At 38.5% G+C, this 72,089-nt stretch overlaps 1 long non-coding RNA gene across 1 annotated transcript; it reads left to right on the top strand.

Moving 5' to 3' along the window:
* Positions 1–31,272: 31,272 nt before the first annotated feature.
* LOC132085113 (uncharacterized) lies at positions 31,273–56,593 on the top strand. The gene is made up of 3 exons (XR_009420161.1): positions 31,273–31,389; positions 56,239–56,324; positions 56,537–56,593. It is a non-coding gene; the product is annotated as an uncharacterized LOC132085113 (long non-coding RNA).
* The last annotated feature ends 15,496 nt before the right edge of the window (positions 56,594–72,089 follow it).

The following is a 72,089-nucleotide window of genomic DNA, read 5'->3' as shown; positions in this document are numbered from 1 at the left end:
CCTAAAATTAGGGACAAGTGGCTGACTGAAGCCATAGCAACCCCTAGACAAGAGACTTGGGTGAAATCTGTCATTTTAGCTTTCCTGTGGATCAGTCTCCCATCTGTAACAAGGTATGATTTGAGCTCTTCTTAACTAGAGTTCCCTTCTCTGTTCTGCATCTCAGGATGATCCGTGTACAAAAAGCTCCTGGTCTTGTTTGGTGCCTCTCATTATTACCATAACATTAAAAAAGAAAAAAAAAATGGAAGTGAGAATACAGCCTCAAGGTCATCTTCTGCTGTAGTGCTCTCACCCTTTTGCACTGAAGTCTGCCAGGGTATTACTGAGCACAGGATTTGGCCTTTAAGGTTTTGATGTACAATATGCGCATCTTGTGCTGATATTAAATATGAATATGTTTAAAAGTCTGCTTTCAATCCAAATTTTGAGGGCTTGCCAAAGTAGCAGAGATTGAGATAGGATCTTTTGTACTATTAATTGAAGGCTATGCTTTTATTTCCTTTAAATATTTTTTAAAGCCTCCCTTCTGTGGTAGAAGATATCTTGCTGCTGCTTGGATTGATTCCAAATACTGTTTTCCCCTTTAGCTAGAGCTGCAGAATGTAGTCAGTTTGATTCCTTGCTAAGTACCTTTTGTTAAACACTGGCAATTCAGAGTTGCAGTTACCTTGAGGTGAAAGGGAAACCAGATCAAGATGCTATTAACTGCCACTAGAAAGAAAACATGCCATAATGTCATATGAGTTAATAACTCTAAGTAGCCTGTAAGATGCTGCTGTGGAATTAAATGCTTAACAATAATTCAAGAAGGGCTTACAGAAATTTAAGAATGTGGATCATTTAGTGTAGCCGAAATTATGCTCCTGGCATATATGTATGACACATGAGAGCACTTACCTGGAAATTTATTACCCAGCTCTGAGCAAACAAAGCATGACCTACATTTGACTAAAGTCAGCTGTCTCTGGCTAATCCTATGGGCTTCTTTTTATTAATGTCACAATTGCTAATGTGGTATAACATTGTCATTACTGAATAGCACAGCGGGATAAGCTGCAGCTGTTATTTCTCTTTCTATACCTACTAACTCATTAAATTTGAGTTTTGGGGAATACAAATTGTAAAGATTATTCAAATTCTGATTGAGAAATAGGGCTACTGGGAAATTGGTGGCATATAAAGTAACACTTTGATTCAAGGATTTTGGTGCTTTTGTTATTAGGACGATTGGAATGTTGAGAATGTTTTTTTTTTCTTCCCTAGTATCTCATCATTAAGGTCCAAATTAAGCCACAGGTAGAACCATCAAGAAAAGTAATAGATATAGGGAAATTATTGCACAGTGAGTACTATTCTTTCTGATGGAAAGGGAAAATTCAAAGCTTGTGTAGTGAGATCATGGAACAAGTGAGTTTTATTCCACAAGATCAGTAATACACTAATCATCCTATTGTTATTTTAAATAGCATAACTTCCTCATTTAAAATACATAAAAAGTAATGGAGATTAAAGACTTTTTATCTTTAAACAGATTTTTACAGGATTGTATAGTGTACATAGAGGCAGTCCTTGGACTTTGGTATTTCCACAAAAACACACATGGCAGCAAAGATCTGACTTCTTCAAGAGGAAAAACTTTCCAATTTGTCTTCTTCAGGGCTGAGACATTGTTTTTTAATTATGGTAGATTTTTCTGGGAGCCTTATTGCATGCCTACCTCTCCCTCACCATAAGGGCCTGGTTGAAAACTTATTAGAAAAGTAAATAGAATCAAAATTCTTTTTCTTTCTTTCTTTCTTTCTTTCTTTCTTTTCTTTCTTTCTTTCTTTCTTTCTTTCTTTCTTTCTTTCTTTCTTTCCTTTCTTTTCTTCTTTCTTTCTTTCTTTCTTTCTTTCTTTCTTTCTTTCTTTCTTTCTTTCTTCTTTCTTTCTTTCTTTCTTTCTTTCTTTCTTTCTTTCTTTCTTTCTTTCTTTCTTTCTTCTTCCTTCTTCCTTCCTTCCTTCCTTCCTTCCTTCCTTCCTTCCTTCCTTCCTTCCTTCCTTCCTTCCTTCCTCCTTCCTTCCTTCCTTCCCTTCCTTCCTTCCTCCTTCCTTCCTTCCTTCCTTCCTTCCTTCCTTCCTTCCTTCCTTCCTTCCTTCCTTCCCTTCCTTCCTTCCTTCCTTCCTTCCTTCCTTCCTTCCTTCCTTCCTTCCCCTTCCTTCCTTCCTTCCTTCCTTCCTTCCTTCCCTTTCTTTCCTTCCCTTTCTTTCCTTTCCCTTTCTTTCCTTCTTTCTCTCTCTCTTTCTTCTTCTTTCTCTCTCTCTTTCTCTCTCTCTCTTTCTTTTCTCTCTCTCTTTCTCTCTTTTTCTTTCTCTCTCTTTCCTTTTCTTTCTCTCTCTCTTGTTTTCTTCTCTTTCTCTCTCTCTCTTTTTCTCTCTTTTTCTTTCTCTCTCTCTCTTTTTCTTTCTCTCTCTTTTTCTCTCTTTTTCTTTCTCTCTTTTTCTTTCTCTCTCTTTTTCTTTCTCTCTCTCTCTTTTTCTTTCTCTTTTTCTTTCTCTCTCTCTTTTTCTTTCTCTCTCTCTTTTTCTTTCTCTCTCTCTCTTTTTCTTTCTCTCTCCTCTTTTTCTTTCTCTTTCTCTCTTTTCTTTTCTCTCTCTCTCTCTTTCTTTCTCTTTTCTTTCTCTCTCTCTTTCTTTTCTTTCTTTCTTTTCAGAATGAAGCTCCTCTTTTCAAACTTATTTTTTCAATCTACTCTCCAAATTGTGACTGCTTGTACCACTGTAAGAGGGGAGAGCTTCCAAAGCGAAGTGTTCCAGGCTGGCTGCATCCCTGGGAGGAGCCCCGCAGCTCCAGGCCCTGGGGTGGGCAGCAGCCAGAGTGCAGCCCAGGCAAAGGCTCGGCAGGAGCCCGCAGCGGGTAGGAGGAGGCATGGCTGGGGCTTTCCCACACCCCGGCTATTTCTGCTCTCCACAAAGCCCAGGGAAACTGTGTCAGCCGGCAGAGTTAGGTCACTGCTCAGGGGTCAGGCCGCAGGGTGGATTTTAATGGAGCTAAGCTGATGGTTGCAGCTGAGGATGTGGCCATTAATTTCCACTCTATATGTTACAGTGAATAGTTTTACAAGCTAAATTCAGTGCATGATCTATTGCTGTATTTCAAGGGGTGTAAATCCCTTGACTTTCATAGATGGACCTGGGGCAAGGTAATGGTGTTGAAGGATTAAATAAATAAAAGAGTTGAGGCTGGGGGGGAAGGGGAGATGGATTACCCAAATATTGGTGGATGATCATGTAATTGTGGTGAGAAACACGTGGTAGTTGGGCTAATCTGGAAGCATGATGAATTTGAATTCCTCAAATCAAGATTAAAACCTCCTGCGTTTTTCAGATAAATTGGAAAAGAAATTATCTCTTAGGCATTCATGCACTTAATTACTTTCTCTCCTCCTCCCTCCTCTGCCAACAGAAAAAATAACTGTGAACTTCTATCTTCCTGTTTAAAGGGTGATATCTGCTGTCAGGCTGTGGCTGACTGCTCCTGGGGATAGGTGGTCAGCCTACAGTGGGTGCTCTGCACTCAGTACAGTAAGGAGATGGGTACTCAGTAGCGTTAATGAACCTAAAACATTGGGAAGCACTATGGAGAGGAGGGGAGTTCAACTGGGATGTCATAGCTACAGAGGAGGGATAATGTACTGATCAATCTTTGCAGATGATGGATAGAATTTGTTCCTGGGAATTCTGTGGAATGTAATGTCTGTGATCTCTATGGTCATTGTAAATACTGTTCTCTAACCTCCTTAACTTTCCCTTTCTGAAGCAGTATTTCCTCTTGTCTTGCTCCTATGTCTGATTGAATTGTTTTCAGATTTCCTGAAAGTGAAGCCTTTTCCCCCACCTTTTTTCTTTTACAAATTTGGTCTTGTGTGAGCCCACCCTCTCCCCCTTCATCAAGCTTGATCCCAGATGCCTCCTTGATCTCCTGTTACCTAGTTCCACAAGCTGTGACTACTACTGCAGCATGCTAGCTTTTAAAAATGGAGCTTCACAAGGGAGCCTTGGGATGATAGCGGATAGCATGGAGTGTAGGGGAGGAGGTACTGAGGGCTCTGGTAGAACAAGGTTGGCCCAGTTCTCCACACATTCCAGTGTGAGGAATGCAGTGCGCTCCTCTGCGTGTGCGCGATAGGAGGGGAGGCTGCGCAGAATGATTCATATGGGAAATATGCCATGACCACACTGAAAACAAAACAGCATCAGCTCAAATTCTGGTGGGGTTTTGGAGTGAGGAGAAATGCTTTTTACTTTTTATTAGGTGGTTTGTGGTCTATATGAATAGGCTTGAGGGTTCAGCTTTGTGCTTTGTGAGCTGGTGCCCACCACAGGCATTGTCATTCATGTAGGAGAAGGATTTGGTGAGCTTAAGAATCCTTCCAGAGCATGACTTGGGAATGGAATAGCATGTGGAAGTTCTCATTGCTCTGCTTCTGGGTAAAATGGAAACTTCAGCAACATAACCATAGGATTTCTAATGCATAATGCAAATAAGTGTACTCAAAATTTGTATTAAATGTGCTTAAAAGTTAATTATTGGATATTTTTAAACAGCAAATGCCATAGAATTTTTATTAATTAGCCACATGGCTGTGGGAACTAACTTAAATTATGCTTAAATAATACATGAATGTTCCTTTTTTCTGTTTTGTTTTTGTTGTTATTTTAACTCTCCCTGCTTCTCCCATTTCCTGCCTCATATTTTTATTGAAAATGAAACAAGACCATTCCCATGCATCAAACAAAAGCAGTTCCCTGATGGTGCTTGAAACACACTCTGCCTCTGTATTTCCATGTGGATCTTAGGGGAAAGAAAATAGCCTGTACAGATCAATCATGATAGGAACAGGTCTGCTGCCATTCTTTCCCCACCCGGACTATTCCCCTTAGAGGAGTTTCTTTTCCAAAGGAGTCCTTTCTGATTAGCAGTTTGCTCCCTCTGTCTGTGAGAGATGATAAAGCAACGGCAGCAGAACCAATTTGAAACCATTATTTATCCTTATTGTGGTTTTAGGGGAATGTGTGACTGCTTGTGAGTTGCAGATAAGATTAAAGTTACTAAGAATAGAAATCTCTGTGAGCTTTTATTCATCTTCCTGAGAACCAAAGCCCTGACTGATCAACTTGTTTATAGTTTATGCAGTTTCAGATTTGAGAAAATTTTTGGATAATTGAACAATTGTCTGAAAAAGGCATGGAGTTCAATGAGCTTAAAGCTTTTGGGAGATTGCATTCTTTTTGAATAAACAAAGAGTGAAAGGTTTTATTTTTTTTTTTTTTTTTGACAATATTTTCTAAGGTGTTGCTGTTTAGGGGGAGGAGGTGAGTTTAGTTCTCTTGCCTGCTGCCCGCTCTTAGACTTTTACAAAGTCTGTGTACCAGATAAGGAGCCAATGGGCCAAATGACAAACTTTGGAAATGGGCTGTCCAGGCAATGCTGGGAAAGAGGCTGGAGGCAGATAACTCTATGTACCTGCCCTCTGACATATGTTTTTTTTGCTTCTAGGTTCCATGCAGGTATTTCAGGGAAGGTTACAATTTTTCTGCCACCTTTCCTTCCTTTCATGTGGCCTGGTTGACACTAAAACAGTTCAGATGTGCATCCTCTGCTTGCTGATTTTCTCATGATAGTGCAGAGGAAAGACCCCCAACAATTAATTAACAAGCAAATAAAACCATTCAGAAACTAAACTTTCCATTAAGAAAAAACAACTACTTCAAAACAAGGTCTCAGCTTTTCCCATAATCAACCAAAATATTTACTGAGTGTACACAATAAAGAACTTAATTTATGGCGTGAGTAGTGACTGTGTATACAAAACCCAAGTGAACTGAGAAGTGAGCAGTTTCACCAGTGCTTGTTAGAGTGTCAATGGAAAAACAAGTGTGTGAGCTAATTAAGTCATGTGTTAGCAAATGGCATTGCTGTGTAGGCACAGGAATAGGAGAGAACACTGGCCTTCAGCACAGAATGAAACCTGACTGAACAATATTCTGCAGCACGCAAAACAACTTGAAATGTTAAATGGTTGGGAAAAATAAACTTTCTTTGTATCTTTCTTGTACTGATGTACAAGAATCATAACCCTTTTTCATTTAAACAAATGCTATCTTTAATTTCCAGATACTCCTTATAAAAGGCAGATAGATTCTCCCTTGGCTGCAGTTAAATACAAAAATCTCTTTATCAATTTTTCAAGGAATAAGCCTGCACTATGTCTTGTTATTTCTAGCCTGACAAAGCAGAAGTTGTATATTTTCAACATAATAAGATCCATTTTGCTAGATATTTCACTACAGGAAGGGCATTAATTAAATCAAGAGGCTGTTTGCATCCATGTATGATTTTGTCCAAAGCTGAGTGTTTAAAACAGCTGATCTATATCTGAACTTCGAACAGGATTTTTGGTGAACATGCAAATTAACTACATTGTGTTACGAAAGTACCCGTTCGTGACTAATAGAAATTACCAGGGTAATGCTGCCTTTGTTCTCCTTTCATTATCCCCTTGTCCCGTAGTGTAATATCGTATCTTTGGTTGTGTTTAATTTTATGTAAGAGGAATAATGAGAGGAAGAACGCAGTGAAGAATGAGGACATTCTTTGTTACGCACGGGAGCGATTGGTGCTGCTGCTTGCCACATGGAGGAGCTCGGGTATCACGTTAGGAATTACCATGAGCCTGGCGAGCCCGGCAAAGCCGCTCTGGAAAAGCAATTCCTGCGATTATCTTGGCCTCATGCTTGCCCCTGGGTGTGTGGATAAGGTTGCTGCAACCCTGTGGCAGTAATGCATGAGAGCATAATTTGTTCTGTAGTAGTCCTAATACTCTTCCCTACTCGTACCGCAAGGATCTCAAACCTACTTAGACTGGTGCAAGCCTTGGCTATGGCTCTAATGTGGTTTATGGATACGTTTCCACAACTCCTCCTCCTGCTACAACATAGCATAACTAAGAGGAGAGGAAAAAAATGAGATAAAAGTCCTTCCTACCTTACTGTGCCATACAGAACTGGAGATTTAAATAATGTAGATTCAAATAATGTAGAGTCAGCTCCACAATCTGGCTGTACCAACATAAAGGGCCATTGACCCATAGCTATTTTTGTCTCTTTCTGACCTACTAAGATACTTTTTTTTTTTTCTTTAGTACACTTCTAGTGGAGAAATTTATGAGAAAATTCTCTAGATAAGTTCAGGAAAATCTATCTGTGCTAGGAAGTCTGTGCCAGCATCAGTCCTATGGCAGGTGGATCAGTGCAGATCAGGACAGTTCTTTGTCTTAGTGGATGGACCTGGGAGTGGGGCTTTGGGCTGTGCATGTTCAGTGTGACCTGTTGGACCATCTTGATATGCACTGGCTGGGTAGGGTGTCCTTGGTTTTGCTCCCCATGGTCATACTCTTTTATGTAGGCTGGATAGTGCATGTAAACTAAAAACATCAGCTCTGATGAACTAGGAGAATGAGGAAAATTAGATGTACACCAGCAGGAGGGAGTGGAAGAGAGGCTAGAGGCCTCCCATGCCATTAATTTCTTAAAGGTCAGGTTTTCACAACCTGTTGGCTCATTAAACACGTCATTTTGAAGCACCAGTTTCAGGTGCTCTGTGAGACTCTGCCTGAGGTGTGGGAGGAGGTGTCTGTGGGAGATGCTCACCTGGCAGCTCTTGGGGGGACACAGCTGGCCACAGCGAGGTGCTGGGTTAGAGGCAGGGATGGGAATGGAAAAGCAGATCAAGGACCTTATCTTCCAAAACTACAGTCTTGTGCTGATTATTTCTGGTTAAAAACAGGATTTCACTCCTTTTACAGTAATAAAATCACAACTCATGGCTTTTTTTTTTCAGATTAATTCCTTTTGTTATCAGGATTTACTGATGAATTATTGTCAGAGTATTACTCCTCCTCTCCTTCCCAGGAAGTATAAACATTTTTTCTCACAGTGCTACCTGCGCTGTTGATGGGGTCAGGAGTGAAACTGGCACAGCTGTAGCACCTGTCCTGTGTTGTAGGCACACAAAAACTTCTGGGGAAAGGAGGAACCACCTCAGGGTCTGTGGTGCTGTGAACTTCTGCATTTTCCTTTTTATTGCTTCCATTGGTGGTCTCAGTTGCAGCACTGTGTGCTGAAATAGCAGAAGGCTGAAGAGCTTTGGGGTTCTCCAGCCTCTATTGCTTCCTGCAGCCAGCTGCTGAGGGAAACACCAGCCTGGTGTGTCTTGCAGGAGGAAAAGGTGAAGTAGCCATTGCTGCTGCTTACCAGTTCATTTTAAGTTACTGTGCAGTTTTTTGCAGTATGATATGCTAAAACTACAAATGTCAGTCTTGCAAAGCAGATGATTATTAAAAAGCAGTATTCTTCCTAGGTCAGATCAATGAAAAAAAAATCTAAGTTTTGGCTTTTTAGATAGCCCTGAAAGACTTTGTGTTATTGTAAATCTTTGTTGGAAAGGTTAAATGACACTGGTTGCAACCAGCCTTAATTACACAAACAGTTTTGTTTTTACATTTGCCTCTGAAGTGTGTTAAATTTCTTGACTTGTTTAACAGGGATGTCTCACTTTATTTCCTGAGATTTGAGGCACAGAAAAAAAGAGCTCATGACATTACTGTCTGAAGCAATTCAGAAATGTGACACACTTCATGGCTGCAAGGGTAACTGCTGCAGATTCAGCTGGAAGAGTGGCAGTAGGAAACACTTCTAGAAAGCCAAGATTCCTTTGTGAGCTAATAGATCTTTCTGGCCATATGAGTAAGTAAAATTCGCTAATAATAAGTTAATTATGATTCAAATTTGGATTGGATCTAGGCTTTAAATGTGAATCCTGAAAAATCTATGTTTGTACTCTTGCCTTCTTTTTTCTTACCTGCTGCAATATTGGTAAATACATTGAGTAAGTTAATTGGGTTAAAGGGGTGGTAAATGCAGTAACACAGCACAGAACTGGCTCTAAATTAACAGTTGCAGGTGATAAATTATCCATTTCTGATTTGATGAGGGTACAACATAAAAGTGTGCAGTACCAGCAATTGGTACTTTAAAAAAAATGGTATGCCATTAACTTTGTTGCTGCATTCCAGGGAAACAATAAAAAACTATGGAAAATATACACCTTCTTTGAATTAAGATAAACGCTCTTTGTATTAAGTTGCAGCAATACACAAAGTAATACATACTGTCCAAGACAGGCAAGGTAGTCCTACTTCCATAGATTTGGGGTGTTAGGAAGCTTATCTGAGGTTTGAGGTTTCCCTTCCAGAAACTGGAAGAGATCAAAGTGTGCAGCTGAGTAAATAGAGGGCTCCAATTCACTTGGTAGGAATTTGCATTGGTGGAATTGCATGGTGAATAGGAGAGAGGAGATTTTGGCTAGGAAAGTGCCTTTTGCTTCTGTTTCTTTGAAGTTCAATCTAAATAAAAGAAAGAAAGCTTTCCCAATATAGGTCTCCCATATAAATATAAGAACTTCATAAACCCCTTCTCTCCTTAGTTCAATCATTTAAGCAGCCCATAATGATGTTGAGGTTAAAGAAGGTCTTCAGTTCCATGCTGAAGTCTTCAGCTCTGATAATTCTTGAGGGATCTTTCAGTGAGCAGAGTTGTGCTGACCCTCTTGAACAAGTGATTAATGAAACAGCTTTGTGATAAATAGTAGTGTGCTAATGACCTGCAGAGGGGGTTTATAGAGAAAGGCAGTGGTCTCTTGGGGTCAGTATAGCTGGTATTGCATTTTTAGGAGGAATAAAGGTGTTAATACTGCAGTTGCCAGACACAATCCATCTGAAGAAGTTAAATCTCTACTGAAATCCCCTCTACAGGGTCAATAACTTCTTTACACTTAACTTATGCCTCCTTTCTGAGTGCTGCATAGAGCTGCAGCTGTGTGCAACAGCCACTGAGCTCATGACTGTTAAAAGCCGCCGCCCTTCTGCTTTTTTTTTTTTTTTTTTTTTTTTTTTTTTTTTAGTTAAAGTTTATAAAGCCTTTTTGTGCTCCTCAGAGGGGAGCATGAATTCAAGGCTTTCAGTTCCTACTGTGCAAAATCTGGAGTTTTCTCTCAGGCCTCCATTCTCTGGGAGTCAAGTGGTGCTGCAGAAGGGCTGTAGTGTGGCCAGAGAGCCTGGCATTCCTGCCTCTGCACTGTGCCTGCTGCAGATCTTGAGCTCCAGCTGTTTCAGTCACTTTGAGAGGATTTCAGGGAAAATTCCTTTCAGCAGGTGCTGTGTGTCCACGATCCTACTTTCTAGTTTCCCACTGATCTTGGAAATACAGCAGAAAATAAAGAGGATCATATGTCTTTTTTTCTCTTGAAGTTGCCTTTTTATTTTTTTTTCATTTTCTGTTTTACCCCACTTTGTCATATTCTAAAAATTAAGCATTAACATATTTGCAGTCTTGAAAACCTGAATGATTGTAAATTTATACAATCACTCTTCAAGAACAAAACTGATTCCCCCCCCAATTTCCTATTCAGCCTTTCTGTTATTCTTCAGAATGTTGGCTGTAGGAACTATGAATGGAACTGTAGGAACTAGGAATGAAAAAAATATAAGTAAGTGTCATCAAGACTTGCCCCCTTTTTCATTTCGTCTAGCGACATATTTGTTTGGTGAAAACCCTGTTCTCCATCCCCAGCCTAGGATATCCCCCAGCAAAGCAAAACATTTGCAAAATATTGCTATTCCAGCTATTTCAAAGACAAGGCAAAGAAAATTAAAAATACCTACACCCTGCACAGAAAAAAGAAGTACCAGGAACTGGAGACTCTGAAGGCAGTACTTTCTGCTTTTGTGGCATGGCAGTGCTCTGGGTAGAAACAGCTGCAATACTGAAATGGCTGTGAACTTGATGGCCTCTTTTGGTGAAAATAATTTTTGTCTCTGTGGTTAAATTCTCCTCCTTTTCCTATAATTCATGTCTACATTTGATAGGGAGAAAGATAATACCGGGGGATTTTGAAGAGAACTATGTTTATTCATGTAACTCCAGGAAACAGCAGGAGTATTCCATTTATAAGGTTGAGAGAGGGAATGACCAAAACATTTTAAAATTTAAGTGTCTAAATATGGATCCTAGACAACTTATCTGACACTCTTCAGAAGTGGTCTCTAGATTCTATGGGCAGGAACATTTAAGACCTTGCCAAATACACTTTATTTTTTTTCTCTGATGCCCTAATCCACAAATTCATGTGCCTGAGGACAGAGGGGGAAAATCTAAAAATTTAGAAGTGTTTTAGAAGTGCTTTATGCATGTCCATTCCCTAACATGCATAAAGTGTACAGTAGAAGAATGAGGAGGATACAGCTTCTGTATCTGTAAAGCACCAGAAAGGAATTTGATGAGCTACTCCAATATCTCCTAGGCTAGATGAGATAATATATAATTAGAATATTTATGATCACTGGTGACAAGTAGGAATGATAATATTCACTAGCTGCAGTATTCAACTTCCCTGCAGGCTGAAATGTGCATTAAAGTGGATGTAGTATGTGGAGTGCTAATACAATAGATGTGGATCATTGTGGGGAGAAAAGGCTTTAAAATAACTTCCCAGTCTGCAATTTTTCTCTTTGTCTGGGAACAAGATCTTGCTTTGCTCCCAGAAGTAAATCCTGTTTTAATGAAATGCCTTAGGAAAGCTACCTTTCAAGGTAGTGTTCTCTGTCTCCTTCAAGTGTTTATACATACTTAGAAGACATTCTGAAAAGTAATGCAGAGGAATTTTTAAACATTAACAAGACTCACTTTCTTTACTAATTGCTAGTGGCTTTGTGTTAAACTTGTACTTTTCCACTTCAAATACATTCAGCCTTTCTTTGAGCTCAGGGAAGGTATTTGCACTTTTCTAGCATGTGGTTGAGTTCCAGCTGCCCCTTTGAAGTGCTGTTTGAGGCCGTAATCCTCTGAGCAGTCTGGCACAGAGCTCAGCTGGAACTGCACCAGGACGATTTGCAAGGTGGAAGCCACTGAAGCACTTTGCTTCAGTCTAGCAGAGAAATGGGAAAAGTCCCCCAGATCCAACTGAGAGCTCACAAAATGGGAAAGTTTTCAGTCTCCCTATCTATCTCCTTCCAGCCATTATCAAGAACCTGTTTTGTGAGTTTTTTTCAGCTAATTTTTTTTTCCAAAACCTAGTCTCTCATGTCTTTTCTGGAATAAGAGTTTTCAAGAAAAACATTGCATAGGCTGAGGGACATGCCAAAATTAGGAGGTAACAATGCTGTATTATAGCCATTATGACTCTGCTCTTCAAATATTTCCTGCCAGCCCTTGTTCAGAGAGCTTTAGGAGCTTTAGTCTTTTGTGTGATTCCAGTTTCCAGAAATCCAGCTTTGTAGTCTTTAGATACTCTGTCAAAATCTCCCACTCTCCTGTCTTTTCCACTTGCTGCCTCTGAGGGTTTAGTCTTGCAAGATGTTGAATGTACTGGATATAATTAGAGTCTGGAGAAACTCTTGTGTGCATCAATTGCTGCTCACACCAACTACTTATCATACCCCAAGCACTTCACAGGCACAGAAGGTAGAGAAGCCATTCCAGGTGTCTCTCCACACACTTAACAGTCAGTGGTTATTTTTCATTCCTGAAATTACACACATACTTTACAGCATGGGGATTGAAACGCTCATCATTTTGCAGAGTCACAATCCTGAACAGTATATGTGGTTTGAGGTTTGCTGTGCCTACCCAGAAAACACTTTGTATGCTGATTATACAAAACAGGAAGCAAGCCAGGCACGTTCACAGCAGAGTAAGGGGCTGTAGACAGGTCTATGGTTGTAAGATGTGCCTCAGATCCCAGTTCCTGCCCTTAACAAATTACCCCCTACACTGAAAAGCAGAGTTTTGGGGATAGCCTGACTCTTAGGACAGGAGGCTTTAGCTGATGGTGTAAGCAGCTATTTTTTCTGTGGAAGAAACAGGTGTGACAAACTCAATGCTTGGAAAATATGACAGATGAACAGACTTTCACAGAGCAACAATATGTTGTGATGTTTGATTGCTCGCTGTTTGGCAGAGCTGTTCCAGGGAACCAGATGATTGCATGTGAGCTTCACCTCACTGGCTCAAAACAACTGCAATGCTCTTCTTTAATATATGGAATACTTTTGTTATATGCTGCTCCTTCAGATTTCCAATAGAAAATAATTTTTAACGTTTCTGTGTCTACAAGTTTTATAACAAGTGGTCCATAAATCCCCTCTCTAATATTGTGTAGCTGTGTAGTACTGGTGGTTTATCACAGGGATAATTTTATAACTTGTGTCACACGGGGACTCAGGTTGTAAACTGTATGCTTGTTCTAAATCTTCAGCAGTTTGTTGTGATCCAGCTCACTGCTGCACTTCTAATCCCCCCCTGAATATGCTTTAGAGTAAGTTGTACAGTGGAATTTTTGTACTTACCTTTACTGAGGTAAAATTTATACACTGAACACATGTATAGGGTAATATTACGTTGTGCTTTTGTGATTTTGCTCCTGATAAGAATTTTATTCTTAATCAATGTTTCTGCTTATTGGCACAACTAATTTTAATTAAAACACTGAGGTTTGCCTGTCAAGAATTTGTATGTATTTCAACTAATTTTAATTAAAACACTGAGGTTTGCCTGTCAAGAATTTGTATGTATTTACCCTGCAAGGTCAAGAACTTTTTAGTATTGTTGGTTTTTTTGGTGGGTTTTTTTTTTTTTTTTTTGTTTTACAACTACAGTGTGAGCTGATATAAGAAAAATTGCCTTCTGAAGAAAGCAAGCTTATCACTATGCAGTTTCATGGATAAGAAATAGTTAATTTTTTCTATGATCTTGTCATAATGCTAGCTAGCTAAGATACAGGATATGTGTTAGGGAATGAACATTTATGGCTAGTCCAGTGGATGTGGAGTCCTTTGGCTCTCTCTTCACACCACCCAAGCATAATGCAGCTCCTTGTTTGCATCACATTACATGACATTAGTACAAAGTGCCAATCTTTAAGTACAGATTTGCATCCTTTCTGATAACAGAAAGAGAAGATAACTTTCTTTCCAAAGCATTTTGTATCTCTACACCAGTCAATTGCAAAGCTTCTCAAGGGACATCTCTTTTGTAGTCTTAATGCACTCCTTGTACATCCCAGACTTGATACATAATCTTTTAAACTGCACAAAGAGCTCTGCTCAGTGATACTAAGTCTTCCACAAAGATGAGTCATATTTATTGCATTGGGCATATTTAAACTACTTATTCTATATATCTGTCTAAACTGATGTAGGTAAAATAGGCAGTTACTACAGACAGCCTGTAAATCTGGCATACTTTCAAGGCCTGGAGCAATCAGCTATTGCTGGTGCAGAGTCATGGAATGAATTTTAAAGTAATCAGTTTATGCCAAGTCTTTCTTAATGTGCTTGCAGGTCTAGTGGCAACAGGAAAGAAAAAGATAGTGATAGCTCATCTGGGAATGATTCTATTGTGTTGCATAATCTGCAGCTATACAGCAAAATGTACTTTGAGCAGGAGAGGTCTCTACAGGTTTGCTGTGTTTTTTTAAATGTTGAAAGGCACAACTTTCTTGTCACAGACAAGGCTTTACATCAGAGAGTTGATTCAAAAAAGTGTGGCATTTATCTTAATTTTGCTCTTTTCAACTTCAGTGACACCATTTTGCCACTGAGTGGGAGTAAGATTAGAATAGTGCTGAACATCTTTGACAGATATTTTCAAGTTGGCAATTTTCTGGAATTGCAAAGAACTTTACCTGCTTGGTGCATCGAAAATACATTTCAGACTGTTTTGGGTGTATAATGCAGCCATAGAAAATTCCAGAAAATCCAGAGCAAAGACTTTACATGAGTTCCTCTTCTCCACCTGTAACGAAAAAAGAAAAAAAAATTGTATGTATGAATGTTTTTGAACTCTTTTGATAAACATATACAGAGGTAGAACTTAGCTGATGCTATGGTGTGTTGAAAATTTTGGAGTATTGTTTTGTTGTTTTTTCTCTGATGAAATTGTGCATAGACATTTATCCCTGATTGGAGACCATTGATCTAGAACTGTTGCTTCTTCTAAATATAAAAAAATTAAACCTATTCATTTAAAGACAGCATCACTAGGCAGACTTTGAAAATATTTTTTAGTAAAGCTGCCTACATCCCAACTTCTGATATAGAGGCAAGATTGTCTTTTGACACTGGAGTACTTAGTATGCTGTTACAGGTCACAGTATATTGGTTTTTGTTTTCTCTTTCTCTGCTGCTGCCATTTCCCTCCTTCCTTTCTGCTCCTTAATTGAGATCCACATGCTGTTTAGCAGGAATTGCTCTAGATTAACATTTTTGTCAGTCTGAAAGTCCTGAGGTCTGGTACTCTGTCCTTCTCTGGGTCTGACAGTCACTTCTGGTGCCTCCTGTTAACGTTGCACAGGGCCCAGGCCTTCTTGCCAAGGCTATCTCTAAAGTTGTTTGGCAAATTTTAAGAGAAAGTGATGAAGCTTGAATGATTTTCTGTTATTTGACTTGGATGGGATGAGTTGCTGAGATCAGGTATGGCCCTTTCCCAGAGGATTCAAGCCTCTAGGATTTCAGGGTTGAGCAGCAAGGGAAGCAGCAAGCCCTGAGCCCTGAGTGATGCTCTTGTTTGGGCTGTGCTGACCAACCCTTATGTTCCTGCAGCTTTGCAGAAAGGGAAAAGGAGAAAAGATTCTCTGAGCATAACCCCCTTCTCTACACTACCTGAAAACAGAACTGGGGGAAGTAGTGGGGGTTTCCTTCTATCCTCTGTGGAGGAAGGTTTTTAAAATAGGATTTCAAAGATACAATATTGGAAGTTTGGGGACTGCTGATTGCTACCTCTAAGAAGACACCTGTAAAGCAAGTGAGTTAACTGGGGCAGACACTTTGATGGTGGGAACCTAATTGCACTTTACTAGGGCTCTGTGCCCACAAAACAGGATTTTGCTCTCTTCTGTAAAAGTTTTTATGTGACTGTGGGCTTATGAAAGTCCTAATACCAGAGATGTTGAAAATGCAACAGTTTTGGGAGTTAGGTTCTTTAGGCAATACCTCCAACTCCATCTAAATTTGTAACAGTGTCTTTATCTTTGTGTTTACTAGCAGATCATAAAAAAAAATCATCAAATAAATAAAATCCCCACCCCATAACAAACAAAAAATCCAAACTGGACTAATTCAGAGATGGATTTAGGAAAAAAAAAATTATGTGAGAGACAGGAGGGAATTCAAAATGCAAAGAAGAATTGTTTAAACAATCCTGAAATGATAAAGTTTTCTGTCAGAGTAACAGATATTATAGTGTACTACCCCTCCCCCACTTTTTAATGGAATGTGAAAGTGTGGGACTCTCTCATTTGAAGGAGCTAGACACAGGAGTATAGATCTTTGTTTCAGGGAATTTGAGAATGTGTCAGACATCTCTGAGTATAAGAGGTCTTTGAAGTATACTACTAAGCTTTGTACTTGAAAGAATTAAAGGATGCTGTATAGCTTTGTGTGAAAGAGAACTTCAAAGCATACTAAGAAGTAGTGAAAGATCTGCAGTTACTAAATTTACAGTAAAGAACTGTAGTAAGTCTTCCTTTTTATGTATAATAGCAACATGATATTTATGGAGAAGGCACAAAAGATGGTGACTGAATGGATCAGTCAATGGGACGGACAGAATTTTGAAAAACTTAGTGTTTGAAATCCATCAAATGGTGATGAAACAGCCATGACTGCTCAAGGTGCCGAGTTAAGTGTGTTGCTATGGTCTTCCACATTAAATGGTTTCTGCTCTTTAAAATTTCTGTGTATTTAGTTGAGCCTTGATTTTCCACCATGACAGCTGTGTTTTCATGTTAAGCCATTAGAAGTCTGCTAGACTGTTGGGCACTGATCATACTACTGAGCTCCAGCCTACACTAAGGTTTTTAGTGTTAAGGATATTTTTGTTATATTTCAAGAAAATTTCTCAAAAGATGGGTTGAGAGAGAGAAATCCAAAAGATTATGCGTTGTAGGAAGAAGCTGAGAGGTGTGAAAGAACACAGGACCTTGGAGTACGAGTTAAAACCCTTAACTCCTCTAAGTTTGGCACAGATCATCAGTCACATGCTTGGTGCCAGTAGCATGCAACAGTTGAAGTTTTTTAGCTTTTTCTCAATTTTTTCTCTGTTTAGGACTTTTATAAGGATGAATATAATGATGTTTTTTGAAGGGAACTAAGAGTTATCTTCAGTTTGGTGGATCACGAATCCCTGGAGACAGGAACAGGTGGGATGATGACCTGTGACTTACTTTGGCTGAATTTGGATTCTGAAAGCTGTGTCTGACAGGTAGACTAGCACGAAAATAATATGTGAATTAATAGTGTAATGTATGCTCTGTGCTAATTGCTTTTTTATGCATTTTGGTAAATTTGAGGGAAGTGATGCCTTCCAGATGGACCTTGACAGGCTTGAGAAGTGGGTCAATGCCAACATCATGAAGTTCAACAAAGCCAGGTCCTGCATATGGGCTGCAGCAATCCCCAATATCAGCAGAGTAGAGAGGGGTGAATGGACTGGGAGCAGCTCTGAGGAGGACTTGGGAATATTCACAAACAGACATTGGAAATGAGGTGGCAGTGTGTGTTTGCAGCCCAGGATGCCAGCTGTGTCACAGGCTGCCTCAAAAGCAGCGAGATCAGCAGTCTGAGGGAGGGGAGGTGATTCTCCCCCTCTGCTCTGCTCTCATCAGGCTCGACCTGGAGCACTGCATCAGCTCTGGGGCTCCCAACATAAGAAGGATGTGCACTTCTTAGAGGGCCACAATAATGATCAAAGAGCTGGACCATCTCTCCTACGCAGACTGAGTTGGAGCTCTTCAGTCTGGAGAGGAGAAGGCTCCAGGGAGATTTTGTTGTGGCCTTTCAATACTTAAAGAGCCACAACAGATTGGCCAAAGAGATTGAGAGGGACACTGAAAAATGTTACCCAGAGAAGCTGTGAATGCCTGGAAGTGCTCCAATTGGATGGGGCTTTGGCCAATGCAGTTTATGGAAGGTATTTCTGCCCATGGCAGGGGATTTGGACAAGATAACCTCTGAAGGTCCCTTTCAACCCAAAGTATTCTATAGCTCTGTATTCCTCTTCATTAGGTGTATCTCTGTTTTCGTTGGAAGTAGGATAATCCATGCTGCACAAAAGAATCCTTTGTTTCCGTGTAAGTAGCAACTAATGCACATTTATTTCATTCCCTGTATCCATGGCTTTTAGGCTTATCCTAAGAAAGATGATGCTTGAAAGTATTTGGAAAAAAAGTGAGTGTAGCCAGGAGAAGTTGGCTGTTGCAAGGACTGGATTGGGGAATGGGGCAGGTAGGGCCAACACAGCTGCCACTGGTAGGAGACACTGACCATGATAAGGATCAGTGACTGGGAGCAGAGGAAAGCCATGACTTGTGGGGGCTGACAGCTGACCCAGGGAGAGAAATTTGCTGCACCAACTTACTATGCATTAACTTTGCCATCTAAAGAAGCCTTAGATGACTGAAGGAAAACCGTGTACCCAGAGAAACCGTTTAGAGCACCATTCTTCCAGATTATAAATTGGAAGAGCTAGTTTTATAATCTAGATTTTTGAAAAACTAAAAGAAATTCAATCACCCCCCATTTTTGCTACTTCTCCAAATGGCAGCAGTGTGTCATCAACTAAATCAATGTAAATGAGTGCTGACTCCAGTTTTTTTCTCACTTAGCTATGAAAAGTATTGAATGTTTCTTCAGTGATGTTTTATTCAAAATTTATTCAAAACCAGCTGGAAAGAAGAGGGAGAAGCTGTGGCTCCAGAGATTCACTGTCAGCTGTGCCATACATCTCCAGAGACTGTTATAACTTGCTTTGGGATCTTTGTTCTATACATAGCTTCTGAGGGCTGCCTACACGCTCATTATTCTACTGCCTTGATCCTTTTCTGTGTTTATGAGATGAATGAATGGCTAAGGTCAGTCTTGGACTCAGTGGTTTGTCAGGTGGCACTGCTAAATCTTGGCAGAAGGCCACATTTCCTTTTTCGAAGATGAGATAATCCGGCAGTGCCGATGTCTCTTTAGATATAGAAAGAAAGATGAGGAGTCTGTAAGATCTTACATTGTCTCCTCTTCTTATATTTTGAAATAAATACCACACCAAAACCATTAAGTGAGGCACAGCTGTAATTCTAATACACTTTTACAGAGCAAGTACTTTCAAAAGTATCCATTGGAGGACAGTAGAACACTATGAATCAAGGAAGTATGGTGTTTCTACTTAAAAAAAGAAAGCCACATTTCTCTTTGAAAAAGAAAAATTAAAGTAGAACATTTTTTGTTTACATAACATGGTCTGAAAATCCATTATTACTTGACAGTTTTTCTCTGTCTCTCACACCTTCTATAGCTCCATTACTGCTTTGTTTTTGTTTTTGAAAGTGGAGGCATGTACTCACTCCCTGGATGCTTTTATAATCACTTGTTCCAATTTGAAATAATTCTCAGATGGGCATGAATTTTTCTGTTCATTTTTTAAAAAATATTTTTATTTTTAGTTTTTCAGCTTTTAGTCATTTGCAAGTCTTACATTAGCTTTTTAACCTCATTTATATTTAAAATTATTACTATCCTTCCATCTTTTTCTTACATCTCACTGAAAGGGTGCTGAAATAAGTAGCCAATCATTAGTAATGGAACTGAGATATAAGTCAGAAAACTTAGTGCAGGACTGAAGAACACTTTTGACTCAACATGGCTCTCTGGGAATGGAAAAAAAAGACTTCAGGTTTTGATTCAGTCTAACACAAATAAACTCTCATCTACCCTCTCATTGTCAGTATTCTGCTCCTTTCTGCTCACATCCATTGCAGTCAAAATTGCAGCTGCTGAAATTATTTTTGTCCTCTGTCATTCAGAGGTCAGAAGAAAACTGTGTTGTATTTAAGATTTTCTTTTCTTTCTTTTTTCCCCTCTCCTTACTTCTAAGGTCTCTCACAGCCTTGAACTTTTCTATAAATTGTATCCACACCTGTGATAGTGAACTCAAATTTCTTCCCAACTTCCGTGCCAGACCATTCTCTCCTTTTAAAGCAATATTTCCTTTCCACTTGAAACACGCTGGTAGTAGGATGTGAAGGATTGCCTTGAGATTTTTCTCTTGGAATTGGTGTTTAAAAACAAAGCCCTTACTTATGTCTTGCTTAATATCTGACCTCCATGTGAGGATATTTGGAAGACTTATGTGTGAATAAGAGTTCAGTGGGGGTAGTGGAAGAGGGAGGAAGAGAGACAGGAGTTGTGGAGGGCACAGCATCTGATTTCTGGTTCTGTCACTCCGGTAATCTTGTGGTCCCTTTGCTGTCACATTTTTATGTTTCCTGTTTGTAGTATGTGTAAAGTACATTGTGCTGTTGCTTTTACATTAATTTCACAAAGCTCTGCATAAAGTATTTATTCAGAGGCTGATAATGTAATAGTAATTTCCAGAGAGAAAAATAGTACATTAAATACTTTTTACAAATAATTCAGCTGAATTTGGCTTTTCACTCTTTATTTTTACATAGGGTCAAGCTCCAGAGCAGTAAGTATCTTTACACTTTGGTGACCTTTATACAACTCCAGCTTTAGTTCTCAGTTTAGTTCAAAGGAAAAACTAATGCTTTGCAAAGTTCAGAAATCAGTGTATGTACACACATAGAGAAACCATGATCACACATGACATTTCCATTTTATTGCATCCAAATTTAACTGTGGATAAGGAGCTTGTGTTAATATTTTGTGTTTCCCTTCCCCTGTTACATTGCATATGGTGTTGTCTCTCTACGTTTGTGTGCAAAGCTTGTCCATTGTATTTAAAATTGCAATACAATGGTGAAAAATAAGTACTTATGTGGGGGGATTTTCTAAGAAGGTGACTTCACAGTGATATCTGATTAATTTATTCCTATCCCCTACTGTTACTCTCCTCAAATGATTTCCAGATGCCTAATCTAGGTATCAAAACATGTAATAATAAGTGGGATGAGATAATAAGTCAAAGTCTGCTATTATTTAGTGAGAGGGACCATCTCTACCTTATTCTAGACAGTGTGGTGCCACACCATCTTCTGCAATCTTACATGGACAGCCTGCTAGGAAAGCTATTTGTCACAAGTCGTTTGCATAATGTTTATTGAGCAGAGGAGGAGGGTGAACGGATTGCCTTTGTGCTCCTGAACCCCTCTGTGTGTAAGCAGAGCAGGGAAATCCCTGAGACTTGACCTACAGTTCTGCCCATAATGGGCCAGGCTGCTCCCCTGCTACTTGCATCACGGGTTGCCTTTCTTGTGGGATTGCCTTGCTGGTTTCCCTGCCCTCAGCAGTGTTTAACATTCTTCAGGTGTATCAGCACAGCCCAATGCTTCCATTTAAGCAGTTCACATTTAAGAAGAATTATGAATTGTGTAATATTAAATTGAAGCCCAAAAATTCTAAATGAATCATGTCTGAAGTGATTAAAATTCCCTAAAAGGCTCCTATAATGTGATATTTGAGATTTAAAAATTTAGCATGGTTCCAAGTTTATGTGACTGTTTTCTCTGAGGAGTTACTTAAGCTCTACCTTCGATGATTATAATTATTATCCAAATTGCATAATGTGATAAAATTGTTGCAGCTTTCAGAGGCCTTTAACCTCTATTATGGCACCTCCAGTTCTTGCTTAACAGCAATTCATCAGGTACAAATCTTATGTGTGTTGAAGCTCACAGATGGAATTGAATTTTGTCTTTACATTGATGATAAATTGCTGATGAATCCAATATAAGCAGCTGAAGAAAAGTGGTGACTGTCCCCGGCTTGCCACTTCTAGCCATGGGCATTAATATTCAATATGACCAAGGACTTCTGTTAAAATTAAAGGCTATTTGATTCTAATAAATGTCAGGAACATTTCTCTGCATTTGTGGTCAATGTTGTGATTGGTTTGAGTCTATTCTAATCTACCATACCCAAATTCCTCTTGCTTATGCATCAGAGTTTCCTGATGTGGATTTTTTTTATACCAGATATCATTAGATTACTATGAAGAGCCATACTGTCATTTGCAAAAGATCAGGTGGGTACCCACAGCTAAATTGAATTAATCTCCAGGACAGTAATGTGAGACTTTGCTGGCAAGAACCTACTTATATAAGATAGGAAGTTTATTTCAATGGAACTTTTTACAAATTACAGTGGCCAAAACTTACAAAGATCCTTGGAAAGGTGGAGTGCTCTTTTCTCCTTGCTGTTCTTTTCCCATCCCTAAATTAATGAGTGGTGTGTTTTATATAACAATCTCTTGTTTCAAAGTACAACCACACAGCCTAGGATGAGGGTCTTAGAATTATCCAGAGGATTAAAAAAGTCTTGATTTTCATTAAATCAGTGGAAGATTGGAAAAGTTTTTGAATTTTTGAAAGAAATTCCTGTCCCATTAACAGTTCTGTCACATAATCAGAAAGACACAAGTTGGTTTTTTTTGCCTCCTATGCTCTCTAGGAAGCTAGGCACTATATTGGCTAAAGACTCCCCTTCCAAATTTATTTAGAGCTACTTTCCTGTCTATTTGTTCTTGCTCCACTTTGAACTTGAATTTGGACACAATTTCTCCCCTAGAGGTTTCTCTAGCACTATACTTGAGGATAGCAATGCACTTCCTCAGTCTGTTTTCCCAGCTACTGTCTCAGAAAAAGAAAGAAGCTGCTTCAACTTCTGACTGTGTGCCTCATCTGAGGAGAGAGTGCACACAGCAAAATCCCTGTCATGGTTCCTGTCAGAGATCAGAATGACCTTTTCTCTCTGCTGTCACCATTGGAGCTCAGATCTTTAGTGCTGGTCCTCAGAAGAAGCATCCTGCTGGGGAGTAAATGAAATGGTCCTGGAGCAAATTCCAGCACTACTGAGGAGTGGACTTCTGGAAAACCGTAAACTGAAGAGTCATGAAAATTTTCTGCTGCAGACTTTGTACTGGTTTTTAGGTGCAATGAGCCATCACGTAAGTGTTTGAAGGTGACTGATTCAAGCGTGTGCAATTTGAACCAGGCTCCATTGACACTGAACCTAATGAAGTGTGCAAAGCTACTTGTCAGATAAGAGAAAAGAGGAGCCCAGCCTTCCGGAAAGGGGACAGAGAAAGTTCTGGGGGATGGGATCAGCTGGTGAAATGCTTATTATAAGAGTTACGGGTAGTTAGATTAATGCTATCCTAAGTACAAAAACACAACCAAAAAAGAAGTCCATGGTAATTCCTTAAGGAGAAATTTTGCCACTTTTCCTGCCTTCCTTCAGTTACAGTTTAACTCTACAACCTTGTATAGAATTAACTATACAACCAACTATGGAACTAATTCAGAGAAAGAAAATTATTGGATTCAGATTTCTGACTGGACTTCTAGGTAACTTCAGGCATGGGCTTCTCAGTTTTATTCCAAAATGAAGGTCTGTGGTCTGGAAATAATTATTCTGGATTCACTTATAACTCCTTTCTGTGCAAGCAAATCTTCACTGCTGTCAGATACTTTTGGCATCTGGAGTATTTGTATCTGGATAATCAATAATTCAAACTATTTTATAATTTATTATAATAATTAATTAATTAGAACCAAATCCTATTGTTTCATGCAGTGGCAATGAAACTGGCTTAATGGTCGTGAAATTGGACTATTTCTGGCCTTAAACAACTGGAGAATGGAAAAGTGGAGACAGAAAGCAAGTACGCATGAAGTTTTACTATTATCCCCAGACAGCATACTCTGATACAAGAGGACAGTGAGGAAAATATATTTATTGTTACTTACTGCTTACCACAAAATATTACCAGCTGTGCTTTGGGCATGTCAGAGCTGGATTTCATAATTTCCCCTGTTTTCTGCAGTGGTTTTTGCTCTCCTCTTGGCTGGAGACCTGTTCCTTTCCTCCTGCTCCTCTGTTCTTTCTGTAGTAGCCAGGGGCATGGGGAAACTGGTGATTTTCTGCCCTGCTGCTGCTATGGTGAGTGAGACTGAGCTTCCCTTTGTGACAGGCTGACAAAATCCAAGAAATATTGATTGTCATAGGGAACTGCAACCAAAGCTTGGAGTCTTGAGAGGTTTTTTGGCTTAGCTGAGGCATGATGGAAGGCTTTCTTCGCACAGGAATAAAAAAATCCTGCTTCAGAGGTAACTTAGTGCTTGCAAGGGACTGCCCCTGATGCCACTCCATTGCCACCACCACTCTCCTTAGAATTTTTTGTTGATGAGATTCCTTGATCAACATCTCTACCCAAAGATCAGTGCCCTAATCAAAAACATGACAAGGTTTAAATGGCAATGGTAAATCTTCTCTTTAATTATAGTTTTTATTCTGATTCTTGTTTCTTGCTATTATTGTATTTGTCGATGACCAACATCAGCTGACACTGTAAAGTCATGGTCTAACTTTGTGGATTTCCATCTTGGCTGAAGAAACTCCAATTTAACCTTTCAGGCTGAATTCTTCTTCATTAGGCTGGAGTCTCTTATTAACTTACAGACTCCTCCATTCCATTTCATTTAATTAAAATTGTTTCCATTATATGAACAAGAATAGATTTTGATTTATGGAAAGCTTTGTGCAATGAGGAGTTAATATTCCCATTGTCCTTTCCTACCACTTGCAATCCCAGTGTGAATCAGTGGTTAGGAAGTGAAGATGATAACCTGAATGCATTATGCTGGTAGTTTTTGGAAGTAGTCAAATACAGCTTAAAGTTGCTTTGAAATGATTCAAGATAGACCTTAAAACTTTCAGAGTTATTGTAATGCATTTAATTAGTATTTAAAACAAGATCTACATTTGCATGCTTCCTTTTGGTATGTAAGTGTGCACACCATCTGATAAGCTAGAATTGTGGAAGGTCATCTAGAGGAAGAATAGAATAAAATTTTCCCTGTCTGTGAAAACATCTGCAGATCTAAAATAAAAAATGGGAGGAGGGGGGAAGAGAGTGGAAAACTAAGAGGGACATGGGTTGCTTACAAATAAGTATAAAGCAGAACTGGAGAACTGGATAACTGCAGCTGATGATCATTGACTTAGGATAGATTCATTTGGGGATGCCAATATCTACTCTTAATGGCATTGAAAATACTGGATGTCAGTGTGCATTTCTTTCAGACCTTGTGACCCTGCTGAAGCCCGTTTTTTCAGTCAGAGATGGTTGTGGTGGAGTGGGGAGTAAGTTTCAAATCAATTAATTTTGTGACTGAGTTTTGTAGAAGGAACTTGGCTCTTACAGAGGCTGCCCGTTCACCCGGGGTGATTTCAGTGGTGAATTCTCTGACCCTGGTGTTCATGCTGTCTGTGCCAGTGCAGCCTGGGAATGATGATGTTGTAGAAAATGGGCCATAGTTTGGGGCATCTTATCTGTGCTTGGTTTGGACCAGGTGGTGCAAAAAAATTCCTTATTTTAAGGCCCCTTTCCTTATTTTTATTGCCTCTGGGACCTCTGAAGACTATTATTTGAAGCACTGATTCTCCATGAAGACTTGCTTGGCCATAATGCCTCCCAAAAATGCAATAGATATGAGATGCTCTCACATTATTTCCAGATACAGCACTATCAGGAGTCTGAGACGGAATTTCTGTGGGCATCTTTGTGCAAACCAGTAATAATGTATCCAAAACCTGTTAAATTTTCTTGAGCCCAGAAAAATACCAGGAGAAGAAACCCTGTTCACTGAAGGCCCAGCCACAAGCTGTGCTGAGCATTTGCTGTTCCCCTGAGCATGAGGGTCAGCATCTCTCAGAAACAGAGATTGAGCTGCCACCCTCATTGGTGTTTTGCTCAGGTTTATTTTTCATTCTTGTAATTAGGACCTTCTGATCCCTTTGAGAATGCATAATTGAAAGCGTGTTAGCAGAATATTTGTGATGGACGTGTATTTTGGCCAGCTTCCTAGATTCCTTTTTTCTTCTCATACCAGGAAGAGATTAAATACAGCCATATACTCCCACTGCATAGTGCCCTTATTTTCCTGCATGTTCTGTTTTTTGTGAAGACCAGAGATCAATAAACACCCAGTGTAAACCTCTAAATACATTTAATGTAAGTAAACTCAAAATATTTGTTTGAATAATTTGAATCAAGTAAATATGAGTACATCTATTAAAATCTTTCATGTAGGTTTATATTGACCATTTTTCACTCAGGTTTTGTTTTCATTTCACTATAACTAGATTGCATGGATTAGTTTCCTCTAAATTTGACCAAGCTAAGTGCTAGATTATACTATGGACTTGAACTTTGCTTTCTGTAAACAGCTTGTAAAACATTTAGGAATAGTAGCATTATGGTGACATTAAAAAACAAAAATCTAGATCAGCCAATTTCATACAGACAGCCCTCTTTATCTGATAAAAATTCATGAATAGTCATAAATTGTCTGTACCCTTGCTTTCATGGGGAAATAACAATAGTGTTTGCATGTTTATCTCTGAAACAGCATCTGCAGCATGTTTGTCATTAATACAGGAAAACAAGAAGAGAAGCAAAGCTGACATGCATTTGCAAAGATGGTGTTTTTATATTCATGTCCTAATGCTGTTATTGACATTGGGTATCAATAGCAGAAGCTCTGTCACAGAGACAATTTTAAATGTATGTAAAGAGGCTAACATTCATCTTTCCTTAATTAACTTCATTTTGCATCCTGGAAAATACAGTAGGATATAATATGCCATGTGGACCCTCCTTAAGGAGACAAGATGTGGCAGAAGTCCCTTTAACAATTTCTATTCTATTAAAAATCTAATTTAAAACTGAAGACAAGCCTCTTCAGGAAAAACACCTCTGGGACTGTAGATTATGTAGATGACCACCACCATGGGCTCCCAACTGTCTCTTTTGTGGGCAGCCTCTATGGTATGGTGTGTCCCAAACGCCTCCTCCTGCACCGCGGCTCTTGCCTCTGCTGCTCCCCTGTCTCTCAAGGAGCGCTGCTGCCATTGCACATCACCTGCAGGCTTTGCTCAGTCTGCTAGACCGAGCCTGAAAGGATTCAGGGCCAATTGTGGCTGAGATGTGGGCAAGCATCCCTTATCCTCTCAGACCTCCCTGTGGTCTCAGGACAAGGCTAGGAAGACAATGGAGCTGACCCTGCCCGGATTGCACATGGGCACTTGTGGGGCAGCATGAACTGCAAGGTTGCCTTGGGTAGGTGTCCTTCAGGAGATCAGCTGCACTGTTTAAGCTCTGCAGCTTCAGTGAGAACAGCCTTGCTCACCAACACCACAAAAATCATGATGGACTGCAAAGGCGTTTTTTGGCGGGCCAAGCCAGTGCATGGTGAGCTGGACCTTCAGGAAAAGTGGCTGCTGCTCCAGAGACACTATCTAGCCTTCTCTGTCAGTCTGCTAATAATAATGCTTAAATATATATAGGATACTTATAATAATGGCCAAATCAATGTTTTTCTTAGTGGTGTACAAGTAAAGCACACATAATTTAAAAGGGTAATTTATGTACTTGTGGGATTATAGCCCAGGGTTTGTTCTAGAGGTCTCAGGAAACTCACTGTATTTGAACAAAGTTGATTGGTGATGTTTTGTGAAGCTGTGGTGCCCAGACATACTGACAGCCATGCTGAGGGCATGGCTGCTTGCTCAGGAGACATCTTGTATGGAACAGGCAGCCTTGTGGGTTGGACCTTCCTCTTCAGCACAAGAAACCAGACCATTGGGGAAAACCTCTGTGAAATTTCTTTATCTCTTTTGTTTCCAGATGTATCCTAAAAAGGGGATTGCTATGTCTATAGGGACTATTTTGATGAAGTGATGTTCTTTGTTAGCCTTGGTGTGCCAGTACCTCCCCCAATTATCCCCTTTTATTGTATACACAAAAGTGTCAACCTTAAAGTACTCGTCTTGAGAATGTACAAAGATAGCTGTAATTTGTCAACCATTTTAAAATCTCCAAGCAACTGTCTCTCTTTCCATCACATTCGCTGTAGTTGTTGTTCTGCAGGATGACTTGAAGTTTTGCATACAGGGGTGTGTGAATGAAATTCTTACAGTTAGTTATCTTGGCTTACTTTCTGCATGGAGAAGGAATTAATTGCTAATTGTAAAATGAAGTGTCAATATAACATGAAAAAAAAAAAGAGGTTTTATTTGTTTATTGTACCAGGCTATCCCCACTCAGTTATCACTCATGTGCATTTAAGTTTACATTGGTGTGGTTGGTGGCTCTATGACACTATTAGTCTTACACTGTTTGATTCCTAAGAAGTCAGTTCAATAACCACAACGAGGATGGATTTTTTTGTTTGTGTTACAAACCTGTCAAGTAAAGGGATATTTTTCTAAGCAATTGCTCCCCGGGAGAAGCAGAAAGGCGGAAAAACGGCATTCGGTCTGACCTTGTGCTATTGAGCCAGGACAATATACTGCAGAAGAAAAGCTGTCAGCAGCCTATTGTGGCAAATCCTTGCTGCTCCTCAGGGCCTCACACCAATGAATATCTGTGCCAAACAGATAACTTGTTTTCTAATCTCCCTGTTTGGCTTATTTGTGTCTGTGGCCTACTATAAAATATACTATGCCTGAAAAGACTCAGAGTGGATGTCCTTAGACCTGTCCATGAACCCTTCCTCCATAACATGAGCCAGACTGCAGCTCAGATAAGACTATTTCTATGTCTGTTCCTGGTGACAGGGGCCACATTTCCCTTCCTGCTACATTGCACCTGGCTGAAGATCATCCTGAGTTATTCTGGAAGGACTCTGATACGTGGTTCCAGAAGAATTTGGCTCTTTAGTGCTTGTTTACTCTGCTTGCATCTTATGCCGCTGTGAAATACCAAACTGGTAAGGGCAGCTTGATTAACTACTTGCTTCTCTGTGCCAGTCTTGGTCAGCAATTGTTGTTACAAGTATGAACTTCTATTACTATGGCAGATGCCTCTGCTATGTAACCCAGAGGAGACTTTTCCCTGTCATTTCCTCTCCTTTCTTCCTCATCCCCAGGCTTTTATAAGCAAATGCTGTGAGAGCTTAGCTCCAGCACTTCATCCATAATAGCAGTGAGCTTGCTGTCTGATTAGGTGGTGGGGGATTTTTTCCCTCCAAAATGAAGACTTTGGAAAATTAAACTGCTCAATACTTCATGCTGAAGTTTTTAATGTGTTTGAATGCTCTTTGGATAGATGGTTATGTTTACACTGTTTTATTCCTATTTGTGTGAGTAATTAATTTTGTAGGCAGTCATTTGGTAGACAAAAAATAAATTCTGGGAAGGCAATGTAGTATTTTAAATCTTTTAGAGTTCACACCGGAGTTTTGATGTTGTTCTATTTAAACCTGATGGTTATGCTTTTCTACATAATAATTTTTTGATTTCTCAACCCAATGCAGTTCAAAGCAACTAGGAGCTGTGCAAATGGCTTTTCTTCACCACACCTCCCTCACACGCTGTTTCCAAAATATCCCAAAGATAATGCCAATTTTCACTTCCTGCACCTAAAGTTAAACATGTTTGTGCTGTGCTGAATTAAGGATTTTAAGGCTCTCAAACTGGTATACATGAAGCAGCACCTCCAGTACATAAAATTTTGAAACAGTGCTTGGTATTTACCAGGAGAGATCGATTGGTACATTGGAAATGAGGTGAAGAATTTGACAAAGTTACTTGGCATGAAGAAGAGAAGTTATATAAGCGTATGTATGCAGAGTTTATCTCAAATAAATTTCCTTTCCAAACTCAAATCAACCTGCTGTAGTTTCTTCCCAGGGCTATGTGACCGTTCTCCACACCAAAGCCACAACGAAATGAAGTTTGTGGCCCCAGTGGCTCTATTAGTCCCAGTTCTGTTGGAAAATCAGGCACATGGCTGATCACAAAATTCTTTTCCTAATGCTGTTTTTTTTCCCCGATCCTCTTCCATCCTCTTTTTCTTATTAAAAAAAGGTACTTTTTATAAAGTAAATGTTTCTGTGTATTATCTCTCAAGGGAAAGCCCATCTGTTTAACAAGCTTTATCAGATACATTGCTCAGTACTCCTTACTACTCGAGCAAAGATGATTAGTTATCATGTACATGAGATAAAAATCAAAGTGTTTAGGACATGAGCTATAGAAGAAACAGAGAGAAAAATGTAGCATGAGGGGTTAATTTTTTTTCTTAATCTCAACATTAATGAGCATTTAATGTGACTGTGTTATCTCTAAAGAGTAGGAACATAATGAGATAGTAAATTGGTGTGCCAAGAATTTTCTGAAGCAGAGCAATCTTTGTAACCAACTTGACTTCAGGCAAAATAGCCAAATTGCTGCCTTTTGACAGTGTGTGATATATCAGCCAGTGATATAAAATATCTTAGGCCCTGGGAAATGTCTGTATGGGATAGGTGCAAATGCAATCTTGAACTTAAGGACACAGAAATAGTTGAGGGCCACTGAGTGTTGTGCAGGTCGTGTGCCTGGTCCAAACTTAGTGTTTCCAAGTCAACACACAGCATATTTCTGCCCCATCATTTACACTGTGGAGCTGAAATGAGAAATCCTGATTGTACCTGCCCACAGGAGATTGTACCAGCTCACAGGAATGGAGCAGGTAATGGAGGAAAAGCCTGTGCGTAATTTTGTTGAAAGTTCTCCTCATAGCCAGCTTTTAAATCTTTCCTGACCACCTCCAGGGAGGAACATATGTTTCTATTTCTGATAATAGCCATAGTCCATAATAGCCCCTTTTATGAAGGTCTAGGCAGAATTATTAAAGGAAAAGGGGTCTCAAAAATTCACTTTATGTGGCTACCTAAAAGAAAAAAAAAATTATTCAATCAGTCTTCAAGCATTCACATAAAGCAGTGACACTGATAGTGACACTTCAGCTGATTAGAGATTGAGTTTTAATGGTTAGAATACAAGCCTTTTTTTACCCCTCCCCTTTCTAAATTAGTCAGGGGGTTACACTCATGGAGGGTGGAGCTGGTTGCCATGACTGAGGTTATCAACAGCTCTGGATGGGGGGATTATTTTCCAGGCAGGAGACAGACATAGCTACAACATCACTCAGGGCATACCTGGCTGCTGTGTTTGAGCCTGAATGGAGCCCTGGGTAGTGGGCAGGGCGTGTGCAGGTGGTGGCCTCAGCTGAGGCCTCTCAGAGCAATCATAGCCTACAGACATCCTCAGGTGCTCAAATTTAAATTGTATTTAGTGGCAGGGAGGTTTGTGTTGTGGAAATATTCTGGTTGGATTGTTCTTTATTCCTGTGAATGCTGCAGACATGGGGAAATGCAGGGTGCAGTTCCCTGTGGATTTGTTCCAGTTCTCTTCAAAGGCAGAATGTGGTGGAGCCAGCCACTTGAGTTCCTCAGGTAACAATAAAAATTTTGTTTGTATTTTAAGTGTAGCACTGCCTGGCAAAATCCTGGCCCTCTATGTGTCCTTGGGGACAGTGGGGAGTCAAGCTGGGGAGCGACCTTGTGAAACAGCTTTGCTCTGATAATTCCTTACTTGGCATGGAAAAGCAGCTGGAATACACATGAGGGAAGTTGTGCTTGATTGTACAAGTAGGTGCTTTCAAAACTCATCCAGAACTTTCACCTTGCTGAGTAGCTCCAATAAGGACACTGAAGCAGAGCACATAAATTTCAGTGAACGTGATGTAGTCAAGCTGAAAAAGTAATTTTTCTTTAAGTCAATAGTGTAATATCCAGGATTTAGCACGTGCAGATGCAGTATTAAAGTTCAGCAAAAGTAGTTTCAGTGACCTTGAAAATGGGCCTTTCTATAGTAAAGATATAAGCAGCGCTGTCTGAAATGACCTGCAGAGTCAGCAAATGTGTGGAAGCTTTTGGATACAGCTTTTAGCTCTATAATGTACTTAGAAGTCTAATCAATAAGCCTGACTTTGGGAAATACAATCTTTTTCTCCTCCCTTTGCAACAATTATGATTTATATTCCCTTTCAAATCAGCTGAAAAATACCTTTCTTATTTCCTAAAACTTTGAACTGGTAGGTACAAGGCAACTAGTTTCTTGTTATTCCACTATTGAAGACTTTCAGATAAATATTTTCAGTATAGGTACATCTGTGCTAAACCCCCCTCCCGCTGCCCCCACTTCCAAGTATTTCCTCAGGGCTTGATTTAAGAAGGTTCTAAGGAAAAAAGAAAAATAAATCCCAACACATGATGAGGTCTTGCTCAAAATCTGATGTTTGCAAACAAAGACTGAGGATAAAATACATGTCAGAGGCTAACTTTAGTGCTGATATAGATGAAAACAGACACGGGGAAACCTGGGTTTGCATGAGGTCTCTTAAAGGCAGTGAGAGCCTCTTGGCAATTGTTTGCAGCTAGTGCATTGGAGGTTAATGTGTTTCATGTTTGCTCCTCACGATGCTTTAACAGGCCAGCTCAGGTGCTATGCAGCTTTGTAGGGATTCCTAGCCAGGAGCTGCACACAATCACAGCATTATGAGTGACTTGGAAAGCTTTCAAGCTTTTCCAAAGCTTTCTACTAATGATTGCAATTGCATTGTGCTCCTGTGGGCAAATAGGCTGTTGCAGGACCCCATTGCAGGCTGATTACTACCATTCCCACTGTGTTAATTGCTGAAAAGCCTCCTGAGGTTTTAATGGGAATCCTTGCAGAGTAAAGTGCTAGCTAGGTGAAGAACGGAGGCAGCCCTCCGGTAAGATCCATCATTTTCAGGCACAGGATAGAGAAATGTAGGGATAACTCGTGTTCTCCTCATTTTGCAAAAGGTTGACTCACGAGAGGAGGAAGAGGAGAAACAACTCACACATGGCTTGGGGATTTGGCAGACCCTGCAAAATCCCCAGGGGTGCTGCTGCAGTTGTTCATGCAGTTATCATATGTCTGGCCCTATGTCAGTGAGTGTCAATTATTAATATTTTATCTCAAGAAAGTTTCTGATTAGGACAATGTAATTTCCTTTGTTTTGAGATTACTCAGGCATTTTAACCTTAAAAAAAGAAGGCAACAAACAGATCTACTGGGGAGAAAATCTTCAATGTGTGAAGATGAAATTTTATGTGGGAAATCTTAACACCAGTCTCAGCTTTTTATAGGTCTCCCTTTTGTTTTTCTTTTAAAGTTCTTCAAAATGCTGAATGTATCTGGTGTCTGTATCTGTCCGTTCTGCTGGGATTTCCCCCCCCCCCCCGAGTTTACTTTTCTGTTGAGCTTTTATTAATATGTAAATTCATGTGCATACAGATCATCAGTGTCTGGCTTCTCAAAGTGATTAAATTGGCCTTTTTTTTGTACCTATTTTAAACTTAGGCAGTTCTTGAATGTTTTTTCCTCTTTCATTTTAAACAAAGGAAATTATTCATATCATATAAGTTTTTTTCCTTAATAGACCATAAGGGATTTTCTGTTTATTAATGCAAACATCTGGAAAACACTTCAGAAGTTCTTTATGTTAATTTCCTTAACAAGGTTCGTATTTTAAGAACAAGTTGTGTATTGTGAAACAATTTCTGAGTGAGTTTGCCCACAGCACTCAGTTTGTTATCTTCTGAGTGCTCATTGCTAGTCTCTTGGTGGTAACTGGAAAACAGTAATCTTGGAAATGTCACAGTCTTGATACAGATTCCTAAACTTTCTGGAACAAATTCTGCACTCTGTTTTAAGTATGTCTGGAGTCATTGGATTTGTGGTGGTGTAGCAACCAGATATGGCTGTCTCTGAGGGCCAGCTGGAACTTGTGTGCAGCCTGATTTATTAGAGGTCACATTAGTAGCAGACTTCATTATGGATCAAACAGTAAGATATTTCTAAACTATTTTGCACATGATTTTGTTAGTGTGCAGCTTGAATTCTCCCAGTGAGTGTGGACCTGAAGATTAAACTACAAGGTTCTAGCGTTATCATTGGAGAGATTTACTTTGGCTCAGCAGCCTTACTTCAGAGCAGTGATACAAAACACTGCATGAGTATGTCTGAAGCTCTGGGCTGGCTGGCTGCAACTTATATAAGTCCTGTTCACAGGCTATTTGAAAACTTTTCAAATTCAAACTTTTTTTGCTTTGATTTTTCTGTGGCTGCTGTCAGCTTGTTTTAAATGGTAATTTTTCTTGGAGAGGAGGACTGTGTTTTTCAAGTCTAGGTCAGGGCTCTGAGAGCAGTGACTCTCAACTGTACCCTACTCTTTCTTCTCAAGATTGATGCCATTTTAGTGTGTCAGGATAATGGTTGCTTTCCTTCAGGATCTGAGGAGGGTGGAGTGATGCAGCAACCTGTGGTCCTATTTGTCTTTTAGATTTATTTCTGCATAAATAAAAGGGTTTCTATTAAGTTCTATGGCATTTATTAAATGGTCATTTTTGCATGTGGATGTGTGGGTGTCTGGAAAGACTTGCTGCTGTGTTGCTACTTGGATACTGAAGACAGGATCTTGTGAGAGCCTGCCAGATGTGCTGCTGGAGTCTGCAGGTGTTTCATGCCATGGATAGGACAAACATAATCCACAACTCTGTGTAAATGCTGTTAGTATTGTCAGAAAAACCTAGCACCTATAGTAGCCTTTAAAAAGCCTTATTTCTTCAGGATTCTTTCTCTTTTTTTTTTTTTTTTTTTTTTTTTTTTTTTTCTGGATACGATTCATGAATATGAATGGATGAACTCCAGACCTAGTAATGAGATGCAGAGCCTTTCAGTATGAGAACATTGCTTTAGATATTTGGTTATGAAGCTAGTTATTACCTAGTGTAAGCTTTGCTGCTGTGAAGGGACCTTCCTCAACACAGGTTTTATAATAAGCTCCTTCTTTGGTCCTATATGGCTTTGTGTTCAAGCTACAGTTATTCATGTTTGGAAATGATGATGTGTTCAGTAGGAAATAAATCTGTCTCTGGAGATAGCCATCCTCGTCATCTAATATTGGAGGGATCATAACTACTGGGGTCTTGAAGGCAAAAGAGGAAATGAACTTTTAATGTAAGTGGTGTTAAATTTTACAGGGGAATTTTGGCAACTTATTTTTGAAAAGAAAGCCAAATCTCCATTTGGGTTTTGTTTCTTGGATATTCTGGAATATCACTGCTGAGTGGTGACCAAGTTTCATTTTAATGTGGTTTGACAAGATTGAAATCCAAGAAAGGAAGAGTAGTTATTTTAAAATCAGCATTTAAAACAAATCTGATGCATATAGCTTGCACTTTAAAAAGCACCTGCTTAAATTTCTTCCTTAAAATGTTAGTGTATTCTTACATAGTACTTTTCTGTCAACAGGTCTCAGTAATTAATAATGGAGGCAAATGTAATCATTCTGTTTTACAAATGGGGATCCTAAGGTGTGGGGAAGAAAAAGTGTTTTCCTTGATGTCAATAAGGAGAGCAGTATCTAGTGTGATTGCAGGCTTTAAATCTGTCACATCCATGTGAAATGCTCTGCTAGGATTTTGTGCCGTAAGCGTAAAAATGGGATCTTAAAATTGAGTGTGTTCCATCTATTGTGAGGAAAAAATAAAAGTAATTCTCTTAGAAGTAAAGTGTGCCTCTTACCTTCCCCTGAAACCTGTATTTATTTTTAGCAGACATTTTCTCAACTGGTATTTAACAGTATAAAGTGCTGTAGCTGTGATTGTTGGCCTGACAGAACATAAGCATTTGCTGAGTTTGTTTAGCATCAAATATCTTGATTTGTGCAAAACAGGTTTATCATGAGGTTTGGACTAAAAGTCTGCAGGTGAACTCCTTTTGCTTGAAAGTGCTTGAGGAAGGCATTGCATAAAAGGTAGACAAATATTACTCTTTTTTTTTAATGGCTGTAGAAGGTGTCCTATCTCATCAGATCAACAGGATCATTTCAAGAAATCTAGCTCAAGCTTTTTAACTCTGAAGAATCTTTACTGACGTAATGGTAGTAGACAATGTTTTCCTGACCCTTGTGAATTCTAGGGTCTTACATTTTTAATGGATTCCTGAAGGTTACAGGACTGTATATTTCAAGCAGGCAATTTCGCAGCTAAATTTTTTCTGAGTTCTCTGCACAGCAATCTTAGTGAAGATGCAAGCTAAGATAAATTAACTTTGTCAATAAAAATATGCTTTGGACCTATAAATACTTACTGGTAGATATGCTTTTTATAGGTAAATAATATTGATGATTCCTTCAGGGATCCTTGCAAGCTTATGGAGTACTTTTACAGAATTAAATTTAAAATGGCCATGGAGGAATCTATGAGTTGGTCCAGTTTTAGACCTGAAACTTATTTCTGTGAATTCCCTAACCTAGAAATTCAAGCGTGTTGTTTTCAACTGAGCCAGGAAAACACCTTTGTTCCAAAGCTAGAACGAGCATGACAGCCTGAGCTTTACCCAAGATCCAGGTATTGCTCTTGTGTTACTCCCATTGTATCTGGTAGGCCAGTATGAAAGGCTGATGTGAGGGCTGGTGTAGATCAGAAGGAATGGGAATTGTTTGGATCATGCTAGCAGTTTTATAAGGAGAGGAAATTTTAAAGGCTGGTCAGGTTTGATGTTTGACTACTGAGTCAGCTTTAGGAGTCAAACCAGTGCTGTCTCTGTTTGGTGTTGGGCAGATTCTTTAACAAGCAACCCCTGTGCAGGGTGTGAGAGCCAGATGTGAAAGGCTGGAGGTCTGCTCTTAAAGAGATCTGCTTGCTTTTGGAACAGCAGAATGGGAAACATTGACAGAAAGAGACTGCATAACTAACGATTTATTTCCTTGACCATGTGGGTTGTAATATATCTCTTTTTGGCCCACCTTTGAGACACTGAGGCACTCAGGAGTCCTCCTTTGCACGACTATTCATTTGCAGTAAATAAGTGCTTAAGTCCTTTGTGCTTTATTGCAAATATGGATATTAGGTCATGAAAAATAGTGGCCTGCTTATAATTAATTTACTTCCATTCATCAGAGACTTGAAACTTTTATGGCACAGAGCAGTAGTTGGCCACAACACTGCTGAAACTTATGTGAACAGAGGATCTGGCTCAGTGCCCCCAGCTGCCTGTGAATAAAAAATGAAATTAATATTGTCCAACCCTTTCCTTCTGCACACTATCCAAAAGAAATATTTTGGCCCCTATTATCACTTAGCCAATTTGCCAAATGCTTGATTTTTAGCATAGGGTAATTGGAATATATATGAGATTTTTGTTATCTTAATTCTTCCAAATTAGTCCGTGTTATTCCACTCAGTAAAAGACAGTTCAGTTTTCAGTACTCTAGTGTTCTGTCAGTGAAAGGCCAGAAACTCTTGATTTTAACAAAAAAGATCTTAAAGAGAAGTGAAAGTAATCTCTGTTTTGTTGAGGGTGTTTTGTTCTAGCTGGCCGTGTCAAACTTTTTCATTTTAATGCATTGCTTTTTGTCTAATGGTTTGATTTCAGTAACTGAAAGATGCTCAAAAATCTTATTTGCAAACCTTTGACTTTGCTGCTTTTGAGATCATTCTCTCTGAGTTGCTTTTGCTTCGTGGTGGCGAGTACCCTTTAGCTGAAATCCACTGGATGTTCTCTGCATCAAGCCACCACCACTGCTGAGCGTCCTACCTGTTGATCTTGTGCCACTACCAGGCAGCAGAGCACCCTCTCCCACTGAGAGCTACTCAGCAGCTTCTCTCTGCCACTTCAATTACTCTGGTGAAGCCTTCAGGTGCTTCTGTTGTGGCTCTGCAGTAGCTGGGAAAGAGCAAGGAACAGTTTGCTTTTGCCTCTGTCACCACTGACTACAGCACTGGTCCCTCAGACTTTCTTGGCTGCTGATTTGCTGTCAGATTTTATTGCTTAGCATGATTTTTTAAAAAGACACTTAAATAGCAAAAATCAGAGTAGCAAGGCGGCAAGAAAAACGGGTAAATGTGTGTGGGGGTCAAAGCATGCTGGAAAAATAGGAAAAAATGATTAGATGAGTTCGAAAAAGAGAGGTGTTGTGAATGACTAACATTTCACTGTGCTTCATGATCTCCTTTCTCATCCTGAATATGTCAAAGGGCTGACTATAATTAGGTACAGTCTCTTCCTGAGTAGGTGAGTGAGCCTTGTAAATATGAGGATCTCTCCTTTGGTTACATGTTCCTTTCTGAAACACTAATTAGACAGAAGGATTTAATCCTGAATGAGGAAGATGTCATAGCTTTAAAAAAAATGCTTCACCTTACTTCCTCCATTCTGCAATAGGCCCATGATCCCTTTCATCTTACACAGTATGTGTTCATGCAAATTAATAATGTTATATAATGAACAGACCCAGGGGTCAAAGTTAGGTCTGCATGGGAAAAACTTGGGTGTTTTCTTGTGTCTAAGTCAGTGGCTGGTGTTTTTAAAAATTATTAAATGACATTTTAATTGATCTAATACAGTAGATCCAGTTGGACAAGACCTACAGTGGTCACCTAGTCAAACTGCCTGACCATTTCAGGGCTGACTAGAAGCTAAAGCAGTTATTATTTATAATAATAGTTAATAATTATATTTATAATAGTTAATATTACAGTAATTTTCCCAATGCCTCTTAAACACTGATGTGCGGCATGGGGCATCAACCACTTCTCTAGAAAACCTGTTCCAGGGTTTGACCACCCTCTCAGTAAATGACTGCTTCCTCATGTTAGTCTGAACTTCTCCTCTTGCAGATTTGAGCCGTTCCCATGTGTCCTATCAGCTGCTCTCTCCCCTTCCCCTCCTCAGGAAGCTGCAGAGAGCAATGAGGTTGCCCCTTGGCCTCCAACTCTCCAAACCAGACAATCCTAAAGTCCTCAGCTGCTCCTCCCAGGACATCCCTTCCAGCCCTGCCAACAGCTTTATTGCCTCTTCTGGATGCATCCTAGGACCTTTACATCCTTCTTTAGTTGTGGGTCCCAGGGCTGCACTCAGTGTCCATGGTGAGGCCACACCAACGCTGAATGCAGGGCATGGTCACCTCAGACTGGCTGCTGGTGCTGTGTCTGAGGCACCCCAGGATGGGATTTGCCTGCCAGCATTCCCAGACCCTTTCCTGCAGGGCTGCTCTCCACCACTCATCTCCCAAGTTAAACTTGTGCCCTGTGCTGCTGTCCCACGTGCAGAATCCAGGATTTGCACTTGTTTAATTTCCTGCTGTTAATGATTGTCCAAATCTCTCTGTATCCCTCTGCAAGGCATGTTGTTCCTCCAGGGACTCAACAGCCCTTCCCAGTTTAGCATCACCAGGAGTCTCACCAAGTGTGCACTGTGTCATTAGTCATACTTTGGAATGCATACAGCTGAGGAAGGGAAGTGCACTTGTGAAATGTAACTATAAATGTAATACTTGCATTTTTTTAATTGTTTCTTTTTCATGTCCTAAATGCTGATGCAAGACTTTGAGCTTAGTTTGCCACGTTTTGAGGTTTCTTTTTCAGTAATTTTCCAATGATCTAGATTTAAGATTATCTACTTGAAACTGGAAATACTTAAACTTTGTAAGGAATCATGTTACCCAGAGATTGGCATCCTTACTGTTTGCTGAAACTGGCAAAACATGAAATTTACAGTCTGGTGCACAATTGATAATTAATTTATTTTGAAACCTATAGGTAAATGTGCAGTATGATATTTCTACCTGTTTGAATTCTAAAGAGGTGTCAAATGTGACTGGAATAAATCTGATGCAAAGGTTTGTTTCCATGGGTGCTTCACTAGACCTTGCTGGGGGGTGGGGAGGAATAAAGTTGATATCATTGAGTCCTTGCTGGAAAAATATAATTTTCTTTTTCTATCATGAGAAACAGTGCATTCTTGAAAAATGTTCAGGAGAAAATCCAGTAACATTTGCATTCCTTGTTTTATTTGGAGAGCACTGGAAGCTTTTCCTTTTAAATTGTCTTTTCATAGTTTTTTATGCAAAATATTTTGTTTTGTATTATGTAATAATCTTCAATTGAAGTAACTATGGGAATTTGCATGCTTTCTTGACTAAAATAAAAAAAAATATTTTGGTAATTGCTCTGATTTAAAAAAAGTATATTTTAATTGTTTCTTCCCTGAAGAGGGATAAGTGGATTAATTGTGAGTTTTGTACCTGCTATACTCAGTTTAAAACAAAGACTTCAATTAAATTTGTGGTGATTTACTGGCAGTGAGAGTGGCAAAGAGGTGTGGCACGCTCAGTTTGATGTTATTGGTTTGTATAATGAATAAAAGATAATTGAAAAGCTGAACTTTTTTTCAGCAGCTGCATCAAAATTATCTACAAGCTTGCTGCTTTGCTTTGGATGAGCTTAACAATTCCTTTTCTTACTTTTATTAATTTGCTAATGAACAAAATTAATGGATATAGCCAAGCTCATAGCATGTACTAAAAAAAGATTTTTAGTTGACTTTGAGTTTTTTTATTTTTATTGTATAACTTCTAATATTTGAGGTCATGAGGAGTTTCAGATTATCTAATATTTGAGGTCATGAGGGGTTTCACTGACACCGACTTACTTGCTGATTAAAGAAAGACAGCAAAGCTGTCTGTAATGTAATTTGTAGCTTGCTGTTCAGGAAGATGCTCTTCTGAAGACCTTGTATCTTGAGTTCAGCTGTAGCCCTGTTCTGCTCCCTGAAGGAGGAGAGAGTCATTGTCCCTCCTAGACTGCCAGTGAGCTTTCTGAGACCATCTGTCAAATATTTTCATCTTTTAATATCCTGAACTCTTGCAGGTTTGTGTCATAAACTGAAGGGATTGGCAAGCGTGTTGGAAGGCGTGAGATGTTAAAGGATAACAGATCTTTTCCTTATATCTACTTTGTAGATTTGGGAAAAATGGATTTTGTAGCACAAAGTCGCCCAAGTCTAATTGTCCTTCAACAAGGTTGCATGCTCTGCTCCTTCTAGACTGATGGCAGCTGCTTCTCCTCTCTTGGAGAAGGGATTCAGCTGAAACTCAGAGATGCAAGGTGCCTCTTAAGCTGTTCCTCCTCTTGATACAGGTTCATGAGAAGGAGTCTGGCTTGGACTCGACTCACCTGGAAAGGTGCCCCAAACCAACCCATAACAGCCAATGTTCTCTGAGCCAGGGCAGAAGTGTTGCAGCTCAAGCCTGCTGAATGGACTCCCTTGAAACAAGGGCTCCTTCTTTTCACTGCCTCCAATTCACTGTTGAGTTCCCTTCCCAATGGGATATAATTTCTTCTGTGTAACTCTTACCATGAGCCAGTTTTCTTTTGAAAATGTGTAACTCTCAAACCTGCAAAGGTTCTGGCAAGAGATGGATTTTTGTTGCTTGCCCCAGATAATCTGAGCTTCATAATTTAGCTAATATTGCTTCTTATTGGTTTTATTTTGGATTTCTTGTAAAAGCCAAAAAGTAGAAGTAGAAAAATGCAGCCAGTTTTAGTCCTGTCTATGCATTGTTAAACATCTTATTCCAGGAAGAATGCACACATGCTCTTTATAGATATGTATTTGCTCTAGAAGTCTTTATCTATTTCAGGTGTTAGAGGGTATAGAAACATATAAAGGTAGTTTTCCTTGAGAGTGACTGCAGTTAAACTGAAGAACAGACTCAGTTTCTTTTAGTCTGGAAATCTGGATTTGATTCTTTTTGTGCTCAAGACATGTAGCTAATTTTATGTCTTACAAGCCACTGAACATTCTAATACAGATGGAACTACAAAGAACTATTTCTAACCTGCATGCTGACAAATATTTGCTTAATTCCTTGAGTGGTAAGTTTTTTCCCCAAGTTTGTCTTCTAGAGTAAGCAAAAATCCTTTCTGCAGTTGCTCTTCAGACAGAGTCTGTGCCTTACATAAAGCCATTACGTAAAGCTTATTAATAGAGTAAAATATCTCAGATATTCCCATGGCTACAATTGGGATTACCCCTGCTGGAAGTCCTATGCTTCTGCTAGGAATATATGACTAACAGTTGAAACATGCAGGAACAAGGGAAATCTTCAACATTTTCAAGATATACAAATATACTTTTTGCACAAAAAAAACCCAAAGAAAAAACCCAACCCATCTGAAGATGTGTAGTCCAAAGGTAGCCATATATTTAGGGAGGGGAAGGGAGGATTTTGTTTTTAAAAGTAATGGGTTCTTTGAAGACTCTTTAATTTTCTTGTTTCTTTGGTAATGCATCTCTGAAATAGTGCTTTTCTAAAGTGACTTGCCTGTCTTACCTGAGGGTGTGGACTCGTTTTATGTAAATGATCATCAGTGCTCTCAAGGACAATAAATACTCTCTAGTGATGAACCCTAGAGAAAAGTATAAAGTTAATGTTTTGGTTTTTTTTTTTTAATTTTCTTTTTGGGAGGGGTTTAACTCCTAAAAAAAAGCTATTGTGACAGCAAATTTCCACATATGTATTTTTTCCCAGCTGAGCAACCTATATACAATGAAGGAAACCCTTTGCTGTGTTCAGGGAAAAAGGTATTAAGTTTCTGGCTGATAAAATACAAGAAACTGAGATTTAAAAGGTTTTACTTTGAAAATATGGTGCAGAAATGGTTCATTAGTGTAGAGCTTTACCACTAACTTTCCTTATATGTTACCTTGAAAAATCATGCTTTTATTACATTGCCATGATTGATAGCATAAAATACTTGAATTAAGAAATATGAGAGTGGATGAAGACATCAAAGGTGTATATATCTCACTTTAGCAGGCCAAACTTCTTGTGGATTGGAGGGTTTCCGATTCTTGAGGGTTAGGGAAAGAATATGAGAGTAGGCAGGCGTAAAGTGAAGCTTTTCCCACTCCATCAATTGCTTTCAGCAATCTGTGGCTTAGGGACTCATCAAGTCAAAGGTTGTATCCATTTCCCCACATTTAATAGCTGTTGTAGGACTTTGTAACCTGAAGGTATCTAAAAGGAAAGCTGCCCTAAAACTAACTCAAAGGCAAACAGCAGATAGCAACAGGCTTAACTCTGCTTTTGTTGTATTTTTTTAAAAGCATGATATTCTGTTTTGTTACTGAATGATTTTTGCAGCAAAAGCAGGATTGACATTTCCTTCAAAGAGGAGTTGCAAAACTGCATCATCCAGACCATGAAAAATGGCCAGTCTGAGATTGAGGGATGAGATGCTTTTGCTCAGACAGGCTACTATTATTTGCAGACTAGTTCTTGCTGCAAGGAAATGGGTGCTCTCAGATGAGAGAATTGGTGTGAAAGTGTTGCTTATTGCCTTTCTAAGAAACTTATAATCTCTGCCTCTCGAACTCAAATTCATGGCAAGCTCTACTTAATCCTGTTTATAATTTTGTCCCCCTAGATTTCTGATTATGTACATTTTATTGAATTAGTCCTTCTTGAGGGAAATACTGTCTGTTGAATAGGCTTAATCAATTTTCTTGGCAAAAATAGCACTCAATCAATCTTATAAACATGTGCATAGTTGCACACTTATCCTCTAATGCTGGATGATGACCCTGTAAAAGGTTTTTCTGGGAAGCATATTCAAATTCCCACTGTTTAATTCAAAGTGTCTTTTACTAATAGCTGCTAACTTAAAATGCACTAAAAATATTAAATTTCAAAAAGAAAATGAAGTCCATGTATTTAGACCCACTACAACTTAATAGGATTTAATTTGTTGAGAATTCTTAGCCCTGTTTCTTAAGATCAAACTTTTATCCAAGAATGGGCAAAATTTCCCAGAAGTAGTCCTTCTAGATGGAATTTCTCTTGATAACTTACAAGCTAGAGAGAGAAAATCTAGTTTGTGAAATCTGAAACTGCATTTCTGTCTCTTTTATGAAAACAAACCATTGGTTAAAAAAAAAAAGCCAGATGATAGAAGTTTGTGTAGCTATCCTAGTTTATAACCAGGGGATGATTAATTGGGTAGAAAAATCAGGAAGTCAACCCTCTGGGAAAGCAACATTGATTGTGGGCACCATGCTGCAGAGTTTGTGTGAAGTGCTTAGACTAAGTGGGATCTCAGGTTCTGGTTTCTTTCCTTCAAGGGTGCCCTGGCCATTATGTCCCTGCCAATTGCCATTTCTCCATTTACTTGATTTCCAGTCTGTGAAGTCTTTAAGAGCAGATGCTCCAGGTGATGAATTTGGAGCAAAAATCCCTCTTGGTAGCTGTTCAGCAACTTCATCCAAATCACCTCAGAGACACAACTCCATATTACCTTCTGCTTTTCCACTCTCTTCCATCCCTGCCCAGTGCAAGTGCCTGAGTGCTGCTGAGGTTCAGCACTTTTGGTCATGGCTGCTGTAGTGTGGCAGCTGGTGATGGGCACTGCTCTTCCCCTGCCCTCCTGCAGTCAAGGACCGTGTCTCATAAGCTGGATATAGGAAAATTTTGTCACAGTTTTGAAAGGACCACTGGCTTGAACAAGGAGGATTTTATGCTCATTTCAAAAAGTAACTATAAGCAAGGAGCACAGACCTGGTGCTGCTTAATGTGCTATGGGTAACACTAATTTCTTCTCCTTCTAAGGAAAATTTTTTTTTATTGATTTTTGTTTTCTCAGAATAATTTCATACCATTGTCCTATTCTGTAAATGCTTCTGTGAAGTGTTTCAGTGGACTCAAAGCTTTTGTAAATTTATAATGTTTTCTCTAAGTTTATATTATCAGATTAATAAGTGGGTCACATAATGTTATTACTAGCAGGATAAGGCAAACAAATTTAGACATCAAAGGCCAGCTTTCCCTTTCTTTTACTGTGAATATTTCCACTACCCTCATATGTGTTTGAGTAATACCAAAAGAGGAAATTTAACTTGATTGAGGTTTACTCTCTTCAGTCCATCCAGTAGCACTCTTTATGAAGGGTCTCCTCTGAGTTTCTACTAAACTATCAACAGTTTAGTCATGAACAATTTTCTTTCTGCACTGGAGATAGTGTCCAGGGCAGTATTTCAGGTCAAGTGATTTATCTGATCTATTCCACCAGCAACCTTATCAGGTAGAGTTTTATCTTCTTTAAGCGTTGCCTTCAGAGTCAGATACTCAATACAGACAATGAATAGGAATTCTCAGGTTCTTATATAGAAAGTCTCACTTTTCCCCACTACCAAAGTAAAAACCTGCTTCTGAGAGTTTGAATCTTAAATATGAGGCACAGGTGAAAAGAATGACAATAGATTTAGGAAAAAAATCTAGTGATAAGTCTTATAGATAATTAAACTTGGAGTACAATTAAGTGCTTTGGCCTAAAATATTAAGATCTTATTCTATGAGAGTTAGGATTTTTTAAATCTCAAAAAAGCTCTCAATTTTGACCCAGATATATGGGCTGACCTGACTTAAGAAGGAAGTTTTAAAGGAAATATATTGCTTTAAAAAACTTAATAGGTAGGGAAATTAGGTTTGATAGTTTACTGATATAGTATTTTTAATTAAAGACAAAATATGCAAAGGACAGAATTTTTGGTGAACTTAATGGCAGAATGAGAATCTAACAGAGAAGATAAAATTTTTCTTTTATGAAAAGTGCTCTTCTGAAGGAATGGTTACACACACCTACTAAAATTCAGCAGTTGTATGTCAGTCTTGTGACCATATAGCTAATGGAAGTGTATGGACAAACCAGAGAAATAAAACCCCAAATCAAATTTATTAGCCACTGAAAAGTAATTTCTGCAAATCTGAGAAAAGGCATTTATCTTTGTTTAAATCACTCTAGTCTGCAGCAGGATTTTTTTTGCATCTTACTGTGTTGTCTTAAAACAGTCTCAGGAGGAGAATTTAGCTGCTTCAGTATACATTCCTAAAGAGAAGTAGTTATCCCTTAACATGTTATATTCTTGCATGACACAAAATTTGGTACTTCATTTGTATGGTTGTATGATTTGATCCTTTGAAATACCAGAACATTAATTGTCATATATGCTGTATAGCACTACACTGGTCATTGAAATAGACACCATTAACATTCTTTGTTCTCAGGCTTTTCCTAACTAGTGTAACAGCCCACGGCTTGCTTGTTTCTGTTGGCTTTGATGCTGCTCATGATACCATGGGATTCTTGGAGGCTCTCCTGCTGTCATTAGGTACTGGGGTAGAGCATGCCTGAGGGCATATTCCAAACCTGGATACAGGCCTGGCTATGGAACAAAGATTATCCACATAAAATAACTGCTCTAGTATTTTCTAACCAATTTTAAAGGGCTCTAGCTCTTTAGACGCGCTACAGGACTTTTTTGCCATGAAACTTTTCCAAGCTTTTCAGGGAAATTACAAAATAATTTTTTATTCTTTTGCCTCCAGGCTAAGAGCTTTGCTATCTACAGAATGCCAGGAAAGACTGTTGATTTCATAGTTTCACATCTCAAACATGCACTGAATCTATTTTTGAAACATCTATGCCTCAAATTCTGAATGCTTCTCAATATTACACACGTGCATTAAAGCAAAAAATGTCCTGGCTTCTGGATGTGCTGTGTCCATGGTTTCCACAGTGGTATAGCCCAGTTTCAATTTAATTTTTTATCATTTGAGTCCTGATGGTCCAAACACATGTAACTCTATCACATGTTCTGTGACAAAGTTGTTTCTACTTATGCAGTTACGGGACTTCTGGCCAAAACATGATTTTGGGAAATTTTACTCTGTGGAAATTCCCCAGAGGGATTTCTTGGTTTCTGGGAAAACAAACAATCAAACCTCTTAAAAATGGGATTAGGCAAATTGTTCTACTCTAAGTCTGCTTTGCCTGTGCGGTTGAGCTTACAGATAAAGACAGAAAGGATGAAGTAAGAGCTTGTCATGAGTTGTGTGAGTTTTCTAAAACCAAAAACATTTTAGTATCACTGCGTTGCTTTATTGTCACAAAACTTTGAAGACTGATTTTAAAAATATTTTTGTTTTTCTTAACATGCTTTCAAATAAATCCTCCCATTAGTATTACCTGGGGTTATGTTGTTACAGATGTGTGTGGTTTGGCTTTTTGTGTTGGTGATTTTTGTGCAGAAGAACTAATCATCTGTGTTTTCAGGAATTGGCCTTTATATGGTCAACAGCTTTTGCATGGGTAGAGATAACTGAAGAAGCTGATATCACACACACAAAGTCTTCTTTGTTTGGAAACTTCATGCTAGATTACTTTGGATGCCTCTATTTTGCTTTCTTTTCCCAAACGCATTCTGAATATTTTGGGCGTTGATTTTTAATTAGTGACTGGTCCAAAGACACAATCTCCTCCACAGTAAAAGTGCTCCTTAAGTTTTCCTCTTATTTGTTCTTCTCACTCTGGGTTGGAGGGCTATTACTTCAGAAGATTAATTTGTTTTCCATTAACTCATTTGTTCATCAACCTTTATCTCTAGTATTTTTAGTAATTTAAACTTTCCTTTGTTTCCATTCCAACAAAAGCTTGGGGAAGATTTCTTCTCCCCTTACCCCTTGTTTCCTGTTGAGCATTTGTGTCTGAAATAATAAGGTTTTTCTCTAGACTGAAGTAATTTATTAAGCCTTCTTTATCGACTTCTCTTCAAAATTTTAAAATAAAATGTGTACATCTTAAAATCATTGGTCCAGTAACTGTTTCTGCTTAGTACTAGACATGACAATTGACCTGCCATACCATATGTCCTGCTTAGTCTACACATTGCCTGCTTAGCCTTGTGTCCATGATCAGTAATTCAAGGAACAAAGTGGTAGTGTTGAGCCCAGTGTCTACAGATATCAAGTTTGACCAGTGGACCATGGTTTAGTGCATGTACTTTAGTTTTAGTGTAATAAACAGCAGTTTCCACATGTGAAAATAGCCATTGTTGATAATAGACGTAAAAAAACCCAAAACAGAAGGCAATTTTACATCCTTGCCCCGTCTCCATCCTCCCCTGTAAAGAACAGATATCCTTTGTATTTCTGGAAAATTTGTGACCTTGACTTCTGGGTACAAATGCATGGATAACCTTCTCTGCCCATTAATGGAACATTATGTCTGCTTTGCTGCTCCCATAACAGTGTCACTTTGTATAAACAGTGCATGTGCTGTACACAGTGACTTTTTAAACTTGCCACTTGATGTATGAACTCATGATCAAAATGAAATCTTTATCATACGTACATAGCAATTGTCCCATTTATATAACCTTTGATCATCATTGCATTATCTGAGTGTCACTTCTACCAACTACCTTAGAATAACTTTTTTATCTAGCCTTATAGTTTTTTTTTTTTTTTTTTTTTTTGGTAGGCTTTGGGTTTAATTTATTTGTGGGGCTTTTTGTAGGGATTTGTAGTGCCTCATTTTCTTCTCTTTACTAAAATCCCTGAACTCAGTCTGTCTCTTTTTGTCTTCAGGTTTTCTTAGATTTTTTTAATACACTTTATAATAGTATATTACTGTTTAAAATGTTGAAGAGCAGCCTTTTAAATAAAATATTAAACAACTTATCTCAGCACTTTTTGCTGGATTCCATTAGAACAGCTAAAAGATTGGGAGCTATTTTGTATGTCATTCTCATTATTGTTTTCCACTTACAAATTCTACTTAGTTTGAAATGGAGTGTCCATGTGTTCTGCAGCCCTGACCTTGTAAATGTCACTTTTACTGACATGTGCCCTGTATATCAGAATATGTGCTCTACTGACATTCTGGCCTTTAGGGCTGTGTCTGGATTAATAAACTATGCTCTGTGGACAGAGCTGTCCTGCTGAAAAGGGAGCACAGTTTAACCATGAGGATGCAAGCTGCACTGAGAGACTTCTCCTCAGGTGCAGAGCAGGATCACTAAAACAGGCATAACTTCTGTTTGCTCTCTGAAAGTCAGCGCACAGATCACTCCTTGTGAAACCTTAATTTGGTCGTGGTTATCGTGCCCTATGTGGTGTTTTCTTTTACTACGTAACATACCACTGTACAGACACTGGCTTTGCTACTCTGGTCCTGGAATTTAATGTTCCTTTCTGGACTTCGTCCCTACCGACCTTCCCCATGAGAGAAAGATAGAAAAATATCTCAGAAAACGTTTTGGTTTGGAAAGGAAAAGTAAGGCTTCAAGGAGCCTCACAGAGAATCTGTGGTTTCACCTGTTTAACATGGAAAGCAATTGGAAATTGCTGCATGGCTGTGGGAAGTCTTGAGATAAGACATATGGAAGAAATATATACAACTGTGACTGGTGGGTCAGAAATGCTCCCTTTATTAATTCTGAAGAGAGAAGTAGTCTCTGCAGAGACAGAAACAGGGATAACAGCATAGATTTCAGCTGGTTTCATTTTACAGTTGGTCGGACCATGTGATAAGTACCCATTTCTCTATATGGGTATGGCTTTGAGGGTTTTATGCCAAGACCTTATTTCCATAGCATTGTACCTCCTTGGCTCAGTGGAATCATTGTAGATTAATTTTACATATGAAGAAATGACTAATAATCTAAGAGAGCACTCTCCCTTAAGTAAGGGAGAAAAGCTGCTCCATAATGCAGAAAGATATTATTGCCTTTGCTGTTTTGATACAGCATTAATGTATTGCCTTCTCTACAGTTATTAATGCACTTAAAATAGATTCTATCCTCCTTGACATCTTCTACTCTGAATTTAATAGAGACTTTAATGAAATTTTCATGGTAAAACAACTTGCCAGAAGGTCAAGAAATCCAAAAATAAAACTGGGGATTTAAGTAAATGTCCTTTTCTTTTTCATTTGTGATGATAGCTCTTCAGGCTGGAAAATGAGCTAGAAGCTGATTACCAAAGATGGGGAAGGGAGCATAGGGAGGGTAGGGGTTGAAGATGATGGAACATAGTGTTGAGAAACCAGTCTCTTTTTCTACAGTCTGAGAAGTTTCTGTTCAATAGCTTGACAGTTATAAATGTTGTGCTTCCATAAATGTTTTCAGAATGACTTACATAGAACCTTGTTATTGCTTATTACACAGTCCCTTGAATCTATGTTTTTGGCTGGTGATTTCTTTCTATAATACACTCTTCTTTCTTTAGAAAACAAAATTTTTAAAGGACTGTGTGAAATGAGCAGCACTGAGCTGTAAATGTAGCCACTTGGCTTAGTCACAAATAATTCTGAATGGAAGCACCACAATTTAGTTGGCTAATTGAGAGCTGTGTGGCATTGTTCATTTCTCTGCATTCTCTTGAGTCTTTCCAAAATACCTAGATCTATTAAAGATTTGTTCCTGTGCTCACTGGGAGATGAGGTTGTGCACTGTTCTTAAGCACTGGGACTCTGGTTGCAGAAATACAGTTTGTAAAGCATAAACTACCAAGATAAAGAGAATGTGTTTTGTGTGACACAAAATTAAGAGAAGAACATGTACCTATCACACTAGCCACTAAGAAGGAATAAGTGCCTGTTTTCCTAAGGAATAATGGACTGATTATTAAGGGCAAGATGGTGGTGTAGGCCTTTAGAAGCTGAAAGAAGAAATTATATTCTGCAGTGCAAGTCTCTTGCATTAGCATGAGCATGGCAGGCCCATGTGGAAGATGTGTGCCTCAGGCTGAGATTTGTTCTGCCTTTGTAGACTATCTAGAGAAAATGAAGTGTTGTGATGAGGAAGACTAATCTTCTTCCTTCTGGTAAGTCTTGAGGGGATCAGCTGTGGCGCTGGTGCTTGTGAAGTTTGTCTCAAACTGGAATTCTGAATTGTTTGACAAGTCTGTGTTTTCCTTGGTGTTGGCCACCACTGGGATTCAGCAGCATGAAGGAATACTTTGTCTTCAAAATGAAACTTCACGGGGTAGGAAGGTAAATGGGCATATTCCTTGCTTACACAGACAGATGGCAATCTTGAGGATAGCCTGTGGTAATTTGGGGAGCACTGGCAGAGGTCAGCAGGGAAGGCAAGACAGATGGAGAAGCTGTCAGCTACCAACAAACTTCTGTTTTGGAGCAGTATAGATCTGTAATCAATTCTCTACACTCAAACCTTGCAAAGGAACCTTACACAAACACCTCTATAGTTCTAGGACATCTACAAGTTCAAAAAGCAGAGATGAAATGACATGCCCTGTTCCTGGTCATGGTGCCTGTTCTAAGATTTATGTGTGAAGGTTAAGTGGTAAACAAAGCATGTGTAACTCCTAGACAGTGTCTGCTTTGAGTGTGTGTAAAGAGCTGGAGTCATTAACATAATTTATTAGTTTTCAACATGTTCATTAATAAGGCTTATATACTTTTTATGTGTCGAATCTTAACAGCATTGGATATTTCTTCTGTTGCTAATGCTATCTTATTTGAAAAAACAAACCCAAATCACTTGGACAGATGTCCATACAGTTCAACCTTTTGTAGAGGCTGCTCCTCACCTAAGTATAAGCTTCACTGGCATCTGTGTATAACTGCACACATTTAATAGAGAATTACAGTGCTTGCACAGTAGGGCTATTTAAAAAATATGATTTAAAATGCTGTTTACTGTGTAGTTGAGTTAGTAGGGGTTAAAGTACAGGAGAAATATCTTAGGACCAAGTGATGGGAAGGGACTCCATCTGAACAAATAGTCCAGACTGTATCTTGTCTGCTAAATTGTAGTGGGATCCGCAAGTAGGTCTTCATTTAGATGAACTATGAGATGGAAATCCTAGTAATCTAAAATAGCAACTTTTTTTACAGCAATATACAACATATATTGAGTTTGAGTGCAGACATGATCACACATTATGGGCAGAATTACAGCTGATCCAAAGCACAGAACCACACGTAATTTTAAAAATGGATTTCTGCTTTGGAAGAGGAAAAAGTCACATTTTTATAAAAAATTGGTGCAGCTGTAGACTTGACTAACTTGCTGTAAAATATTCTTTTACTGCCTGGAGGGAAAAATGCAATAAGAATCTTGTTTCCAGAAAAATTCTATTCCTCAGTGTAAGGATCTTTAACTGCAAATGAAGACAGGAAAAGAAGGATGTGTAATATAACCTATCTTTAAAGAAGTAAAACTACAAAGTCAAACAAAAAACTGTAGAAAGGCATGTTGTACCATGAACATTTCAAAGTGAGTTTGACTGGGAAAAGATTATTTAATATTGCATTGGATAGAGAATACCTGTGAGGTCAAACACCCAGCTAAGATTTATCCCTGTGCTGTTAGTTAGCTGGTAAAGCATGTATGCAATAAAAATCCCTGCATACTATCTCTTCCTTGTTTTTGGACTTTTAAGACTGTTCACATGCAAAAGTGATTGGAGAAGGAGGTCCACTTTTTTTTTTTTTTTTTTTTTTTTTTTTTGGCTACAAGGATTAATAATAAGGAATATTTTCAGAATGAAGCATTCTGGTTTGAATTTGTTTGACAATTTTATTTTTGAATGTGCAAAAAAAAGCACTTGGCAGATGTAGGTGAGGGGGATAGAATGTCTCTATTACAAATCTTCTCTATAGTGCCTGAGGAGAGGTCAGTTTTGTGATGCCCTTTGCCAAGATCTGCAGAGGAATGTTCCTGGACTGAGTCTAGGAATTAAGGATTATGGCCACTATGTTTGTTCATGCATGTTCTGCTGTCTGGCAAGAGAGTTATCCACTTTTGTCCTCTTCCCTCCCAGAATTATTTTTTTATTCCTGGCAGCAGTAATCTGTGCTAATGTGACAGAGAAAATTTGAGCTCTGATAGTCAGAATAGTGGGTATGGAGCAGTACAGATCATTAGGACAAGTTCATCATGTATCAGAGTAGTTGTGCTTCTGATATACTTGAAATCCTTGTTATTGATATTTTGCCAATATACTGAAAAAAATTGGTGTAGTCTATAAAATTTGATAAATCATTGATTTCTAGTAGCAGAGTGGACTGGGGTGTGTGATGGTTGTATTATATCTGATGTAATGTGTCTCAAGACATCTGAAATAATAAAAAACACTTAAATATTTTGGTCTCTTGATGGAAGGAGAAACTATTTCATTCTCCCTCACTGAAGTAGGTAAAAGTGCAGACAAATAAAAATTTGATTTTGCTTCCAGAAAATTCATAAAGTTAATTCCTGTTTTGGTTCAAGGTACTATATAAAATAAAAAACCCTTGCCCAAGAAACCCTGAACCAAATGAAGCTATGTTTCATAATCAATAAAACTCAAGGAGAAATAAGGATTTCATGACTGTCATTTAATAAGTGAGCAACATTACAGATCCAGTGATCAGAATCCCTTTCAATAAGTTAAGACATATTCAACATCTCCAGTTCCTGTCACAGAAAGCTTAATGCTGTATTACTCTGTCAAAACCACATTTGCAACTTTTATTTCTGTAGCTGTAAATTATTTTAGCAGCAGTGAACCCAGCAGAAATAGTTTGGTCCAAGAAGTACATGTTGGATTATGCACAATGGCAAATACAGTGAGTACCCTGCATTAATCCAATTGCATGGCACATGAAATATTACCACAGCTTTTTGGTTTTGTTTTAAACTCTCTTAAACAATAGCTGTCCAGTGGAAGCATTTTACTTTTGAATGCTTAAAGGCTGTTCACATGTGATGCAAGTCTCCTGCTGTCAGCTGCGGAGTGATGTCAGTGCTTCAAATGCCCTTCACACAATGCATTGTATGGATGCTGCATTCTGGTCTTATGCTTCTTTGCAGTACATGCAATTGAAAACAGCAAAGCTGACATTTAATAGTCAGTGTTCCATATTTGTTTAGTTTGTGAAAGTTTAAAATAAATGTCTTTGAAATAACTCTTCAGAGGCCATTCAGGATTATTAAGAATAAATCAAACAACATAAGATTAACTGAAGAACTGTGACTTCGGCTCCCAGCAAAGTCAGCCTTTAAAGCTAAATCTGTATTCTGCATCTTTCCATGAGGTGTACAGCTGGGCAGTTCAGAATGTCCAAGAGGGACTGAGGAACAGAGCCTTATCAGAAATCTACTTTCATCTGTTTGGCACTTCCATCTGTGAGACTGTATACACAGAAAAGCAGATTGGTGTTTAAGCTCCCTATGGACCACAAAATATTGCTTTCTGCAATCTTCAAGGACCTCAATAAGGAAAAATTGCCAGTCTTTCTTTAGAATGATTCCTTGGAAAATAGCGTTTGAAAAGTGTAGAAGGATGACATTTTAATTCGAGGGAAACGCTTCACTTCCACTTACCTATCTAATCAGTTGGCTGTGCTGACTTTAGCACTGCAGTGGGTGCCAAGGAGAAGGGAATATTTGGTTTCTCCTTGAAGCCATAATATTTATAGTCTTGCATCTGAGAATTCTTTTTTCTGAAGAAGCACCCCAGCATGAATTATGTGGAAGTTGTGAAGCAGTGTAATTACATGTAGGTTGTGTGCTCATGTGAGGGACGTTCCTAGGGACCCAGAACTGCTGCAGTAATTACAACAGTAATTAAGTTCATTTATAACACACTTTTGGCAATGTTGGTCCAGGCTTTGGGCAACATTGTGGGGGGTATGAAAGGTGTTTTAGAACAACACTGGGTTTGCTTCTTTGCTATGCAAAACATGGGTTGTGTACTTGAGCTTTGAATGTTTTATGAGAAACCAAAAAAAGCATTGGGAGTGCTGGTGGCTAGTCTCATTTAGTAATCTTCCAAAATGCCTAAGGTTTCCAGTTGAAAGTCTGATTTCAGTCCAGTATGATTTTGTTTCCCAAAAATAAGAACAAAGTACTTCTTTTATATTCACTTCTTTATGAGCATGTTGAGATGAATGCATTGCCCAGGTTTATTTTAGCAAGGATGGTATGAGAAGGCATGGTCCTACCTAGCTATCCCGAGGTCCTGGTTGGCCCTCCAGTGGCCACTGCAACTTGCCTTTCTTCCTCTGAAATAAGGAGGAGGCAAGAATTCCTTCTGTGCACAAGCCCAAACTCAAACGCCTGCCTCTCATGTCCAGATTTGATTAATGTAATTCACATGCTGTGCTCTGGACTAAACCTTTTAAATCAGCCTCAAGTTGATGAAAAATTACTTTGATACCTGTGGAGCCTGAGACTTTTCTGGATGCAATTCAAGATGCTGGGTTTTACCTACAGTTCCATAAATGTCCCTGAAGCTTTTTCAGTTAGCAAAAGGATTTGGTTTTTCCTATCCTCAATATGAAGAAGTAGAGGCATGTGAGCTGAATCAAATTTTGCCTAGTGGTGTGAAATGCTGTTAACCCCTTTTTTTTTGTGTGGGTAATTCTTTGTGGGGAACTGGGGGGAAATAGTAGGAAGAAGAGGAATATGATATGCCATTTTGTGATGAATTATTGCTGCTTATTTCCTGGTTTGATGCATTCTCTTAGCTTTTTTAATGTTGTATCTTAAATGTACAGATGTGCTCCAAAGACCAGCAATGGTCTCCACAGCTTCCACTTCTGCTGCAGCTCCTTGCCATGATTTCAAATAAAATGTCATACCTGCAAACTGGCACACTAATGAAGTTACTTTCAATCTTTTTCCATTTCAAATTGAGGTGTCTGAGGAGCTCAGGCAAGTTTAAAATTCTATATAATTTTATATAATTTTATGTGGGATTATAAATTACACCAGACAAACTGTCTCTATGTTCATGTTACAAGTCTAACCTCTCTATGACTTTATAGGATTATGGGTGAGATAGAAAGGAAATCTTTGCAGAAACCACAGCAGTGGTGGAGGATCTAGTTAGTATGTTCAAACTATTTGGGGGATTCTTGTGCCCTAATCAGAGTCTTTCTATGGAAGTCAGTAATTTTACTGCTCTAAATATGTTACCAGCTGCAGGTTAATTACTACATATGAGGATTTGTCTTCTTGGAGCTTTTATTTAGCTGAGCTGTTGTCTTGTGGTGTGTGAGTGGCACTGTTGCTCTACAGGTGGATGGTCCTCTCTCCTCAGGAGCAGTTTGACCAGCAGGCATGTTCCTTGTTTAGTTGCTGATGCTGTCTTTCACATGGAAGAAAATCAGAGTGAATTTAGCAACTCCAGTAAAATACTTTGACAGAAGCTGGTTAGTTAATAACAGAGAGTTGTTGTCTTGAGCATCGTGTGATTGATGAATGGGCTTAGTAGTAATGTATTAGTTGACAGAAACAGACCATCTGCTTTTGTGTATTGTTGAATGATGAGCACAGTGGTATGGAGTGAAGGGAAAGGAGAAAAAAAAACCTGGTGCTCCAACATGTCTTTCTCCCTCATTTTCCCCAAGAAGAAAAATGAAAGAGCAGAATGCATCGAAAAATCCCAGTACAAATATCCAGTAAAATGATCTTAAAATGGCTATATAGACAATATTTGGATTTTCTGGAAATTTTTCAATTTTTTTACTATAAATGTGCAGTGGCCCTACAGAAAGAAATTAACTGTATTTTTGTTGGTGGTGATATTTCTTTCCTATAAGTTTTTCCATGAATGTTGCCTTTATATTTTTCAGCACACTTCTAACATGTGTGCACCCATAGAGTTTGGAGACTCTAGTGGCAATTTATGCCCTGGAACTTAAGGGCACCTTCACCTAAGGTAAGTGCATGCTTTTTTTTGTTGCATGTTTTTCTCTAAGACTGCTGCCAGTCTGAGCAATTCAATCACCAAATTTGACCAAGAACATGTTTGGCTTTTACAGACAGATAGTAGTGCAGACACTTCATCACTCCTGTGTTCAGGTTTACTTATCTTACCAGTATTAAGTGTGTTTAGGAAACTTGTCCAATATTTTCTTGCTGCCTTTGCAGGGTAAGTGACTCTCCAGTCCCTCAGCAGTATGCTCTGAAGGATCCATCATGATTGTGGCAGCTGTGGGTTATGCCTGGTTATACTTGCAGAAAATTATAAAAGGTGAATATAAAGACTATTTCATATAATTTCTCTTGTCCCTCTCTATAAAGCATTCTTCTTATTCAACTGTTTTCAGTATCCCATGGTTTTGTTTGTTTGGTCTTGAGTTTTTTTGATTTGTTCTTAGTCATCAAATGTGAAATTTTCTCTCCAAAAGGATATTGTGAGAAGTGTGACCTTCATCTAAACCTTGCTTGCTGCTGTACATCTTTTAACAGGAGCACCTGCCGTTGCCCTGGCCTTGCAGTGGATGCCAGATAGTTAAAAGGGCTGTAGCCTTTATAACTATGATTTTTGCAGTACTCATCTAATCTGTATTTAACTGGAATTTAATGTGTCCTGCAGGGGTTGACAGTACTTGTCTCATATATTGTCATTAGCTTGGGATAGTAACCTTGAGGGAGGAGACGCTTAATCAGACTTTATTTGCTTCTGACTCCTGCTATGAAAATGTTGGCCTTTCTTGTGGATGTGACATCCACTGCTTAATGGAGCAGGCACTGGTGTAGTGGTCTGGGGAGGCCTCCAAAAGTACTTCAGTCATATTGTCCCATGCCAGGAGGCTCAGAACAGGGAAGAGCACAAAGTTGAAGAGAAAATTGAGGCAAATCAGTGACCCTCCTTAAAGCATAGAAGGACAGCAGAAACCAGAGCGAGAAGGAAGGTGATCCTGTCCAGGCAGTTGTTTTTCTTATACTCCCTATCCCAAGTCTTCCTCTTCCTTCCTCTCCCTAATCCTATACCTTCCTATCCCTCCACAAATTAATTTTGTATTCAGCAAGCATAAATTTTTTGTATAAGGGTTTGTTCAGGAACACAAATGCACATTCACATTAACTTTGCAAAATATACCCAAACAAAGTGCTTCTATGTATTCTGTGATTATTTTTTAAAGAGAGATTTTGGGCAGGAAGCCAAAACTAGTGAACACTTGCTTTTAATGTAGTATAGTAGCAGATGGTCAGAAACAGCCCATGGACTCAATGCCTCTTTTGAAGTCAAATATGATACTAAGTAGCAGAAGTAAAGATAATGAGGTGAGCAATTTGGTTTATGACAAGTGGGGGAAGAAATCTGTTTTCAATTAACCTACCAACATATGAGACCAAGGTTAAGGTTTTTAAGGATATAGCAGCATTTGGGTTTTAGTGCTGTTCAAAGTCTCATCATATTTTGCCACAAAAAAAAAATAAAAATAAAAAAAAGAGAAAAAATTAGTGAGTGCTTTTAGGCTGGATTTGTAGTGGAGGATCCTGCGAAGAGTTGCAGTAAAAAGCACTGAGGCCAGATGAGTTACACGGGGTTTATAGGGTGGTACATTACATGGTGTTGCTCCCATTGTCTTCAATGACTGGCAAAGTGAAGCTTTCAGATCCTTCTCACATATATTGAATATTTACTTCCAAGAAAAGGTAGAATCCATTCTAATTATTCCATTTCCAATTACTAAACCATATGCACATAACGTAAACTTCTCAAAAATGTAAGTACTTGAGTTACTAAGTGTCCTGGTGTGTGTATAGGTTCCCATGATAGTTTGATACCTAAATTTATACTTTTATTAATACATTACTCTTACTAAAGGATGTCTTATACACTTTATACCTTCAGTTGTAGAAATTTAATTTTTATCTTTGTGTTCATATTCATGGATGACACTACAAAGTTATTTAGCAGAACAAGTTTTTTATGTATGTACCAATGTGTATTTTTTTTGTGCTTAGAAACATTTCCCAGTCCTAAAAGAGAATGGACAGTGTGAGGTGTAGAACTCCCCATGGAGCTTAGGGCTGGAGCACTATTCCCTGCCTGGCTTGGTTGGCAGCTGTCCCAGTGTGGTTGTGTCAGGGAAGCTGTGTGTGTTCCACCATTCACCCTACAGTGAAATACCAAGCCTGAGGATGTGCATGACACAGATGTGGAGCTTACCTACAGCCATTTTCACCTCAGACTGTTGTGTTTTCCTCTTGAATTAACTAAATAGTAATAAAAGAATGTGAATATTCTGAGTAACGCTAAATGGAGATCTCCAGTGTTGTGTGCATCTGTAAACCATAGCTCTTAACCTTTTAATATAAGTTTCACTTTGCTCAGCATGCAATAATCTGTCATGCAAAGAACTGGTGTATGAATCCTAGAGGATGAGATCTTGCTACAATGACCAGTTGTATAATATCTTGGAAGATAAAAGTCACAAAAAATAAAATTTATGTGTATGTTTATAGTAGGATATTTGAAGATTTCATTTATTATGCTGGTACTGTGCCATGTGCTTGTTGTAAACCTCTGGAAGCACTGAAGAGTGATATAGGGTATCTTTTCAGTGCGTGCCTCTTGCTCCAAGGCCAATACTATTACTGGTTACAGACTTTTTTATGTCCTGGAGGCTGTTGCTTCCAGGCTTTAATAGCTCCACATCCATTTCCATATGAAATGCATTTCCTGCAGTCCCTTTGTAGGACTAATGAGTCCAATAAACTTGTTAAAGGTATCTAAAGACTTTTCATGCAGTTCAAATGAGTTCATGTGGAAAAAATTAGCACTCCTCATGCCTGTTAAAATCTTCCAATAAAAGAATGATAGAATTAACTTTAAATAAATCACCTCTCTGCCACTGCTTTATCCTTGGAAGTAAAGTCCAGCTTCTTGGTTGTACAAGTGCAAGCAAAATATGTAAGGAGGGAAAAAACCTTTTAAGCAGTTGTAAAGTGTACTGTATATCTTGTTTCTCTGTTAGTTGAAGTATGATGGAATGCTAGGTCAGGCATCTTCTCCACATGGTTTCTCAGGATGTTTCCTCTGCACCTGTGTCTTCCCAGCCCTGTGACTGCAACTGGCTTCTAGGTCTTCAGAGAGATGTCAATAATATCATTGTTACCTAAGTTATTTTTTCCTTTCCTGCTACTTTTATAGTTTTTTGAACCTTCTACTGCTGCAAAAATTAATTAGATGCTCAAACCTTTGACAATACAGCCAAGAGAACTCTTTGTTACCCTTACAGTAGGGTTGTAAATAAGCCATTTGATGTCACTCTTTGCGCATCCTACACTTTTTGAAAGGTTTATTCACCATAACTTTAAAATCAGTGTTTTTATTTCTAACAGAATTTGAATCCTTCCTGTAGGTAAATATGTTTTGTGTCAGTGAGTTAGCTTTTCTGATAACTTGTAGCCTTAACAATGTATGAGTGACTGTGGTTCAGGGAGGAGTCACAGAAATAGTGTCTTCTTAAGTAGAAGAAAATAACTGAGAGTATGGTATTTGGGGCTTTTCTTTTGCATTTTGTATTTGGAAAAATGTTTTTCTCTGAAGAAAAAAGTATTAACTTGTGCTAGGAACATGGTGCTCTTACAAGAGGAAAGCCATACTAGATTTTGAAAATACATATGATGTTTACTTCAGTGATTGTCACAATAGGCAAATAAGATATTAAAAAAATTATAATAGTTTGATATGATTTTATTTTCTTAATAGTGTATCCCTTAGACTAAATCTTCTGCATTAAGTTAAATGGTTTCTTCAACAGCATTTTATCTGTATAGTGCTAAATTTTACAAAAGTAAAATATGGAAACATGAACTGTGCTTGGTCATGACAGAATGAGTTATGTTTGGTCTTGTCATAACTTAGTCATGAAAAATCTTGTCTTGCACATATGTAAATGTTTATTTGTTTAGATTTGTTCCAGCATATATCCTCTCAGTTCTCAGTCCTGTAAAGATCTTACAGAACTTTGATTTTTTTTTTATTGTCTATAAAATTATATATTTCAATAATTGCACTTAGGATTTTACAATCCATTGCAGTAGCAGCTCTTTCCACGTGTGAAGAATGTGCTGATTGGAAGAGGCCCACTTACGCTTCCAGACAAGCTCTGTGTGGTTTCTTTCTGAGGAACTGGGTCAATCTGTGCAACTTTCAGTATAATGAGCTACTTTTTGACTGCAGGAATCAAACTTTCTTGCTACCACTTTTGTTGTGTAGACTTACTAATATCTACCTTTGCCTGATGCAGCTTGTTAGGATGCAAGGTAAACCTAGTTTTCTGCTCTTTTTTTTTAACTGAGAAGGGATTAATTTGTAATCCCATGTGTGTTTTCAATATCAGTTGAATAATGAGACGGAGGGAAAGTAATGAGAGGGAGAATATTTTACCTTAGTTATTTTTACATATCTGAAGCAAAAGGTTCCCATACTGAGGGATGCATATGAAAGGAAATTCCTCCAGTGATAACTGGGACTATTCCCCAAAATAAGAACATTTCTAGGTCTAGTGATGTGTCTGCCAGTTAATTTTGCATTATTTTTGTTTACAGTCTTTTCTCTATACGCTGTTTAGAAACTATAATTTTCAACTCCTAGAAACTAAACATTGCTAACAGAACTGGGTTTTATGTACTTAAAATTTTGAGATCTCATTTACAACAGCTGATTGAAAATAAAGAAAGATAGTGATAATTATGAAAAGAGTTTCTAAAAACTCAAAGGCAAACTGGGAAGTCCATATAACTTGTAAAGTAATGGTTAAAAATAGCATATTGCTATTTAAGGAATACTGTACAGCATTGCTGTGTAACAGGAGCAAAGTTACTAAATGGATATTAGTACATCCGTCTTCAATGGTAAAGCCATTTTACAGTCCATCTGCTAGATCAGAGGAAATCTACCTTTCAATTGTGTTTTGTCACTTGTGTGCATGAAAAAATGTTTGTACTAGTATGCATTTACTTACAATGCTGAGGCTTGAAGCTGATCTTCTAACAGTCTCCACATTATTTTATGAATAGTGCAGCCCTTTTTAGTTCCAATTTCTGCTCTTGCATCTTTTTTCCTCATAAGCTTTGTGCTTCTAAAGAGCATAAAGGAAATTATAGGTATAAGCAAGTCCCCTGTGAATTGAGTTCTAATGCTGTGATGCGATTAGATTAACTTTGCACAATTCTGGTTCTCATTATGACCCCTGTCAGAAAGCTGGATTCATATGGTGCCATTTTCTATCCTCATTACCACTTTTGTCACAAAAATGAAATTTTTCATCTGTCATACAGACTGGAAAAGACTGAAGCTGGCAACAGTAGTGTGATAACCTTTCTAATGCTGTGCAGTTTGACAGGCTGTGCCTTTCTGCTTTGCTCTCTTTAATGGTTTCTCAACATGTGTGAAGGAGAGAAGGGATGGATATCCATCTCAAGGTATAATATAGGATTAATAGTGCTGTCTGTATTCAGAGGACTTCAACTTCCCAAACTGAGCTGGCTGCAAAAAGAATGGCAAATACTAGAAACATTGGTACTGCTAACTGGGCCCTGTTTTAATTTTCATGTGGTCTAAGAATCAAGATTATTCTAAAAATATTAAATAATCTAATTCATACCTGTGTTTCCACAAATTCTTGATGGCTTTGCTGTGCTGGTTTACGTGTCCCAAATTACCAAGTTCCTCTGTAAAACAGATATGACCAACTGCCAGTGTTTTCCAATATTTAACCCAAAATTTCCTACTTTTAATTTATTTTCATTAACATAGTTTAATGTCCTGGAAATTGCCCTGCTATATAAAATTTCCATCCTTCTTTACTGTTTGTCAGTAGACCAAAGAAAGATAGCTGTCTTTTCATTATTGGTCACATGCTCTGTAATGAAAACTACAACAAAGGGATTTTGGGTAGATATCGTCATTTTTATATCTCACATTTGTAATACCTCCTGACCTTCTCTATCTAGAAGAGAAAATAATTGATGGTTCTGTGTCTGCATCCTCCCTGTGATGATATCCTCATCAAACTACCTGCATGATGAGAGAGTGTGATAGTACTGCTCCTGTAAGGACTAGCAGAAAGATGCTAGGATGCTGCATGCTGAAGTTAATAAGTTTTTGCCTGAATGAAAGCTGCTGAAGTGTGGATGTCCAAAGGCCTCAGTTGTTAATAAATAAATGCATCATAAGTGTTAATACACAGCAGTGTTTTATAAGAATAGGGCAGGAACCACAACCTGTGCCTCTCAGAGACAATGTGTTTGGGAGAAGCTTCTTGTGATATGCCCTTGTAAATAATGGTCTGCCCATTTCTTGCCCACATTTCCCATCTGAGATGTACTGACTGACCAAATGTCACAAAAGTGCTCATCTCATATGCAGGACCTTGTAAGAATGAAACACGTTATACAGGTTGTTATGCAAAGGACATCAGGCTTCATAAGTTTTGGTATTTGTCAAACTGATTTGTGTAACTAACTTTTTGTCAGCACAGTTGGTTCTTGGAAATACACCCAGTTTTCTTGCATTTAAATGTAACACGTGTGCCTGCTTGTTCAATAAATATGTCTAAGAGCAATTCTACAGTGAACGTGAAAATATGGAAAAAATCTCCATGGTGCTAAATCCTTTCCTGTAAGGGAATTTACAGGAGCACAGGGGTTATAAAACATGTCTGCCTCGGCTCCTAGGTGTTACAAAAGTGCACCTTTACATGAAGACATCTGGAACATAAAGCTCAACTCAATCACTGAAGATTCCATCTCAAATGCAATCTATTTCAATGTGACCTTACATCAGTGAGCACTTGAACTTTGCCTGCTGGCAAGCAAGGTCTGACTCCAGCTCTCTTATCCTTTCACAGAGCTGCATGGCTTGCCCAAAGTGTTGTTTTGGTTTTTATTTTTGTTTGTTTTGTTGTTTTCCTCTACTTTTGTTTTGTTTTGTCATAATGGAATGCAGCTTCTTTTCCTGGCTGCCCTGAAGGCTTGCAGCATCACTTGGTATGTCTTTGACCTTCCTCTTCCCACACAGGAAAATATAGCGAATTCAGATTTTGTCAATAGTTTTCTTAATTCAGTAAATTGTGTTACAGTAAATGCAGGTATATAATAGCAACAACAAGAACAGAAGTTAATAGAGAAATTTCACCCCAGCATTAAAACCAATTAACCTAATGTCATCTATGCTCAAAGGAAGCAAGCCAGACTAGTACTCTTGTAGTATATATTATTTACTCTTTACTGTGTCCTATTTAAATCATGAAGTTGAGACAGAGGAATGTGTTTAAAAAAGGACTTATTCTGTTTCATTTTAATGTATAACATCTCCTGGAAGCCCTTGTGCTTTATTTGCTTCCGAGATGCTATGTATAAAGCAGGCAGTAAAAGCTGAGTCTATGAAGTAATGAGGTTAGACCAGGAGTGACTTGGGTCCATTTTACTTGTAGCTATTCTTGAACTATTAACCTTTTATTTTGTTTGATTGTTCAGTAAATGAAAAGGTCTTAAGGCTCCTAATCCATCCTGTGGAGTAGCTAAAATGACAAAACATTTAAAAATGTATGCTTAGAATCAGAGATTATATAGCAGGTTGGGAGGTGGGAAAGCAGAGAAAAGGAATGGTTAGTAACAGCTTGTCCAAGTGCCTCAGGGTGCCTGTAGAAGGAAATTTATTTATTTTTACTATCTCTTCCCCTGCAAGAAAATAAAGGCTAATTCAAGTGTGCAGTCTTCATTTGCAACTGACTTGTGATGCGTTGTATCTCAGACGTGTCAGGACTTGAAGACTATTTCTGTTCCTTTTTTTTAGCTCCTTTGTCAGTCTGTAAAGTGCCCCTGGCATACTGGGAGGCACTGACAGCCTTGTTACCCTGATAATTTCCCTTTTGGAAGAGGCACATCTACTTGAAACAGTAACAGAAACACCATACCAAACAGAAGGGTAAAATCAAGCCAACACAGCAGGAATTGTTTAAATGGCAAAATAAGAAGGAGCTTTGTCTTCTGGGACAGGCAAGTAGATAGATTTTAATTCTGTTTAGAGCTTATAGGGAAGATGTATATTAGTAAGAACTTGTTTATTGTTCCATTTGGAGAAAAATCTTCAAGTACCTATTGTGTGTTACTGGATGACAATTTTTGGCCTTGTTTCTTCAGTTTTCCTAGGACTGTTTCTCTCCTTTACCCTATGGCAGATTTCATGGTGGAGAGAACCCTTAGGTAAGAAAATAAGTGATCTTTGCAGCATCCTATTTTCTGGCATGATGAGGTTGGAAAGTGGAGTATACCATTTTTATCTTCTTCGTTTTCCTTGTCCAGTTCCTATTTTGCTGTGAGATTTTTATGAATGCATGGTGTAGACTCAGTTTTCTGTAGGTTATAAAACAAAATACAAAAAAAGATTAGAAATCAAATCTGATATCCAATCAGCTCTCAATAGTGTGTGACTGTAGAAAATATGAAAAATGTGCTGCTAGTCAGGCATGTTCTTGTAGTCAGCTCCTACATTTCAGAATCATAAAACCATGAAACTTCCTGCTTTTGAAACCATGGATGAAAGTCTGTGGCTTGTTTTGAGAATGTTTAGGAGCTCAGGTTTTATAATCAAATATGTTACTAGTAAGTGGATGTTCAGTAAATTGTATTACTGAATTGAAAATCAGTTTTAGAAATGAGTAATGTTGGTAAATGTCTATGCAGATCGAAAGGTTTTTTGAAGCTATTATATTTGACCCCAGAAATAATGTTATTGCAATAAAAAACAAAAATCACTGAACTCTTACATTATGCAGGGTTAAAATTTGAACTGGTTTTGCTTATTTGTCTCCGCTGATGAGTCATTATTTAAGTGTTATAATTTGTAAATTGAGTCATTATTGAAGTGTTATGATTTGTAAATTTTGTGTCTATATTAAACAGCTGCTAAGTGCCCACATTAATGTGGTTTTTGTGTTGGTTATTTTAATTTTTTTTTTCCTGAGTGAATCTGTTGCTGCATTAAGAGATGGGTTGTGCCTGCTGTACTTAATTCTCAAAGCCAGTAACATTGTCTAATTCAAACTTCATGAAAAAGTTAAAGCAGTCAGGCCTTCAGACTATATACCTTTAGACTTTCTAAGATTATCCTGCACACTATTTCCCAGATATAAGGAACACATGGTTACTTACCATGTCAGGGAATGCATAATTCTCTTTGATTTACTATATACTATAAACTAGTAAAATATATTCGAGTTGGTAAAAGATGCATTAGCTGTGCAAGGCTCAAGCTGGTGATGATAAAAGCCTTTACTGGAACGTTCATTGCCCCAATTTGTGACAATTGTTTTGGATGCTACTGCCTAAAGCTCTTCAGTGATTGGTATGAGGTGGTTTCTATCTTGATGAACTATTTGCCATCAGAGACTTTTGTTAGTAAACCAAGGTGTATCCATCTAAGTGTCTTTCTATACCTGCAGAATCATCTTTCTAACAGTTTTTTTTTTTATATTTTGTAGCATATTTTCTTTGTTTACCATTCCTAATGAAGGACAGAGTAGGAAAGAAATATTTTTGTAATTCCCATCCATTTAAGACATAAAGGATTTGTGCTGGTTTCAACATAGGAAAGTCACTGCTCTTGGGAACAGGCTGCAATTGTTCCTTTTGGTTTCACTCCATGTTCCCCAAAATGTGGGCCATTTGTTTTCCCATTTGAAATTGTATTAGAACAATATCAGAAAGTGTTTGGTTCTTTGATTTTTTGCCTTTGATTATGAACATGTGATCCTGTGTTAACAGTGTGTAGAGGAAAAAAACAGCAGTGTGAAGGCAATGAACTGCATTGAAGCACTTTTTAAATGACGCCAAATCTTTTCATAATTCCAGATCTTTCAGAGTAAAGATGATCTTTGGTTGGTGTAACATGATAGTTTAGACACTGCTAGAGAGCAATTGAGGAAATCCATCATGTGGAAAAAGAATTTCATAGTGTAATACCTCTGGTTGTCAGAGTATATGAGCCAAGAGGTAATAATCACAGCTAAGAAATAGCCCTCTGTCGCAAACATTTTTTCACAGAAATCCTTTCTTTCGGATTTCTGCATTTTCTGGGAAGCTGAGGGTCCCCAGAAAGAGAATGTAAACAATTGTTATCAGCTGCTGTGGAATGCAATGGGATGCACCTTGATTTGCTCATGTTCCCATGTTTATAATTAAAGGCCAATCACAGGAGCAAGCTGGGGACAGAGTCCCTGGACACAACTTTGTTATAGTTTCTTTCTTTCTATTCTTAGCCTAGCAAGCATCTGCAAACTTCTCTCTTTATTCTATTTAGTATAGTCATAATGTATTTTATATCATATATCAATAAATCCAGCCTTCTGATCAAGAAACAAGATTCTCGTCCGTCTCTCTCACCATCCCCAGCGACCCAGTCAGGTTGCTGTAATAGCCCTCATCCTTCAAGATGAATTTTTTTAATAGTAAAGAATAAATTGTTGCTTTGAACAGAGAAATGCAGAAGTTGGAAGAATTATCTGCTGCCTCCTGGTCAACAGATGATGCCAGTTTTGAATTTGATGAGTAGTGTTGGTTGAGACAGCTGGTTTTTGTCCATTTATTTTTTAAATTAGAACTCATTTTTCGGTACTGGTATTAGGAGCTCCATAGTGTGTACAGAAAAATACTGTGTATTGCAGAGGATATGACTTCAATTTGATTTTTTTTTTAAAAATAAGTAATTCATATGGTTTAGATTGGAAAGGGTCTTAAAAATAATCTAGTTTCAACCACCCTGCTGAGGCAAAGGATCCCTTCCACTGGACCAGGTTGCTCAGACCCCCATCCAACCTGGCCTTAACATTTCTAGAGATGGGACATCCACAATTTCTCTGGGCAACCTGTTCCTCATCAGCCTCACAATAAAGAATTTCTTCCTAAAATCAAATCCAAACCCACTCTCATTTTACAGCCATCACCGCATATCCTATTACTACATGCCCATTAAAAACAGGGGGGAAATTAAAATTGTTTCTAGTTACAAGAAGCTGGTGTGCATTTTGTTAATTTTTGTAAGAAAATGTCAAAATGCTTTTTCTGACATGTGTTAGAAGTTTGGTCTCTTTGAATAGTGGCCAAACCACAATATCTTTCACTGAGTTAGCAAAGAAGTTGGAAATTTTGAATCAATAAACATAAGTCATCACCAATCCTAGTTCTTTCTCAGAGAAAAAACACAGCCAGGAATATCTACTAAATAAAAACATTCAATTATGCAAGGAAATAAACTAGCTTATATGAATCTAGAACTATGAAACTAATTGTAATTACCTCTTTTTTTTATTTTTTAACTTTCTTGATATATGGGACCAGAGCATTTGCACAGGAATTTGCATGCAAATGCTAGAAATCAATTTGAATTAAGGAAATACAATGCTGCTGTTTTATGGTGTGGGAGAAGGATTCCTTGTCAGGAATGGGTTGGTCATGAGGTAAGTGCAAGATGCTCCCTGCTGCTGTATGTTCTTACCATCAATATTCATCCATGTTGCAATTTCCATTTCAATTCCAAACCTCAAAATTGCTGTGCTTTTGTGTAATACACTGCTGGCACTAAATCATGCTACCTACTGATGTTTAGTGACCTGAATGAAATTGTTTCAATGTAATTGACTGACATCCTTTGTGTGTAGAAAGAAGTCTGCTCAGCAAAGGCTAAATTATGTTTTTAAGCCATAAAAAAAGGGACTTGTCTACTTTAGATTTTGAAAAACAGTGTAGGCCCATTGATTTCATCCACAAGAGGTAAAATATATCAAAAAAGTATACAACCTTAAAAGCTACTGTTCTAGAATTGCACTCTACTGTTTCTCTCTGTTTTCCTATTATAAACTATATTTTTTCCTCTTGTGATAGCTTTCTCTGATCAACACTGTGCTGCTCTTGACTGGGTGTACAGCCTTAGTTCTCTTTTGGAAGTAGGTTAGGTGTGGCTGCCAAAAGGAAACGCAGCAACAGGAACATGCAAAGTGGGTGGGTATGGGCTGTGTAGTGAGTGTGTTAAAAGTCCTTTCTGCACCAAAGGCTTACTGTTTAGTGGTGCAACAGTGCAGTATTTAAATCTTGTTTGGAAATGTTTGTTAGGTTAGATTTAAACATGCTCTGTGCTGTGTGTCTTCCTACTTTGCACCTGTACTCTTAGTGTTAGTGAAATGTGCTATAGTTATCACATAATATTTTGTCTTCATGAAAAAAAAATAAAAATTATCTGTGCTTTCTCAGCTTTAGGAGAGAACATGTATGATCTGGCCTGAGGGGAAAACACCAGAGTAAGGGGAGAGGGTAAAGTTCTATCATTATTTTTATTGATTTACTTGGGAACTAGCTAATAGTTCTGTCCAAAATCTGCCCTTTGGTAATTGTGTGAGCTCCTACAGAAAATCCTCTAGTCAGTCCCTACTTGCTTTGCATCCTTGGATTTTCATCATCTTTGAGGAACAGCTATGAGCTGTTCTCAGACCTGACTGTCCCTGTCTGGGCTCGTTGCCCACGTGGCCAAACATTAACTCTCCTGACCTGACCCCTTCCTCTTTGTTGTGTGCCACTTAATTTTAGCAGGAAAACTTAAATGACTTTTACTGCTTGACACAGGTCAAAGATAAAATGATGTCCTCTTCATTAACTCCCTTTCCTGACAAAAGAAATACCAATCAGGTCTCTGTCCCTTTGGCTCACTTTGTCCTCTGGATCAAGTCACAACCTGTGTGATTTCCTTTGCCTTCACTTTCCTTGTACTCTCTGGGTTATTTTTATGTAACCTTTCTCTGTAAGGTTTTGATTTGGGATATGTGGGGGATTTGAACAATGTCAGGTGTCAAATCTGCCTTCCTGGTTGTAGGTTCAGATTTTTTCCTGGCTAGGGTGAGAAAATGTAGCCTTAAAGGCACTACCTTTCTTTCTACCCTCCACTGGCTTTGAGGATGGCTTTCAGACTTTAAAAAAATCTCAATAAAGGAATGCTGTGAAAAATGATTATCAAAAATACCATGCATATGTACTTTAAAAATTTATATGATGCACCATGATACCTCTATATGGTTATAAACCTTTCTGTTAAAACTATAATTTGTCCTGGAAATATCTTGGAATACCAAGGGTAACTTCATTATTACAACCCATATTATTTTAAAGAAATGTAAACTGGTAAGTGTATGTGGTGCTGGGCAGTTCAGCTGGCAAAAATGTGGTAATTCTCCAACTGAGATGTGTTAAAACAAGCATTTTGAAGGAAGCTAAGCCTTTATGTTGCATGAGCCTTGGCTGAGGGAAGTGACACATATTTCATGCCCTGAAGGCTGGCTCCAAAGGGAGAAATCTGGCAGGAGCTCAAAGGCCCTGAGGAACCTTTTGGGTTTCAGCTTTATAACTTCTGTTCACTGAACAATGAATCTGCTGGAAAATGCTGCCCATTTTGGACCTGATGTCTGCAATGTTCCGTGGAGATAGCAATGCCTAATCAGTGAGTTGAGAGAAAGGGCAGGTCTGTAGCCTTGTAGGGGATGTGGAGCAGGTGGCACATGGACAGCATTCTTGGAGCAGAGAGGGAAGGAGACACAGCCTCACACTCTGCACCATAAATCTTCCACTTCTCCTTTGCATTTCTCTCCACTGTCCTTGGGTGTCTGATTTGATTGAAGAAGCCCTCTTCTCTGTAGCCAGAGACACATGGAAATCCCTTATGCTAAAAGAAAGCCAGGACAGCCACTGGATCTGCTCTGCTACCCAGAGCTCTGCAACAAAGTGAGACATCCTGCATGCTGCAAAGAAAATAGTTGGTGCTCTGGTTTATTGGTGCATAGAGTGGCTAAAATGTTGACATGCAGGATTTTAAAGGAAGCTGGTGATCTGAAAGCCTTCTGAAAGATACTTTATGTTAGATACTAATAAATACAAAATAAGTATAGTATATATATACTACATATATATATATATAAAAGTATAGTATATATATATATACACTTATATAAGTATATAAGATTGAGTTATACTTACAATAGAAGTCAAACTATTTTCTAAATATTCCTTTTAATCCTCAGTACCATTGTTCTTCAAAGAGAATTTACAAGTTTTTCCAGGCTTTGACTGTTACTAGGTTCTTGGGAAGTAATCTTGATTGTTTTTACATGCAATTTGTACCCCTTTAAATTGTCCCCTTAACTTTAGATATGTACCTTGTATCACAGTATATTTCTTACAATGCAAGTAGAAGATCTGGTTTGTGTTTCCTATCAGGTTTTTGCTTATGATTTTGCACAAGTGGGCAAAAATCTAAACACAACCCCATCATTCAGTCAGATAATAATCTCCTAGTAAGGTAATACGTGAGGCTATGGTTAGCTGAAATGAATCTGGCTTAGAATAATTTTCTTCTTTTTCCTCCCTCCCTAAAAACAGGAGCTGTGCCTGAGTCTTCAACTAACTAAAGTTTTGCAGACCATGAAAACCAAGGATGATGGGTCAGTAGGCTCTCTTTAAACAAATCATTATACTTTAACTACAACTAAATATTGAGGGAGTTTGGTTTGTGGTTGTACAGTACCTAATTCTCTATATATTCCTATCTACCTCCTCTTAAATGGGACTGGAAATCTACATTTGTACTGTTTTATCCATTTACCTATTTGTGTCCCTTAGGTGTGTCTCATATTTGTATCTCTGCTGTGACCTTTTCAGGAGATGATTTTTTGACTTCTTTGCATGCATAAATATAGTTTACATTCTTCAGGCCTATTTATACATTTTGTTTTCTACAGCATTTCTGCTGCTGTGCAATTACAGGCACTTTTCTTTTCCTCCATTTAGAGACCGTGAAAAAGAAGGTATGATTTCCCTCATTCCATCTTTCCCTGCCAGCTCCTACATAAATGGTTTTGTGGTGCAGCTTTCCTAGTCTTATTAATGTTTATTGATTTAACCCTATCATTCCTGTACCTTTTGCTTTGTTTGACTGCTTTACTGTTACCTCACTGTGATTAAAGCTAAAAATACCACCCTTATACCGCTGAGTGAATTAAGCTTGGCTTCACAATTCTCTGTTCCCATCAACTGCAAGCATGCACATCACTAAGAAATTCATATGTCCCAGGGAAAACAGGACATGTTCCTTCTTTGCTGAACATAGGTTTCTAGAAAAATTTAGATTGACAAATTTGTTACTCAGATGATACCTTCATTTCTGTGAATGTGCACAGGTCCAGTGGCCTCTTCTGTCCAGGTGCTAACAGCTACATTGGGTGTGCATGACACCAGAACCCTCAAATGGCTTTTACCTTCCCCCCCCCTGCCCCTTACTTTTAAGTTCCTTCTCTTTCTGCCTATCCCTCAAAGGAAAAGGATTATTCTGCTCTGGTAGATCTTTAGCTTCTTTTGTGATTTATGTCACCTAGACAGAGCAGTGGATGAACATCCTGAAGCATGGTCAGTTAGGTTATGACAAAGTCCAGCTTGCCATGGCTAAATGCCTAACAGAATAAGTACTTCAAAGCCTTTTTATTTTCCTAGCTTCCAGGTATGTTTTTGGTCTCTTGTAAGTCAAACCAGGTTATAAACATGATAGATTTTGTATGTTTTTCATGTGCATCCAGCTTGTGGATGGGGATTTGAAAAGGAACTTTCTTGTTTCTCTTTACTCCTTACATAAACAGTTCGCTTTCCT

This window comes from Ammospiza nelsoni, chromosome 1 (assembly GCF_027579445.1).
Source record: "Ammospiza nelsoni isolate bAmmNel1 chromosome 1, bAmmNel1.pri, whole genome shotgun sequence".
In the NCBI taxonomy this organism is placed as follows: Eukaryota; Metazoa; Chordata; class Aves; order Passeriformes; family Passerellidae; genus Ammospiza; species Ammospiza nelsoni.
Note: the sequence above shows the minus strand (reverse complement) of the source record. Positions and strands in the feature narration are given on the sequence as shown.